The sequence below is a fragment of the Papio anubis genome, chromosome 14, assembly GCF_008728515.1.
Source record: "Papio anubis isolate 15944 chromosome 14, Panubis1.0, whole genome shotgun sequence".
In the NCBI taxonomy this organism is placed as follows: Eukaryota; Metazoa; Chordata; class Mammalia; order Primates; family Cercopithecidae; genus Papio; species Papio anubis.
This window is the reverse complement of record NC_044989.1, coordinates 37,859,454-37,931,542: the sequence shown is the minus strand read 5'-3', so window position 1 is coordinate 37,931,542 and position 72,089 is coordinate 37,859,454. Positions and strand designations below refer to the sequence as shown.

The 72,089-nt window shown below is 39.8% G+C and overlaps 1 long non-coding RNA gene across 1 annotated transcript; it reads left to right on the top strand.

Moving 5' to 3' along the window:
- The first annotated feature begins 13,122 nt into the window (after positions 1–13,122).
- LOC116270263 lies at positions 13,123–62,936 on the top strand. The gene is made up of 3 exons (XR_004178221.1): positions 13,123–14,547; positions 47,335–47,484; positions 61,288–62,936. It is a non-coding gene; the product is annotated as an uncharacterized LOC116270263 (long non-coding RNA).
- Positions 62,937–72,089: the final 9,153 nt, after the last annotated feature.

Sequence of the window (72,089 nt, the reverse complement as noted above, 5' to 3'; positions counted from 1 at the left end):
GTCTCAAAGCAATATTGAGAAAAAGGCCAAGTCACCTGGGCCACTGCATGCATCATTTCACACACTTCTAGAACATGGTTTTTCCACCAGTGTCTCATGTGTTTACACATGTCATCGCTACCCCAATCTGGGGGTGTAGGATCAGGCAGAAGCAGCACAGGCAGAGGGGAATGAACCGGGAGGTCCAGAGCCTGTATCATCATACAGGTGTGAGCTAGGCCAGTGCTTCCCACCTGTGTCCCTCCAGCAGTGGGATGCTAATCTCTATTCTAAGTGCAGATGGTTCCGAATCATATAAGCCTGGGAAGGACTGCCCACTATATCCCCAGCTCCTACGCTGGTTCTCACTACCATGAGTTTAGAAAGTGCTAGACTAGTTGATTTCCAAGATCCTTCCTAACGCTTGAAATTCTAGGAAGCAATGAGTAGAGAATGTGAACACACAAAAAAATTTATAAGGCATTTGCCTAAGGCAGGGGTTTTCTACCCTGGCTGTGTATAATAATCACCTGGGGAGATACATAAAAAATAAAAGCCCACAGGCCTATGTCCTTAGTCTGAGGACTAGGATTCATCAAGTCTGGGGTGAGCCCCGGTCTCTGCATTTCTAGCAACCCTCCAGTCAGTTTTGATGAACAGCAGACATGAGAGCTGAGAAGCTGGGGCCAGGGGTAAAATCAGACACCTTCCCAGGCACTGAGATGAAGAGCTGACGCAGGATTCTAACATGCCCACTTCTGTTCATGGAGTTTGGCCCACGGGTGATTGTGCCTAGCACATCTTTCGAGATACTTCTCCAGAAGTCAACCATTAAAGATGCAGTGAAACAGAATTTGTTTTGTTTTGTTTTAAACCTCAGACTGACACTCAAACCACATCCCAAGGGCAAACATCTTACAGCTTAATTGATAGATAGCCGCCAGCCTTAGCCATTGCTTGGAATCAGATGGAACGCTTTGCTGGCTGCCCACCCTAGGAGCACTGGGGACCTGAGAGGACACGGGCCCCTGTAAGTGGTGGCCTCCTCAGTGTCCTCTGGCTGCAAGCAGAGCTGACCCAGCCTTCTGTTCAGAAGGTCTCAGCTTCAGGACAGAGAGGCTGGCCTGGGTGGCGGGGTAGGACAGAGACAGCAGGAGTTCAGTAAGTGGATCAGAACAGCTGCCCAGGCCAGCGAGGTTCGTTCTCATAAACCAGGCTGAGTTCCTGGGTGAGGAGGACACTGTGGCCCCTGCATCATGGGTCCTCACATGCACACACACAGGACAGCAGTTCAGCAGCCTGACTGCTGGGCAAGTGCTGCCTGTTCCCTGGGGGTGTCTGCTCCTGCTCGGGAGGATGAGCCAAAAGAGATGAAGCTTACAGATGACTGGAGTTTAGGGTGAAGTGTAAGCCCAGAAAATAGGTCTCATTCCTGCTACTCCCTCTCATATATTCTGCAATTCAGACAAACTGCATGAGTCATTGCTGTTTAAACAAATCCTCTGCTTCTCCTCTTTTGTGCATTTGCTCCTGTTTTTCCCTCCCTACCCCTGTCTGCTGGACTCCTACACATACTCCCAGGCCTACGTCAAATGTCTTTTCTGCTCAGCTCCCCACTGGGTGCAGTGATATCACTCCCCTTGGGAACTGCCAGAGTGTATTGCATGTATCTATCATCTGGCATTTCTCTTACACAGCCGTGTTTCTTATCCCCTCCTATTACAAGCACTCAGAAGGCAGAGACTGGGTCTTTGTCTCCCTTTGGCCCCAGCCTGTTTCAATATTGTGCTTTTTATGTATTATAGCAGGCACCCATGGGTGTCTATGGAATGGAAGTTAATTGTGGGCTGACAGTAAATTGCAAAGCATCACAGCCCTTGCTAGCTGTCATGGGAAGGCAATCCTGGGCACTGTCTGCATCACTGCTGTCACCAAGTATGTAGCATGATGTATGAGTCCATTCTCATGCTACTAATAAAGACATACCTGAGACTAGGTAATTCATAAAGGAAAGAGGTTTAACAGACTTATAGTTCCACATGGCTGGGGAGGCCTCACAATCATGAGGGAAGGTGAAGGAGGAGCAAAGGCACATCTTACATGGCAGCAGGCAAGAGAGCATGTGGAGGGAACTGCCCTTTATAAAACCATCAGATCTCATGAGACTTATTCACTTTCACGAGAGTAGCATGGGAAAAGCCCGCCCCCATGATTCAATTACTTGCTACCTGGTCAATTCAAGATGAAATCTGGGTGGGGACACAGCCAAACTGTATCACATGGCATCAGCAGATGGCTAGACCTCCTGAGCAGAGCCAGGGACTTGCCTGGAAGGTCCAGACCCCTCTGAGTTCCAGCCTCCCTGTGGAGTTGAAAGGCACTCCAGTGTGTGTTAAACTTGGTATCCTACTCAAGAGGTAGTGAAAAAAAGGACATTTACACCACTGGGAATGAAACTTGGGTATACACATGGTTCATACTTTACAGCAGATGGGTCAATTATCTGATTAATATGACTTACCATTTATCATAATGGAACACACTATTTCACATACTTTTTTTTTTTTTTTTTTTGAGACGAAGTCTTGTTCTTGTCACCCAGGCTGGAGTGCAATGGCATGATCTTGGCTCACTGCAACCTCTGCCTCCCGGGTTCAAGTGATTGTCCTGCCTTAGCCTTCTGAGTAGCTGGGATTACAGGCTCTTGCTACCATGCCCTACTTGTTTTCGCATTTTTAGTAGAGATGGGGTTTTTTCATGTTGGCCAGGCTGGTTTCAAATTCCTGACCTCAGGTGATCCACCCACCTTGGCCTCCCAAAGTGCTGGGATTACAGATGTGAGCCACCACACCCAGTCTTACATACCTTTCTTATGCAGAGTTTTTATGTTTATAGCTCTTACCTCCTTAAGAACAATTAAGTTTCCTGAGAACAAAATTGGTAACTACAGCGGTAGAAAGGATACGGGTTTTGGAGTCAGAGCTAGATTTGAAGCTTGGTTTTATCATTTCATGGCCAGGTGTTGCATGATTAATTTTATGTGTCCACTTGCCTGGGTCACATGGTACCTAAACATTTTGTCAAGCATTATACTGGATGTTTATGTGAGGATATTTTTGGATGATATTTGACATTTGAATCAGTAGACTGAGTAAAGCAGATTGCCCACCATATGTAGGTGGACCCTATCCAACCAGACAAAGGTCCAAATAGAGCAAAAAGGCTGACCCTTCTCTAAATAAGATAGAAACTATTCTGCCTGATGACCTTTGAACTAAAGGGAAAAATTGGTTGTTTGCCGCCTTTGGACCTGAAGTGGAATATCGGCTCTTCCTGTACCTCAAGCCTGTCAGCCTTCACACTGTAACTACACCATTGTCTTTCCTGGGTCTCCAGCTTGTCAACTCACCCTACAAATCTTGGGCTTTGCCAGCCTCCATAATTGTGTGAGCCAATTCCTTATAATGTCTCTCTCTCTCTCTCTCAGTAGTTCCTTTTCTCTGGAGAACACTGACTAATACAGGCACTTCTGTATTAAGAACTTTCTGAACAGCATTACATTGCTAGGGCCCTGCAACGGGAGGCGCCTTCTCAGTTTTATCACCTGGAACCTGCTCATCCACATGATGCAGAGGAGGTACATGTGACGTTTGTCCACCTGCTGATGCCTCTGTCACGGTGTCCCGTTTTCCATGGGTACTTCTGTCCACATCCTCTCCTAGAGTGTTTGCCTCAGAAGTGCTTGAGGGGATTAGCATTCAGCAACAAGTAGGCTCTGCAATTAAGGCTCAAATTAAGAAAAACAAATGAGCTTACACTGGCCTCGGGTATTTCCAGTAGCTGGAAAATCCCACTGCTGGAAACCTAGTGAAGTTGTCTCAATATAGTATTTTATAGATCCTGCAGCAGGAGATGAATTAACCCGAGAGGACCAGAGTGGCAGGGCAGAAAGAAAGTCTGTCAATGACCAGATCTTTTTAAAACAAAATGGCGGTTTCTGTTTTGGTGTGTGTGTGTGTAGTTGTCTTTATTTTGGATGTTAAGGTGCGTTTCTTTTTCCCACCACCGAGAGTTTCAAGAAAAGAGAGCTCCATCTTCAATTCACTAACCAGGCAAATAACAGTGAGCACGGCTCCTCTTCCAAGATCCCACTCCAAAAAGCTGACATCAAGTTTTTGACACAGACTGCCTGTGGGCCCACTGTAAAGCAGTGGACTTTGTTTTGACGGGGGCCTGTGGAAGCGGACTTGTAGTCCTCAATCCCTTAAACAGATAGTGTTATGAATATGGCTTTGACGATTGTTAGCAAAAGTGGATTTATCACACAGCCACGAAACCAGCAGCTGTGTCTTTGCCACAGAGTTTGACCCCGTCCTGCATATAGACAGGCATCGTGTGTAATTACTCAGCATTTGCCACACAGCACAATAAACTCGGGGTCTGCCCACTGGGGACGTTTATGTGTTACAGCGGACTGGATTAGGCCCGAAAAAGAATAGTTGTGGTGTACGCTCCATCCCAACTGCTCATTCCCTCTCCTTGACCTACCCTTTGTGGGAAGCCAGGAATGCTAAATATTTCTTGTAGCTCTGCCCAGGCCTCTACTTTATTTACACTCCCCCCAACTCCCCAGCCCTAGCCCTGTCTCCTCCTGTGGCAAGCTCAGGCCTTCTTCCCTGAGCTGTTGAGCGACTACGTCTTTTGTCTGAGATGATACATCAAAGATATTTCAAATAAAGAAGGACAAAAACATAAAATGCTGTCTGCTGGACAGCCAGCCGTGCTCTGGCAAGGATAATTTGCGATCTCACTTAATGGACTTCCTGATATTGACAAACTCTACCAAAGTTTCTAGACCAGAGATAAAACTACTTTTTTCAAAAAGTCAAATAAGATAGAGGCAGTTGAAGAAACAGGAGGTGGAAGATTGATGGGGAACATTTTTAAAGAACCCACGGGCCACTCTGTATGTTTGTTTCCTGAAGGGCAAAATTAAGCCCTTAGAGCAGGTCTTTCATTTTTTGGTTTCTTTTCTAATTCTAGAATCTCCTCTAACCACAGTGGGCAAGACAAGTGGGAATGTGACTTCCCCTAGAGTCATTGCTACACATTTGTGAGGACATTTTCTTCAACAAGTTTGTTTTGCCCCAAAATACATTTCCAGGCAGTATAACCCTGGAGGTGGAGACTCAGGGAAGCTACACATGCTTCAAGTGTGCAGTAATTGCAAATTGCTAAATAGAAAAATACAGGTATGGCCGTGTGTCCGAGTCTTTCTGGGGCATGCTCCACTCATGCCTGTTGACCTGGCATGATTATTAATAGTACTCTCTTTCAAAAATGTCCAGTCTGGATAATAAATTCTATGAACATCCTGACTTTCACCCAATGTACCATTTCTGAGTTCCATTTCAAATATGGTGTACAAATAACAGGTTCTGCAGCTGGTCTGGCGGTCAGCCTGGCCCTGCTGAGGGGAGGGATGTCTTCTGAACACACAGTCAGGTGGCACTGTAGTCTCAGAGGCTCCAGTGCTGCTAACCGCTTGGCATAGGTCCTGAGCTTTGCACCCCCCCCTGCTGACTACATGTCACAAATGGGATTTTTGTTTTAAAGAAGCCCTAGACTTGAAAAATCAGACACTTGGCTTTTGAATAGAAGGCAAAGCAGACATCTGGGTCTCTTCTTCCCCACCTCAAGTCCTCATTGTCATGGAGACTCCTCAACATCTGTGAGTGGATATGACCCCGCCAGCTGAGGCAGGCTTCTCGCAGCCCCATTTTCCCTCCATGATGGGTGGAACATCCTTAAGTAGAAAGAAAAACACCCAACAGACTTTTACCAGCAAGTATCAAAAATGTATCAGAGAGTTTTCTCTGATGTTCATGCTTATCCAGTCAAGCTATTTGCAATTCCATGTGAGTCTGGGGTTGGAGGTAGGAGGTAGATTTTGGAGACTGGGGAAGAGGAGCAGAGAAGGGGTTGATTTATGGTGTATCCTCAAGGCACACACTAAATATTTGACTAATGAGTATGTGAATAATTGCATCTGTGGAGGAGATTTTTGTCCACTCAATAAATTTTAGCACATGAGAGAGTTTTGCTTATCTTTAACAAAAATTCATAGTAACATATGCACTCATTTCCAGACATTTTCTCCTAAAAATACTACATTTGGGTGTGTTTCATTTTACTCCTTAGGCAAAGCTGATATATAATTCTGACAGTGCACCTACAAAATTAACATGACAAATGCCCTGTTTGATTTGTGTTATTTTTTATTTTAACTGGGATTAATTTTAAATGAGTTGAGAAGTGACCTGTGATGTTGCAAAATGCCTCTTTAACTTCCAAGTTAACCATGATATTGATGGACACAAGATAGATGCAGGGTCTATAATTAAAACTTGTCTGCCAAGTCCCACTCTGTTGAATTTGGGGTGATGCTGCATGGAAGAGATGGTTTTGGTTAAACTCTAGGTCTAAAAGAAAAAGAAAATAACTTAATTGTCAAACCTATCCACATCTATTTGCATATACCATATGATATCTAAATAAGGTAAGACACAGGATCATTTGAGGAAATAAAAAGCCTGTTGGGAATGGGAGAAAATTTTTGCAATCTACTCATCTGACAAAGGGCTAATATCCAGAACCTACAAAGAACTCAAACAAATTTACAAGAAAAAAACAAACAACCCCATCAAAAAGTGGGCAAAAGATATGAACAGACACTTCTCAAAAGAAGACATTCATACAGCCAACAGACACATGACAAAATGCTCATCATCACTCGCCATCAGAGAAATGCAAATCAAAACCACAATGAGATACCATCTCACACCAGTTAGAATGGCGATCATTAAAATGTCAGAAAACAACAGGTGCTGGAGAGGATGTGGAAAAATAGGAACACTTTTACACTGTTGGTGGGACTGTAAACCAGTTCAACTATTGTGGAAGACAGTGTGGCGATTCCTCAAGGATCCAGAACTAGAAATACCATTTGACCCAGCTATCCCATTACTAGGTATATACCCAAAGGATTGTAAATCATGCTGCTATGAAACACATGCACACGTATGTTTATTGCAGCACTATTCACAATAGGAAAGACTTGGAACCAACCCAAATGTCCATCAATGACAGATTGGATTAAGAAAATGTGGCACATATACACCATGGAATACTATGCAGCCATAAAAAATGATGAGTTCGTGTCCTTTGTAGGGACATGGATGCAGCTGGAAACCATGATTCTCAGCAAACTATCGCAAGAACAGAAAACCAAACACCGCATGTTCTCACTCATAGGTGGGAATTGAACAATGAGATCACTTGGACACAGCAAGGGGAACATCACACACCGGGCCTGTTTTGGGGTGGGGGGAGGAGGGAGGGATAGCATTAGGAGATATACCTAATGTAAATGACGAGTTAATGGGTGCAGCACACCAACATGGCACATGTATACATATGTAACAAACCTGCACATTGTACACATGTACCCTAGAACATAAAGTATAAAAGAAAAAAAAAAAAGCCTGTTGGTTTTAACACGGGTGTATCTTTCTTCCCTGTTTTATGCCTGGGATAATGGGCCAATGGTTAAACAGTAGAATATTTAGAATTGGAGAAGTTATCAATGTACTTAAAAAATATCTCTGAATCTTGTAATCTACTTTGGAGAGATCCTCTGAACAGAGGGCATGAACTAATTCAAATAAGGAATGACCTTAATGAGAAGAACCGAAATAAAATTCAAATAGTGAATACTCACACTCACACATTGGTGAGCTAAACAAACTGAAACTCAGTTTTTGGCAGTTTACAATCAGAGTATATTTGTTTGATAAACAGTGTTTGGACAGCAGCTTTTCATATCTTCTTTGCTAGATACTTCATCATCTATTATCTCCTCTTTTCAAAGAATGCCTCCATGCCATTGCTGTGGAATTCAAGACACAGCTCTGTTTACAGAGTGAGTTGGTGCTGAAGGCCTTCCTCCTGTCGACTCCTCCCCTTCCTTTCGCTAATTAACATTCTTGACATTTGACTTGACAGTCGTATTTTAGAGGGTTCAGACACAACTCTTGTAAACAAAAATAATATTCTTGCTCTTTTAGAAGAAAGAAACTGGTGCTGTTTCCAAACTAAAACAAATGCAGTTGATGTTTGTCAGTTACAAGTTTCTAAGATTTTTGTTGTTTTCTTTCTATTTGCTTCAGAATGCACCAGAGAACTTCTCTGCCATGAACCTGGTCTGCTCTTTTAAAAGATAGCTCCTTTATGAAACAATCAGGGTGTATTAGAGGTTTTTAAAAATGTATTATAGAGTGTTTTGATACATGGTGTGGCATGGATGTCATTTAGTCCTGGAACCAGAATGGATGTGAAGAATAATATAACTGATAAAAAGTAGAGTCCTCCTTGTCCAAGGAAACTATTTCAACCTAGACCAAATGGACTTTCCTTTGATGCGTCACAAATACCAGGCTTAAATCACTTCCAATACAGATTATGTATCTGTCACATTTTGCTAACGTGGAGACGTAATCCACTGTTCTGATTCCTTAATTATCCCTCTGGTCAAATAACAATCTTTAAATTAAACTGAAAATATATTAATAATTACTTTAGACATGTAAAATGTATACAAACTGCTTGTATAGAATACAGAATTGCTTTGGTCCTTGACAGACCAAACATCATCAAAATATTAATAACAGTAGTGACAGTATATTGCTGACATTATACATTTACATCAGCAAATTTCTTTCCCAGAATATCCTGGAACTCTAAAACTATGAATCAAAGTCAGCTTATACCTAATAGCAATTTTTATTTACTATGTTCATTAGTTACTATCTTTTAACTGTTCCCCCTTTATTTCACAAAGAATGATAGGTTTTCCATTTCAAAAGTAAGATAGATCAAAGTGGGACTTTTTATTTATACAATTAAGCACAGTCTTATCCCTTTTCAACTATATTTTGAAATAATTTTAGACTTAGTTCCCAAAATAGTCTAGAGAGTTCCCTTTCACCCTTCACTCAACTTCTATTATGAACATCTTTCATGACCAACCACAGTACAATGATCAAGTCTGCTTTAACATTAACCCAATACTAATAATCAAAGACCCTATTCACATTTTGCAAGTTTTTCCACTAATGTCCATTTTCTGATACAGGAGCCAATCCACGATCCCATGTTGCTCTTACATCCTTTCAACATGTTCCCAGCCTTTTCTGAGCACTTCCTTTCTGCCTGTCGAGCTCTTTTAAGAGAATGACTCAACTGTTTTTACAAAGTTGGTACATACTCATTACAATAAATTCAAGCCATACAGAAAAGTACAAAGAGCAACAGAAAAGTTATACAAACTCTTGCTGCCAATGAAAGAGCAACTATTAACACTGGGTAAAAATTGTCCTGTACTTCTCTTTATACATCCATACAGTTTAAAAAATAAAAAGTTAGAATTTTGGTGACATAGAATCCATTTTTATAGTAAAAGTAGAAATTAGACATACGAAATGTGATTTTAAATAAAAGGTATTAAATGTAAGTTTCCTTTAACAGAAGAAAAAGAAACTGAAATGTAATTGGATACGCTGGATTTCAGGTAAACATTTCTTCACAAAAGATATTATTTTCTAACTTATCTCTCTAAAGTCAAGAAAAAGATTATGAAAAACATTTAGACATTCATCATATTTAGCTTTTGTTGATTTATAAATCACCCCAAAACACTGTGGCTGAAAACAAACACCATTAATCATTGCTGCAGACCTGCAGGTCTGTAGGGATGGTCCTGCTGATATGGCTTGGCTGATCTTGGGTGAATGAGTTAGGACATGCGTCAACTGGAGCCTGGCTGGCCTAGAATCACCTCACTCATGTGGTAGTTGATTATCTCTTGGCAGGGAAAGTGGGGGTGACTTGGCCCTGCGATCTCTCATACTCCAGCAGGATGGCCCAGGCTTGTTCACATAATGGCAGCAGGGCTGTGAGAAAGCGAGTGAAAGTATGCAAGGACTCTTCGGGCTGTAAGCTCAGGGCTGCCACGAAATAATTTTCACCTCATGATATCAGTCAAAGCAAGCCATGAGACTAGACTAGATTCAGGGCTGGTTGCCCGTATTATTTTTATGTACTGGTGTTGATCATTCAAATAAGTTTTCATTAGAGCATTATTCTCTCAATCTGCAGACTTAAGCATTTGTTCTGGGATTGGTTTTCCTATTTTTAAAACATATTTTCTGTTTCTTTTGTTCATTTCTTCTTTGCAAACACCAATTATGTATTTGCTGAATATTCCTTACCTATCATTCATGTCTTTTTCCTTATAATCTTTCTTTTTTATAATAATATGTGCATAGAATGTCTCCCCAGATATTTGCAGGTCTGAATCATTCATGATGTTATACAGGTTTCAGATAAAATATCCTGCAGTGAGAGAGACTTCCATGGTCACCCAGTAACTTTCATACCCTATTATGTCATTCTGTTTTACTTTTTTTATAGCACTATCAAAATTTATTCTTTACTTTTTACTATCCCCCATCCACCCTAGGTTGTAAGCTCCATGAAGGCAGAGATGTTGCCCACGTTAGACGCTGCTAAGTTCCCAGCATCAAGAAGCACTCTGGGCATGGAGGGGGTATTTACTAATTAGTTGAATGAATTAATGAATTAATACAAGTCCTGTCTGTTTTAAGTTAGGTTTATTCTAATTTTGGTTGCTTGTAGTATGGCTTTTTTTTCTTTTTTCTTTTTTTTTTTTTTGAGATGGAGTCTCGCTCTCTCGCCAGGCTGGAGTGCAGTGGCACCATCTGGGCTCACTGCAACCTCTGCCTCCCGGCTTCAAGCAATTCACCTGCCTCAGCCTCTTGAGTAGCTGGGACTACAAGTGCATGCCACCACGCCCAGCTCATTTTTTGTATTTTTAGTAGAGATGGGGTTTCACCATGTTGGCCAGGATGGTCTCGAACTCCAGATCTCGTGATCCACCCACCTTGGCCTCCCAAAGTGCTGGGATTACAGGCGTGACCACCGCGCCTGGCTGTAGTATGGCTTTTTTTCTGTAATATTTTTATTTATACTTTTCTCCTATAATTTCTTTGAGATTATAGAGAACTCTGCCTGAACTCTTCATTTTCTTAGATGATTTCTTTTGTAGTTCTTTATCTTCATCCTACATTCCTTTCTTCTTTATTTTCTCTCTCATTTCAAAGCGTGTCTGTGGGATAGTTCTTTCAGATTGTCATTCATCTTGTATACTTGCTGAAAAATCATCCACAAAGGAAGGGGAGTAGTGGGGGATGTTAGTAAAGTTGAACACAGTATATTGCCTCCTATAGCCTCTCACCAAATCTGTTCTTTTCCTTATTCTGGAACTGCATATCACCACTCAATTTTTGTCATTGAAAAGCTTGGTAATTTGGAAAATGCGATTTTCCTCCACTTTCTCTGCTTTGGTCATTCCCACAGCAAGAGAATGAATATTGGATAAAAATCAGGTACCACTCTGGTTCCTCTGCTTTTCTGCCTGCCATGTTCTGTGGTATCAAGTTGAGTCTAAAGGGAGAGTCCTCTTCTGCCATGGCCCTGGTGCCCCTGGATCTTACCTCCCTTGAAGAATCACTGGATGGCATTTCAGGGTAATCTCACTTTCTTTTGGGGGAAATGTCCCTCTTGCCCAAGGTCTGAGGATATGTTGTTAGTTTTTAGTGTTCTTCCTCATTTTGGTCCAGATTTCACAGCATTTGGCAGGTTTGCTACATAGTTTGTGGTTTAAGATTGCAGTCATATCCTTATTTCATTGGCAACTAAAATATTTTTCTGTTTTTAGTTCTTTTTGAGATTTTTGAAGAAGGGGAGAGTGAGAATTAATGCCTGGACACCGTGATCCTTAACCAGAAGTCATTTTGTGCTCTTTCAACTGCATTCTGCAAATTCGTATTCCACAGTGTAGGAGAGATCGTAAGTGCCATTCACCCACCAGGTTTAGGACTTAGGTCTGAAGTTTTATAAAGCTTATTTACATTTTTGTTGCATAGCTTTGCATCTATCACTTTTCCTCTCCGTTCTCTTTGACCTACCTCCAATCTCTAGAGTTTTCTGTTTGTTTTGTTTCATTCTGCCTTTCAGTGTACCCGCAATATTCTGTTTCCCTCTTTGTGGCAAGAACTTTCTTAGCTCTTCATCTCTTTAGCTCCTCTAAGTTAAACTCCAAAGTTGTCTGGCCTCAAACAAGTAGTGGGTTGATAACAACCACTGCCACAACAGTCACCACACTTATCCTCACCTCTGTTAATCAAATATTTACTGTATGCCAGTAATGCCACTAAAGCTAGTCCATGTATCATCTTGTGTCATCCTTCCAATGACCTCAAAAAGCCAATATAATTGCCTGCCATTTAAATGCAGAGATGTGAAAAATAACTTTTTACTAAAACTGGCTCCAGAATCATGTTGAGAGATGCCATTGTATTTGTTCAAAAAAATACTTTGAAAGATATTTGGGGTTAGTTGAGATTTTGTGATGTCAAAAGAGATGGGGGCAGGAGAAAAGAGAGAAAAGTTGTTGTTTTGTTATTGGAAGGAAAAGGTGAGAGAAATAAAAGAAGAGGAGAGGGAGCCAGAAAGTTAGAGGCTAGCCCTGAGAAAGAGCCAGAGAATTCCTAGCACTGCTGTATGGGAGCCGTCAGCCCTATAGCTCCTATGCAGGTTGGCTGTTTTCCCCTCAGGTCTCTCTTCAGCCCCAAATCCACTATGCACACAATTCCTAGGAGGGGGTTTCTGTGGTTCTTATGAGAGGGTCTGGGTTTCCCATTGCAGTCAAAGCCTCAAGAGACAAAACTATATATATGGGATCGGGAACTGGGAAATCTTTGAGAGGCAGGGGCTTTGGAGTTTTTTTATTTTTTATTTTTTTTATTTTTATTTTTTATTTTTCTTGAGACTGAGTCTCACCCTGTCGTCCAGGCTAGAGGGCAGTGGTGCGATCTCAGCTCACTGCAACCTCCACCTGCCTCCCGGGTTCAAAAAATTATCCTGCCTCAGCCACCCAAGCAGCTGGGATTACAGATACGCACCACTATGCCCAGCTAATTTTTGTATTTTTAGTAGAGACAGGGCTTCACCGCGTTGGCCAGACTGGTCTCGAACTCCTGACCTCAAGTGATCCGCCCGCTTGGGCCTCTCAAAGTGCTGGGATTACAGGCATGAGTCACCTCGCCCAACCAAACTTTTATTGGCTACAGGATTGTAGTGAGGGTGATGGTTGGGGAGATGCATTAGTGCGATATTTCCTCTAATTTGAGAGCGAAAGAGGCCACAGTTGACATCTGAGTTTTATGTAGGTAAGGAAAACGAGAGTCAGAGAAATTACACTACTTTCTTAAGGACACTTAACATATAGAATGACTTCTTGCTATTTAACGAACATGCCCAGTTCCTTTCTGCTCAGGAGATTTTCTCTTTCTATGTCTGCAATCCAGAATATTTTCCCCCCAGATCTCTTCATTGTCAGCTCCTTCTTACCTTTAAAATCATCTCCCCAGAGATACTTCCATTTCCTATCAAAAACAGTCACCATGAAACATACTCCTGACACACACTCAATCTCTATCTCCTTACCACATTTTATTTTTCTGGAGAATAGTATTTACTACTACCAAATGTAATATTATGCATTTATTTTTAGTCTAGCTCTTCCAGCAGGACGTAGCTTCACAAGGACAGGGATTTTGTCCGTCTTATTCACTACTGTATCCATGGTGCCCAGTGCAGAGTTTATAACATTTAGATGGTACTCAATAAAGATTTGATAACTACTCTCAATAAAAATTTATCGCCCTTCTATGATACAGGGTACAGTCTCTTGACTTTGTAATTTCAACATTCAAATACAACCCAGTCCACTCGTTTCTAAGCTAGTCATGCAAACCACCTGTTTTCTTCAGAACTGAGACAATTATGCATTACACCTGTTCTCACCAATAGCTGTGTCTGCTTACTGACTTGCTTTGAAGACAACTTCAGGGAGCTCTTGTTAAGAACCACTGCTACTTCAGTCAGATACTTATTATCTCAGAAATGGTCTTTTTTCCTGTAGAGACCTCAGAGCCACTGAACAGGCCTTCTAAAGGTTCTTTCATCAGGGCGAAGGAGGCAGTGATTCTGAGCACACAACAGTGTAAGGAAGTGCTTGGAGGGTCTCTGCATCCAGCTGTGTCAAATGTGATGTGACCTAGGCAGTCACAGGATCTTCCTCGAAGGTCAGTTGTGAAGAAAAACTTGTCAAGACCATGTGCAAAGCAGCACAGCAAGGGCAGAGGATCCAAATAGAACACCTGGTGAGCTGACCAGCTGAGAAGGGAGTCCTGACCGGAGTTTCAATGAAAAACCGAAGCTTGCATTGAGGGAACAGATGGCAGTCTTGATGGACAAGGAAAGAAATTCAGATTGGGCACTGAAAGCCATGGTGGACTACAGAAAGCATTCATTCCACAGGCGGAGTAACCTAGGCTGAGCCAGGTCCCTGTCCACACTTGTTAGGTGAGTAAACTCAAGCCAGCTTCATCCTATCTGAACCCATGTTCTCATTTGTTCATTGTGATGCCGTAATCAAAACCTGTAGATGCACGGAAAGGCTAAACAATGACAAGTAATGTTTGTGAAATGATTCTAAATCATAAAGAACTTTCCTAATGTATATTGCTGATGTCTGGGCCAGTAACCTGGTGGTGCAATAAAGAGCTCCAGGCAGGATTAGAAAGACCCAAGCTTGAATGCCTGCCCCGCCACCTATGAACTTTATGGCCTTGGGCTGATTATTTATTCTCTCTGAGACTTGCTCTTTCATTTGTAAAAGGCAAATGGATACTTGTGAGGATTCGCTTATATCTAAAGAGACTAGTCAAGCACCTAGCACATCATCTCCACCACCACCACCATTGTCATCATGACCAAGGTTAGTTTAAGCACTCACTGTCTGCTGAGCATTGTTCTAAGAGATTCAGGTGCATGTAGGTAGCTACTGTTATTCTGAGGCCTATGGAGGTTAAGTGGTAGAGCTTGGATTAGGAACCGAGCAGTTAAGCACAGCACATGGGGGTAGTTTTTGACAATAGTACAAATCTACTACCAATGTAGGCCAATTTTTAGAAAGTCCCTTTGTGAAATAATAGACTGCCAGAAGAATTCATGGTTTCTAAAGAATTTGATCATGGAAAAAGAGAAATCCCTTAGAATGGTCCCTAAATCCTTATCACCTGCTATTTAAAAACAAGAGTTGATTCTGCTAGAGAATATGTCATTGATTCCACTTCCAGGAAGAAAGGATGTTGAATTGACAATGGAAACTGAAATCCCTACCTCTGAGCTCTTCTCCCCTATTTGTAAAATCCCTGAAAACAATCCTGGTCAGCTTTGGGGTTGTCTGTATCAGTGAAGGAATTCCTCTAAGCCCACGAAGGAGGCAATGGGATGGAGTGAAAACATGATTTCACAAGGGAGTAACCTGATTTGCTTCCTTGAGAGGGTAAGAAGTTGCAGCCCACAGCAGAGGTTGCTGGTTCACCCCGTGGTGATCTGCTGTTGCATTTCTCCCATCCACATATGAGGCCATAAATCCACAGGGCAGGAAAAAGTTTAGCCCCATGACTTAAGCTTTAAGCAATATTCTCTGAGAAATCATATGCCTATGTATACATTTTTTTATCCTTGCTCTCTGGGTCACAGGTCAGTGCCATCAGTGGGTAGAAGCTACCAGTCTGCCCTTACAAAAGACTTCTCCATTCTTTGGCCAAAGTAGAAAGGCATCTAAAGGGAAAGAGGCACTCCACTTCATGCCAGGATTTTCCCCTTAGATATTTCTCACTGTGTAAAATACCAGCAGTAACGTTAGATACACAGATCTAGCTACAGACCCTTTATCTATGAGCTCCAGCCACATCACCTCTGAGGAGCTGCAATAGCAATGCTTGAGTCTTTGCCAACTTTGAGACCATGAGGTATTACTTAAACTTTCCTTTTATTATCTTATCAAGATCATCTCTCAGTCTGTGAAATGGGTCTTTAAATTAGCAAGATTTTGAAACACCATGTGCCCAGAGAATTCCTAGGAAGAATATAAAAATAAAATCATATAAAAATAAAGTCATAAAAATGAAATCACACTATTTACCAAAAAAAGGCAACAACAACAGACACAAAATCATAAATTAAGGCAATAAACTACATCTATTGGGAATGACTGGGGCAAGACAGAGGGTCCTTTCTACATGCCTAACTGAAATGTTCTATTAAGTTTTAAGCAATCCTGTTTACAGCAGATATAAATTAAAGTAACAGTGAGGCCATAAAACAGAGCAGCTGTTCTCTATCTTCACTGATGACAGAACAAGAGAAAAAGGCTAGTCAGAGGTAAGGAAGACTTCTTGGCAGAGAGACCTGTAATGCTAATGGGGACAGTGAGAAAAGATGGAAGTGTTGAGAAGTCATCTCCTTTGATACACATTTAAAGGGCACAGATTAAGTGAATTTTACATGCACCTTGAAGTCCTTCACACTTGACCAAGGTTCTATAACAACCCTCCATTTCTCTGTACATTTAGCTATTCTACTCTAAATAAATGGAACTCCTTACCAAAAATGCCACAAGAATACAATTGCACATATAAGACAATTGTGGAAACTAATAAGCAACTGGTAATCCAAAGTGAAAATGAGCAATGGTTTCTGTGCTGAAGTAGCTGGGTTTAAGGCCAAAAATTGAGTGATTTAAGGGATTTCTGACCCCACAGCCTACAAGCCTGCGTGATTAACAGCTGAGTTAACAAGACATACATAATGCCTGGCTCACGCTTGCCTCTACTTGCTGGACTTGCCTTCCCTAAAATGCTGCATTTTTAGGGTAATCCAGAGTATATGCCATGCCTACCAACTCTGCACTATCCCTAATAGCCCCTACCCCCCAGGGATTTGGAGGCAGCAAATGGAAGTGCAGGTAATGGGGAAAAGAATGTAATATTTGAAATTATGGCAGAAATTCAAAGATGTTCTATAAGCCATGTTGAATCCTGCTTGTCTAATAAAGTTTGATTCATCAGAATGACCTAGTCATTTTTGGTCAATTCAGATGTACTGTATCTGACAACATTCCAAACATAATAATTTCTTAAAATTACAAAAACATCTTCAATTTACAAAGTTATCTCAGGGACTTTATTTTTGTTTCTTTTTTATTTGGTTGGTTGTTTTATTGCTAAATGCTTTTAATACAGTGGTTTTTAGGGGGTATGTGTGTGTGTTTCTAGCAAATATAAAAAGACTTATATACCATGACCAAGTGGAATTTATCCCAGGAACTCAAGAGTGGCTCAACATATAAAAATCAACCTCTCTTATACACTAAGTCAGTAAAATGAGGACAAAAACCACATGACTATTTCAATAGATGTGGAAAGGGCATTTGACAAAATCCAACACCCTTTCATTATAAAAACACTAAAAACATTAGGAATAGGATGGACATTCCTCAAACTGATGAAGAGAATCTACAAAAAGAAACACAACTAAATTATATGTAATGGAAAAAGATTAAAAGCTTTTTCTCTAAGATCAGGAACAAGACAGGGATGTCTACTCTTGCCACTTGTATTTGACATTGTATGGGAAGTTCTGGTCAGGGCAATTAGGCAAGAAAAGAAAGAAAAGCCAAGCAAAGCAGGCAAAAGTTGATATTGCAGTTTTGAGTATAAAAATTGTAGGGTAGGCCAGCAGGCAAAATACAGACAGAATTTCTGCGTAACTGTCTTGAGGCAAAATTCCTTCTTCTCAGGGAGACCTCCATTTTTGCTCTGAAGGCCTTCACTGATTGGATGAGGATGACTCACATTATGCAGGGTAATCTCTTTTTCTTAAAGTCAATCAACTGTAGATGTTAATCACATCTACAAAATACCTTCACAAATGACTGGGTACCATAGCCTAGCCAAGTGACACAAACAATTTAACCATCATAATAAGGGTACCAAGACAAGTCAATGTAGAAACAATAGTCTTCTCAACAAATGGGCTGGGACAACTGGTAATCCATGTGCAAAAATTTAAAGTTGGGCTCCTATCTCACCACATATACAAAACTTAACTCAAAGTTTTTTCCACTTAAAAGTGGGAGCTAAAACTATAAAATTCTTAGAAGAAAATATAGGAGTAAGTTGTGACCTTGGATTACGGAATAGTTGGTCAGAAATACCTGTAGTTTTTAAAAATAAAAACAGGCATGAGCCACCGTGCCCAGCCTCTTTTGTTTTTATGAATTTGCCTATTGTTGTTGATATTTCATATAGATGGAATCATACAATATGTGGCCTATTGTATCTGGCTTCTTTCACATGGCGTAATGTTTTCAATGCTCATGTATGTTGTAGCATGTATCAGTACTTCATTCTCTCTTATGGTTAAATAATTTTCCATTGTAGGGATATGTCAATTTTGTTTATTTATCAATTGATGGATATTTGAGTTGTTTCCATCTTTTGGCAATTGCAATATAGATATTAGGAATATTCATGTACAAGGTTTTGTGTGAACATGTTTTCAATTCTCTTGAGTGTATATCTACAAGTGGAATTGCCGGATCATATGGCAATTCTGTGTTTAACTTACTAAGGAATGTCCAATCTGTTTTCCACAGTGGCTACACCATTTTATATCTTCCCAGCGATGTATGAGAGTTCCAGTTTCTCCACATCCTCACCAACACTTGTTTTATTTTCTTTTACTATAGCCATCCTAATGGGTATGAAGTAGTATCTCACTGTGGCTTTGATTTGCATTTCCCTGATGGCTAGTGATGTTGAGCATATTTTCATGTGCTGAAATACTCAATGTTAGATTGTTTAAATACATACATACAAATATCCCTCCCATACACACACACATCACTAATAAGCATGTTACTGACAGTCATTTAACACAGAACCAGCAAATTTAGAATACTTGCTTTTTGTGTGTGCGAAAGAAAAATGCATACAACTCATCTTTAAATCTGACAACTTGAGAACATGTTAGAAATGTAAGATCTCTAGCCCCTCCCCAGATCTACTAAATAAGACTTTGCATTTTTCAACAAGATCCCCAGGGGACTCATATGTACAATGAAATGTGAGAAGCCCAAGTGTATAGGAATTTAAAAGCCAACTTAAAATTTGTGTATCTAATTCAACAGCCATATGAGGGCTAATGACAGTACCTACTTCATAGAGTTGTTTTGAAGATCAAATGAACCCATGCATATGAAATTCTTAGAATGGCACCTAGCAGAGTAAGGACCATCTAAGTGTTCACTATCAGTATTGATTTGTATTGACTGTTGCATTGATTTTGGTTGATTATGGTTTTCTAAGTGCTTTATTATATCTCTTCCACCTCATAAGAGTTCAGGGAGATAGGAGAGAAATATATATTGTTTTCCCAATTTTATGGTATAGGAAACTGAGACTCAGAGAAGGTAAATGACATGCTTACCATCACATATTACTTTTAATTACCTGCTTTTGCCCCAATTTCCATTACTTTTAATGCCAAAAACCACAATTACTTTTGCACCAACCAAATAGCTAATAAATGGCAAGATTCAAGCCCAGGAATTTCAATACACTATCTATGCTTAACTTTCAAGTATATATTACAAAGAGTTATTCTGTTGCTGGAGAGAAGTTTTAGCTTAGATTAGCATCTCTTAATGGTGGAGAGTAAAACCTCAGAGTTTGGTGTTGGTGTTTCAGTGTGCCTATACCATTAAAGGTAGGTCTGAAGATCTATTTCCACTTTTACTTTTTAAAAATCGGCAATATAACTTTTAAAGTACTTTCTCTCTTATTGGAATGGGTCAGGGTGTCTACACAGAGGTTGAGAAGCCCTGGAGGGTGCAGGTTGGTGAGCACTGGGGAAGGACGGCTACGGCTTCACCTTCACCCACACTCAGCTCAGCTCACCGTCCACTTCCCGGGTGGTTCTGACCATCACACCCAGTTTACAGTTGTGTTTATTCTTAGTCTCACACAACTTAAGTAGACCTTAGTAAATTATTTGCTAAAACCAGGAAGTATAAGGAACACTCACTTTAAAAACAAGCCAATAACAAGCATAAAAGAGACAAGCACCCTGCAAGTTTCCCTCGCAATGCTAGTTACCAGATGTGATGATGTTCATCTCTTCAAATTCTCATTAAAAAGTCTGCAGGATTTCAAAAACCAGTGTTGAAGAAAGAAACTCTACACATGATCTTGGGGAATGATATTAACAATGTTAAGGGCTGAATTGTGTCCCCTAAAAGTAATATGCTGAAGTCCTAACCCCTAGTACCTCAAGACGTGATTGTATTTGAAGATAGGGTTTTTAAAGAGGTAATTAAATTGAAATGAAGTTATTAGGTGGGTCCTGATCCAATAGGACTGGTGTCCTTATAAGAAGAAATGCAAGCTGGGCACAGTGACTCACACCGATAGTCCCAGCACTTTGGGAGGCCGAGGCAGGAGGATCACTTAAGCCCAGGAGTTCAAGACCAGCCAGGGCAACATAACAAAACTTGTCTCTAAAAAACAAAACAAAACAAACAAACAAAAACAAAAACATAAACATAAACAAAATTACCCAGGCATGGGGGTGGATGCCCACAGTCGCAACTGCTTGAGAGGCTGAGGTGGGAGGATCACTTGAGCCTGGGAGGTAGAGGCTGCAGTGAGCCATGATTGCGTCACTACACTCCAGCCTGGGCAACAAAGTGAGACAGTATCTCAAAAAGAAAAAAAAAAAAAAAGGAAATTTAGGCACAACAAGTACAGAGGGAAGGAAGGGAGAACCATGTGAAGACACAGGGAGCAGGCAGCCCTCTACAAGCCAAGGAGAGAGGCCTCAGGAGAAACCAAGCCCGTCGGCACCTTGATCGAGTCCTCTGGTCTCCAAACTGTGAGAAAATTAAATTCTGTTGTTCGAGCCTCCAATCTGTGGTACTTTATTAAGGTAGCTCTAGAAACTCATACAATATCTAAAATTAGGCGGTGTTCGCTATATTCTAGGTACTTTGACACATGTTTACAAGGCATTTTCTCATTGAAACATTACAGCAACGCTGTGATGGATGTTTCTGCTATCCCCTGATAGTACTGTTGAGAAAATTAAGGCACAAATAAGGCGCAGAGTTTGCTCTACGTAAAACAGATAGTAAATGACTGTCAAAAACTGGATATGAATCCAGGTTTGTTTGTTTTTTTTTGAGATGGAGTCTCCCTCTGGAGTGCAGTGGCGCGATCTCGGCTTACTGCAAGCTCCGCCTCCCGGGTTCATGCCATTCTCCTGCCTCAGTCTCCTGAGTAGCTGGGACCACAGGCGCCCACCACCACGCCTGGCTAATTTTTTAAAAAAATTTTTAGTAGAGATGGGGTTTCACCGTGTTAGCCAGGATGGTCTCCATCTCCTGACCTCGTGATCCGCCAGCCTCAGCCTCCCGAAGTGCTGGGATTACAGGCATGAGCCACCGCGCCCGGCCTGAATCCAGGTTTTCTAATTTCACAGACCATACTGTTACCCAGGAATAAGTTTATTCACAACACCCATGTGTCATTTCCAAAGAAGAAGTTTCTTTGGAATTTGCATTCCAATCTGAAAAAGTCTTTCTGATCTTTCCATTTAGAAACAGAAATATTAAGGGAATCTGGTTTTCGTAAGAATTATATGAAAAATAATATTTCACGGTCAGAAAGTATTTTATAAGAATATTATGAAAAAAAGAATATTTCAGGGTCAGGAAAGTATTTTGATGCCATAAAATAAAGTTAAAGTTCAATCTATGTTTTAATATGCATTCATGACTCAAATTATGTTTTCTGACATAAGCATCAATTGAAAAGTGAGAAAGTAAAAATAAATGAGCTTGAAACTATATGTTATATATGATTTCTAAACAGTAGCTTAAAATAAACATTGTAATAGAAATTGCCATATACTTCTATCAAGTGAAAAATTGCATACACTGAATCATATCATATCCAAATAAAATTAATCCACCATTCATTTCACAAATATTTGCTGAGCTCTAACTATGTCCCAGGCAGTAGACTAGGCACTAGGAATAAAAAATCACAAAAAAGATATGGGTCCTGTCTTAGTGGAGTCTGTTGTCCGAAACCAAATAACTACAGGTAAGCAAGCCAATTTAATCATTGCAAATTGTAAAAGTGTTAAGAAGGGAGTGGGTCAGGATTAAGAGCAACAGCAGGGTAATTTCCTCTAGACATGGTGGTCAGGAAGATTTTCATGACACTTAAGCTAAGACCTGAAGGAAGAAATAGAGCTGAACTGAAAGCAAGAACATTTTGGGTGAGAATGAGTGGTTTTGAGCCACTGGAAGAGAGGCAAGAGTGGTGAGAGAAGTTGGAGAGGTGTCCAGGAGCCAGGTCACGCAGGGCCTCAGGGCTATCATGAGGAACTCAATGCAGTGGAAAGCCAGAAGGGTGTTGTTAAGTGGGGAGTGAGGAGTGACGCCATCAGGCCTGTTTTGGGAAAGCACTCCTGTTGCTATGTAGAGGTGAATTGCAGGAAGCCGAGCCCTTGTGGAGAGACTCAGTAAAAGACTCTTGCAACATTCCAGGTGTCAGAGTTCACTACAAAAGCAGCAGCAGAGATGAAAAAGAGATGAATTTCAGATCTATTTTGCTGGTAGAATTGATAGAATTTGGTAATAGATGGAATATATAAGAGTAGAGGGGATGGTAAGAGAAAGGGGAAAATCAAGGATGACTCCTAAAGCTTTGGGGAAGATGGCAGTTACGTTTCCTGAGGTGGAAAAGTATGTGTATATGTGTGGGGTGGGTGGCTGAGGGGACCGGTGGATGCAGAAGGAGGTAGTCTAGGTCTGCTGCTGGAGACACATCAAGTCTCAGGCTCCTATCATTTTTCTGTTTCCTCATCTCAGTGCATGACTGTCAATCCTCGTTGTCACAAAATGGCTGCTGAATTCTAGTCTCACACTCATGTTTAAAACAGGAAGATAAAAAAGGGAGCAAGATGGTTTCAACTCTCACCTGAAAAAAGAAAACTTTACTGGAAATCCCCACAGACTTCTGTTTATACCTCCTTAGCTAAAACTGTACTCCAAAGCTAGTCCTTGTTGCATGGAATGCTGAAAAGTATAGCATGGAAACTGATACAATTAAGTCAATTACACCCACCCCAACAAAATCAGGGTTATCTTATCAGTATGATACAAGAAGGGATATTGGGTAGACAGCCCGCAGTGTCTGATAGACCGCCCTGTGATTGAGTTAGCCTGTGAATATGATTAGGCTGAAGGACAAGATGGTTTTAAGTTTCTTCATGAGCGAGCAATAAGCATAATGAGCTCTGGCAAATCTGGAGCTGTCCTCTTTCTGCTTAAAAACAACCTTTAATTTGTCAAAAGAAAAGACCAGTCTTCCACCATTGACCTCCCCACTGTCTCCCAACTGTATCCCTAGAACTTTTCTCTTCTCCTAGGGATTGTGTCATGTGGAAGCATTGCCACTGGGCTTGGTGTTCTGCCACTAGTATGTTCACACCAAATGTCCTGAGAGTATGGCGTGGCCAAACTGAATGTCCGCTCTTTTTTCCTGCATATTGCCTTTTGATCCTGGGAAGGTGAGTGCTACTTCAGCTCAGGGCAGCCTCCTCACCTTAGTCTTCAGGTCATTCTGGATGACTCTGGTATATCAGTCAGTTCTCAGCACTTCTCTTTGGAATGCTGCAGCCTTTAGTCTCTGTGCATTATAACTGAACCTTCTCTTCCGTAGCAGAAAGTAGGGGTCTGTCTAAACACTATAGTCCATTATCCCCGTATAAAGATAGACTGTACTCTGCTGGAATTTAATCTGGAAACGTTTAATACATTTGCAGCACAAGTGCCAGCTACTTTAAGAGGAGAGATGATCACTTTTCTTCTCTTAAAGAGAAACTTCAAAATGAATATAAATCAACTTCCTCAATATGCTCATCATACGTGATAATGAAAACAGTCCTCATTGAGAGAAATCTGTGGTCTCCTGGGAAGAACTTTGGCCAACAACAAAGAAAAGGGGAAAGAAAGAGGGGGAAAAAAAAAAAGAGGGAGGGAGAGGCTCTAACTGTGTTGAATCAGAAACCAGTCTTTATCTGGAAGAAATTCAGCAAATGAGTGCCTTGACAAGCTACTCTAGTGGAAACAAGGACAATTAAGACAGCACAAACCATCCCCAAATGCTTGCATTTGGGACTTGCTGAACATCTCAAGCTATTTTCCAAATGCTTGGGGTTTGGCACAGTCCAGGCTCATGGTGGGAAACTTTCCTGAAGGTCTGTCTAAATGCTCCTATTTTTATTCCATCTCCTTGCAGTTAATATCCGGTTAATTTGCTCCAAATTCTGCATTTGATATATGTTAGATATCTTCAGACCCTGGCTGTGCCCATTCTCCTTCATGTGGTTGCCAGAAATTTCAGAGTATTATCTTCATGCCTGGTTTCCAGAGCAGACAGTCATTCCTTCCTCTTTGTCCACCATTCTTGGGGATTAGAAGGACTGTGATGAGAATGCAGAAGGGACCATGATGTGTGTGGTACTGCAGAAAGATTTGGGAATGTTGGCTTTGAGAAACAAAGCCTTAGGGAGAAGCGATAGCTGTCTTCACAGTTTTGAAAGAATAGCAGATGGAGAGGGATTAAACCCATTCTGTATGGCTCCAGAGGGGTGGAGCTGGGACCAGAGGCCTACATGGGCTCTATACAAGAAAGACTTTCTCATTTCAGAGCAACCAGAAAGAGAGCTCTGCCTCTTCTTCACCAAAGTGAAGTTGTTGGAGGTTTTTAATGATGCACCATTAATTTTTGGAGACTGAAAAATGATTTAATAAAGCTATTCAAGTACAGACTGAATAGTTGAATATAAAGACTTTGAAGTGCCTTTCTTTAAGTGCTGGGCACTGCATACCAACACAGCACAGTTGCCTGGCATATAAGAGGTGCTGAATAGTTATTTGTTGAATGTGCAAGTAGCTGATGGGATGAAAAGCTGACAGTGTTACTGGGAGTATCAAGCATTGATACACCCTTGAAAAATTGGGTCAGTAGGAAGGAAGCCCTGGATGTATTAAATGTAGCCATCTTTTCTCTGAGCAGGGCCATTGTTTCCTGCCTCTTTAAAGCTTAAAGAAGACAACCTTCCTGACTCTAATTCCTTCTTCAGTGTTTCACCAAGGCCCAGGTTGAAACTGCTCTTCTGCTGCCATCCAATATGGTCTCTAAACTTGCAGCTGAGGATGAGTAGGAAATAGTGACCTCCAAGTTGGATTAGGCTTAAATGACACTCATATTCTTTGTTAGCCTTCAACGAAATATAAATAAAATCATCATGTTACAGAGCCCACTTGAGGGGGTCCTGGGTTATGAATTAACACTCAGGCCAACTCTGTTCTTTTATTCAATAACTATTTTTGAAGGTTGGCTAATCTCCAGCTGTGTGCACCCTGGGAAAAGGTGCCCCTGCACTGATAGGCTGGTGAGGCCGCCTATCAGGGGAAGGAAAAACTGCACATGTCCTCAGACAAGGTGGGCAGAACATAGGAAGCTCATCGTTTCAGCAGTGAGCAACTGTGTATTTGGCTTTTGAAGGCAAGGAGAGATATTCAAGAGCCAAGTCTATGAAGTACAGGGAGGAGAAACTGCATCAATTAAGCAACTCTGCTTATCAGTATTATTTCCCATGAAATCTCATTTAATAGTCATAAGAATACAATAGATTAGGAAGGTACAGCCCTGTTTTACAGGTGAGGAAACAGGATTGGCACAGCAAAGTGAGTTGCCTGAGTTTGTTCTGCAAATACCAGCAGAGCCGGGGGCAAGCCAGGGTGTTGGCCCCTAAGGCTTGTGTTCTTGCCCTGACATCATGAACAAAAGATATCAACATACTTGTCTTTTTTCAGGTTATTTGTCATTATTGTTTGTCTGGCAAACAACCTATCCCAGCCTTTAACCTGAAGCTGCCTTTTTTTTTTTTTTTTTTTTTGAGATGGAGTCTCTGTCATCCAGGCTGGAGTGCAGTGGTATGATCACTGCAACCTCTGCCTCCCAAGTTCAAGCGATTCTCCTGCCTCAACCTCCTAAGTAGCTGGGATTACAGGTATGTGCCACCACACCTGGCTCATTTTTGTATTTTTAGTAGAGATAGGGTTTCACCATGTTGGCCAGGCTGGTCTTGAACTCCTGACCTCAAGTGATCTGCGCACCTGGGCCCCCCAAAGTGCTGGGATTACAGGAATGAGCCACCACATCACCTGAAATATTTTTTGCTCCCTAAGATTGTCATATACAGATTTTAAAAACTAAAGGAGGAAGGCTGAGCCAGTCATTTCCCAGTATATCCCAGTAGGAGCAGGAAAGGAAACCTCTTCAGGGGAGGAAGCATTATGGGTCTGAGTTTGTAAACAGCCACCTATTCATGGAGGTCTGAGCCCATTTCCACCCCCTTCCAAAGGTGAGTTCCCACTGCATCCTCAAATTTCTGAGACTTTATTAACTTTGTGTGTCCATAAAGTACCAGATCACTGCAAATTCTACTCCATTAAGAGTAATTCTTCTTGGTTGAAAGATGAGCTCTATCCCAGACCCACCACTTAACAGCCACATGATCTCGGGCAGCATACTTTGCTTTGGATGGTCAGTTTCCTCAGGCGTCAAATAGAAATGGGAGTCTAGGTCCCAGTGACCTTAAAGAACTGTCATGGGACCAAGTAAAAAAAAAAAGCATATGAAGACATTTTGCAACTACAAAAGGCTAATTATAAGAATAAAGTTAGTCATCATTGTTTGTTAATCCTTTTCTATGGGAATTAAAACACCTTCGTTTTGAAGTTAGAAAAAAAGAAAGCCATAAGCTGAACAGATTGACTATCCTTACATAAGTTCATTTTTTAAAACAGACAATTTTTTATAGTATGCTATGTGAAAATGGAAATTTCATACTAGGTCTCAAGATTTCTAATTGAGCTTGAAGGCAGTTTCCTAAAATAAGAACTGACTCCTTCATCAATTGGCTCCAACTAAATTATGCATCTCAGAAGAATCAGTCCCTAGTTCCAGAAACTAGAGAAAGAAAAAAGAAGTCTGTAGCAGCTTCCAGTTTTCCTTGGGTCATTAGTAGGTGCACTACAGAATTTCAATATTTTTTTCTATGAGCATAGCTTCGGAATTACACAAAGCTTAACCCAGTTACGGCTGCCACAACCCAGAAGGTAGGGAGGAGTGGGACGAGGAAAAGGAAAGCCAATGGTGAGGCCAGTCTCCTATTTTCCTTTTGTTCCAATAAATAATAAAGTATATGACTCTTTCAATGAGAACCTGCAGAGCTTGGGGGAAATCTTGAAGGTTGGCAGGGTGGGGTATCTGAAAGGTGGGAGAGGTGGCCTGTGAACGTTATGGGCGGGCCTTAGGGGCGCTCCAAATCACTGATGGGAAGGTGGTTTTCTATCTCATGATCATGCAACAGATGTGAGTTGAGAAGTTAATTTCATAGTCTCTATTCTCTCTTTTTTAAAAAATTTAATTTTGTTTTTCTTTCCTCGTCCCTGTGATCACTGGGAGATAAGCCTTTTTTTTCTTTCTCAATTGACACATAATAATTGTACGTATTTATAGGGCATATGTAATATTTCAGTACATGCATACAATGTGTAATGATCAAATCAGGGTAACTGGCTTATCTATCAGCTCAAACACTTATCATTTCTTTGTATTGGGAACATTCCAAATCCTCTCTTCCAGCTATTTTGAAATACACAATAAATTATTAATTATAGTCACCCTGCTATGCTATGGAATACTAGAAGTTAGTCTTCCTGCCTAACTATATTTTTGTATTTGTTAATCAACCTCTCCCTGTCCCTCTTCCCCACTACCCTTCCCAGCCTCCTGTATTTTACTTTCTACTTCTATGAGATCAATTTCTTTAGCTCCCACATATTAATGAAACATATGATATTTGTCTTTCTGTGCCTGGCTTATTTCACTTAGAAAAAATACTCACCATGGCTGGGTGTGGTGGCTCACGCCTGTAATCCCAGCACTTTGGGAGGCTGAGGCAGGTAGATCACGAGGTCCGGAGTTCAAGACCAACCTGACCAACATGGTGAAACCCTGTCTTTACTAAAAATACAAAAACATTAGCCAGGCTTGGTGGTGTGCACCTGTAATCCCAGTTACTCAGGAGGCTGAGGCAAGAGAATCACTTGAACCTGGGAGACAGAGGTTGCAGTGAGCCGAGATTGTGCCACTGCACTCCAGCCTGGGCAACAGAGACAGACTCCATCTCAAAAAAAAAAAAAAGAAAGAAAGAAAAAAAAAAAAAAAAAAAAGAAAAGAGAAGAAAAATGAAAAAAAGAAATAAAAAAAAAAAGAAAAAATACTCACCATTACTAATCAAGAAAATGCAAATAGTCAATTCTTGTTTGACAACAATTACCTGAAATCATTTTGAGAATAACGTAGGCGAACTCAAGACCTTCTACCAGTTGATAAAGCAAACAGTAAATACAGTAAATATAAACTGCCTAATATGTTTATACTAAATAATTTGGTTTAAAAAATATGCAAGCCAGCATGCAAACATTAAATTAATAATAATAATAAATGTTGGTCATTCATTCCTTCTTAAAACACATCTATTTGCTCTACTGTCATAAAACTATCATTTATATTTAATTCATATTTCTTTAACATAAAGAATACATTTCAAGCACTCAGAAATGCTTAGATAGCATCTTTTACTTCAAAACTGCAGAGCATTTTTGGCCACAGTATTTTGTTTTCATAATTATAAATGAATATAGTTACATGCTTTAGGATCACTTAAGTTTGCACTTTTGGGGACTCTCATGATGTTCACCACTTCAAACTTCCTTAATGAAATATCGTTAAATATCGTTGACTGAATGAGTAACCAGGTTAGTGACCCTGTCATGAATATCTTTTTTGTCCACTGAGCTATGACATCACTGGGGACCCAAGGAGAAGTTCTCATTTGGGGATTCCTTTCCTGCTTCTGAGAGCTGACAGCAGAAAAGGTCCCTAGAGGTAAGGTGGGGAGTGGAAGCAGAAGGGACTGAGATCAAGAATGGAAATCTCATCTCCACCTCCCACAGCAGTGTCCAGAGACATGAATAGAAGATTAACAGCTTCCCAGCCCTCTGAAGACGCAGCCAAGACCAGACCCTCAGAGCCTGGACTTCCACCCTATCCCATACAGCCAGGGAGTTTGGGGGGAGCCATAGCAGGAGGATTTATCTTCTGGGAGCTCAGGGAGAAGTTCTCCAGCTGCTCACCTTATGATCTGAAGACCCTTCCCGCTGGCTCCCTCACCTCACAGTCCCTCTCACTTACTGCCCCCTGGAGTCTCCCAGCCGGATGGTCCTCCTCAGACTTCTCTTGTACCTTGAGCTTGACACTGCTCTGCCCTGCTAATCTTGCACAAAGAACCACAAAGAACTGTGCTCGCGAGAGTTCCTGATAATGTGACTGTCACCACAGAAGAAAGAAGGGTCCGAAAGACTCAATTGGCTCAACCATAGCCTCGTCTGAGTCCCTCATTGTACTTTAAATGGCATAAGCCACATTGGAGATAAAAGGGCACTGAAGAAGAGTAAGAGACAATGTCCACTTTTCTTGTTCATTACCAATGATGATAATGAGAAGCACAAATTGGAACTCTTCCTGGGATTTTTTTTAACTGCCTTCAGATGCCCAGCCATCATCACCACCATTGCCACCACTACCGTCATCACTGTCTTCATTATTATCATCATTATGATCATTACAGTTCACATGTACTGACTACTTATTATACAGTGGGCAATATTTTAAGCCCTTGTATATTTAAATATTCATAGTAACCCTATGAGGGAGGTACTGTCAACCCCATTTTACAGATGAGGATAGGAAAACACAGTGAGTTCAGGTCATTTGCCCAGCTAGCCAACAGGAGAGCCAGGATCTTAAATTCCAGCTAGTCTGATTCTAGACCTGGAATCAGGGTTCATAGATTCCACTACTATATTTTATTGTCACAAAATACAAATAGATTTTGAACATTTGATATTATTTTTGCATTTAAAAAAACTTTTCCTTATTTACTGTAATTTCCAAAAGAGCAGAGACTTTTTCATTATTATTATTGTTGCCATTGTTTTAGAAATTTTAGATATAATGTAATTCACCTTTAAAGCAGATTCTCTATATTTAGGTGGAAAGGACCAGAAAGGGTACTTTAATTTCACAAAGATAAAACACATGCTTTTATTTTTCTTGGAGAAAATTGAAGCTATTATAAACCCGGATATAGATGCTGCAGACCTTTTAAGTTCTGTTTTGTAATATAAATGGAATGTATTTTTAAGATGACCATATCCTTGCAGAATTAGAGCCATTTTTTTTGCGCCTTAATACGGATGGGAGCCGTGTGTTTGGGATAGCACATGAAGTGCGATTTAAGACTGAATAAGCCAGCATTTGGAGGGCAGAGCTCACCATCTGGGTAGCGGCAGGAGTTTCCCGGGAGGAGATGGACGTTTCTACTGTGGGTCATTCTGTGATAGGAAGAAAGCTGGAGACCAGGCTTGTGAGGTGGGGAGAGGCCTGGAGAGGTTCAGTGGGGGCTGGGCTGGGCTTTTGGGGACAAGACAGAGAGCTGGGGTAGTGGAGTAGGAGTTCAGAGGTCAGGAATTGGTCTACAAGCCCTAAATGAAACCTCTGGTGGTATTAACTATGTTACTGTATTAGTCTGTTCTCACACTGCTGTAAAGACATACCTGAGACTGGGTAATTTAGAAAGAAAAGAGGTTTAATCTACTCACAGTTCTGCGGGCTATACCGGCTTCTGCTGCTGGGGAGGCTTCAGGAAACTTAGAATCATGGCAGAAGGCAAAGGGGAAGCAGGCACATCTACGTGATGGATGGGGAGAGAGGGGGGTAAGGTGCCACACATTTAAACAACCAGATCTCATGAGAACTCTATCACAGGACGGCACTAGGGGGATGGTGCCAAACCATTAGAAAGCACCCCCATGATCCAATCACCTCCCACTAGGCCCCTCCTCCAACACTGGGAATCACAGTGCGACATGAGATTTGGGTAGGGATGCAGAGCCAAAACATATCAGTTACTCTCCGTTGTTCTTGGACTATCCTTGGTTTTTCAGTTAAACTCCAGGGCCTTGTCTTAACTGTGCTTTGGACATTTGAAAAACAGGCCAGTCCTCATAATGGGATCCACCAGGGCTCTGGGAACACCTGTAGCTGGGGGCAATAACTAACAAGGACATGCCAGCTCCAGGCATCCCAGAACTTACAACACACAGGTGCCCAGTAAAATAAGGCGTGCCTCATTTGAGAAACAGGCTTGGATTTGGTAGTCTGAATATTAAAGATTTAATTGACCAGCCTGGCCAACATAACAAAAAGCCATCTCTACTAAAAAGACAAAAAAATTGGCCAGGCATGGTGGTGCACACCTGTAATCCCAGCTACTCGGGAGGCTGAGGCAGAAGAATCACTTGAACCCAGGAGGCAGTTGCAGTGAGCTGAAATCATGCTGCTGCACTCCAGCCGGGGTGACAGAGCAATACTCTGTCACAAAAGAAAAAAATAAAAGATTTAATTACAGGTTAAAGAAGTCTGGGGATAAACTTCAATTGTGTTGAAGTAATTTATGCTGTTGAACAATAGCAGAAATCTAGGTCAATATATAGTGGAATATGTGGTGCTTCATTTTGCTAATCAAGGATTTCTTAAACTTAAAAAGCAAATAGACCTTTTATAAAAAGGAAAAATTCTTAAAGATTCTCAATGTTATATTTTATTATAATATTACTGAAATGTATTCAACTATAAATCTAGGTATAAAGTCCTTTATTTCGTATACAACCATAGAACCAAAACAATTCAAAGTTAATACAGACTTACAAAAGCACACTATTTAATTAATAATAGCAAGTTAATGGGACCGATGATGTTATTTTGATAAGCAAAACGACCAAAATGAGGTTTAGGAGCAGAAGTAGGAGGCTTGGCTCCAGTTCTACATGTAATTCTGTTCTTGAATTTTGACCTCAGAAAGCTACCGTGGTATTTATTAGGACAATTATACTATAAAAAAATTGCAAAATTCAAAAGTTTTGTTTTCTAGTTCAGGATAAGCAGACTTCAAATTCAATTTTAAAAAATCTGTCAGTAAGCCAGCCTCAAATGCCAATTTTGTTGATTTGGCATTTGTTGACCTTACAAGGCTGCCTTACATATTCAAAGATGAAACTACATTAGAGGAATTGTTGAAACCTGCACTTTATGGGAATCGAATGCAACTAACTGTGGTGTGAATCAGAAACAGAACATTTTCCATTGTGTATTTCCTCCTCACTGCAAGCTGGTCTGAACAACAAGGCGGTCTGGGTAATGTATCTGTTCACCACATACATGAATACACTACTCACAGCTCAGCGCTGGTTCAGCATGCCTCTATCATCACGGGCATGGACTAGCTCAATTCTTCCACTCCTTTTTCTACTGCAAAATCTACATTCAAGCAATATGCTATGTCTTCATCCTTTATTTGATGCAAGCATAAACAGAAAACAGAACTACAAATGCACGCTCTGAATTATGTAATGGTATTTCATGATGATGTGGTCATCCAGATGGTGAGTAGAGATCCAACTTTTTAAAAGGTTTTCATCAAAATGATAACCCCCAAATAAATTCCTGAGTGGAAAACAGCAAATCTCAAGGATATATCCTGGGGCTCTAGGTGGAGAACCAAGGAGGTGCTCAGGCTTCCCAGACATGGATGTGAGAACAGGGTAATGATACCAGCTGTGGGACAGGGCTGCCCTGGCTTAGCCACCATCTACTCTGGGTGAAGTCTACCTGCCCTCAGATTCTTTGAAAAGAATTCTGGGTGTCCCAGATGTCTCACCTGAACTCTGAGAACAAGTTCTCACAGTAGTGTCCTTTGTTTTTTTTTCCTCCTGGGACCTCCCCCTGCATGCTCTCTCTCTCCTGCCGCCATGTAAAAGGTGATCTGCTTCCCCTTTGCGTTCTGCCATGATTGTAGGTTTCCTGAGGCCTTCCAAGCCATGCAGAACTGAGTCAATTAAACCTCTTTTGATTATAAATTATTCAGTCTCAGGTATTCTTTATAGAGGGTGAAAATGGACTAATACACCTGGAAACTCTTTCAAGGCAATTGCTAGAATAATTGTAACACTCACCTTCTCATCCCTCAGGGATCTCTGTCCTTCATTATCTGATGTTCCCTGTCTTGAAAAATATAGTTTCATCTAATTTATCAGATTTTTCTTAGGTTGCTTCAGGCAGATAATTTCAGTCCCTATTACTCCATCTTGGCCAGAATTGGAAGTATCACAGTAGTGTCCTTCTTTTCTCCTTTTGCTGTGGCAATGCCTCTGGTCATTACTGAGGAAGAAAAGCATCAGTTCTCTCCCTTGGTGCCCATTAATGCCATCACCTCAGCTGCTTCTGCTTAGCAAGGGCATCATTGCTGTTGTCTGCTATCATTGCAATGTCAGTGCAAAGCCCAGATGATGTGCTAGTGGCTGAGCTGAGGTGGTGGGACCTGCAAATTCCTCTGCAGTGGCTGCCATTGGTGATGCTGATGCCTCAGCTTCTTTGTATCTTATGGGAGTTCATGGAGAAACAGCTTTCCCAGTTGCTGTAGGGCCAGGCTGGAGACTAGGCCAGATTTAACTTTATTTCCAGCTTTCCCAGTAGCTCTAGGGCCCAGGCAGGAGACTAGGCTGGATTCAAGCTTTGTTTCAAGTTACTGCTCCCTTCTAACAGGCCCATACTTTTCTTAAACAAGGTGGTAGACCACAGCTGTCTTTACTTTTCGACCTTTTTAATCTCAGGTGGTCCTTTCACTCTTCCACGTAAGCAGAGCTCTGAGACATTGCATCTTGCAATTCACCAAATGCACCCAAACAGGCCTGAATCCACAGGTGACCTCACTGAGGCTCGTATTAGCGAAGTAACTATTTTTTAAATATATTTTCTTATTTTGCATATTTGTGATGCTCTGACATTTGGGGTTCAACTGACCAGGGAGAGACTGACCCTCCCAGGGTTAACTAATTCCTAGAGGCGGTAAATATTTGCCTTGGAGCATGTCTTTGATATGCAAACTGACCAATCCTGAGTTTATACTCACACCTGCCCCTTTACCTGGCTCTTACATTCCAAGAGGGCAATATTCCTCTGCCTTAAGCATCCCAGGGCCAGGGAGGACACAACAACAACGAGCCACTCTGATAGGCCAGAGCTTGCAGAGGTTATTCAAACCCCCTAAGCCTGCTCAGCTGCGTACCTTGCTTCATTCATTCTTTCCATTCTTTAAAGTCTTGCTTTAAAGATTTGTTAGGCAGGGCCAGAAAAAATGTAGTCTAGAGATAATTATACTCCCCACTGTGGAGTTAAGATTTCTGAATAATCTACCCAGGACCCTGCGAATTGTGAAGATTTCCAGTCTGGCTGGTTTTCTTTCCATGAAAACGAAAAGCAAGGCTTTGCCTATGTTTTCTCCTGGCTCCTTCTGCCTCCTGACCAACCCTGGTGCTTCCCCGTGTGGACCACTGTGAGATGGCATGCCCTTCTTGGGAGCTGTAAGTTACAAACTATCTTTTTAATGGCCATTGTCTCCTGATATTTTGGTCTCACTATACCTGAATAATATCAAAATTCCAGGTACAATTTAAAACAACTGGGAACCTGCTATGGTTGCAGAGAAGGATGCTGAGCTCCTAAGAACAGGGGCCTGGTGTCTGTTGTCTTTAAACCCAAAGACCTAAAATAGCATTTGGAATGGTTGTAAGCCTAAATCGTGCTACCAGGGTCAACAAGATGGGCCCTAATATACTTGTACAATTACAACTGCTGAACAAGACAATCCAAAATAAAAAACATGCTGGGTCCACAAATCTAACATGGAAATGAAGATTCCCCATTATTAGGGTAGAGGGACAGGGCTGCAAGATGTGTGGCCATCTCTGAAATCACCCACAAGAATAAAAATCACTTTCCTTCCTGAATGAAAGGAATAACAAAGTTTAGAATACATAGGAAAGAAATAATTGGGTTTTGATATATAATCTGATGAATCATGTGTCATATTAAGTTCTACCTTACTAGCAATGTTGTCACTGATGGGTTTGCAGTGGTTTTAAACATGTTCTCAAATTCTTCAACACTCTTCACATCAAAAGGTGGTGTCTGTTTCTCCTCCTCTTGTATTTTCCTGCTTCTTTGCATGACTAGTATACTTTGATTGGATGCCAGACATTGTGAGTTTATCTTGTTTGGTGCTGGATATTTTTGTATTCCCCATAAATATTCTTAGGCTTTGTTCTGGGACACAGTTGAGTTGTTTAAAAACAGTTTGATCCTTTCAAGTGTTGCTTTAAAGATTTGCTAGGCAGTGCCAGAAAAATGTAGTCTAGAGATAATTATTCCCTACTGTGGAGGGAAGATCCTTCTGAATAATCTACTCAGTATCCTGTGAATTGTGAAGATTTCCAGTCTGACTGGTAGAAACAGGCATTACTACCAGCCTGGTGTGAGTATGAGTATGTTCCTTCTAATCCTTTCAGATAGTTTTTTCCCCAGCTGGCTTTGAGTAGTCTCTCCACACACAGGTGCTGGTCAGTACTCTGCTGAGTTGAAAGGGCCCGCCTAGAGATCTCCATGGTTCTCGCCCTGTGCAGCTCTCTCCTCTCCAAGACCCTGCCATATCAGCTCAAGTCTCCCCAGACTACCAACTCTATCTCCTCAATTCAGGTAGTCTGTTGGGCTCTTCCTGGGCTACCTCTCCCTGGGATGTTGCCTGGTGATAGGGTTTGCCTGTGTCTCCACCCAAATCTCATCTCGAATTGTAATTTGAATTGTAATCCCCACATTTTGAGGGAGGGAACTGGTGGGAGGTGATTGGATCATGGGGGTGGTTTCCCCCATGCTGTTCTCGTGATAGTGAGTGGGTTCTCAGGAGATCTGGTTGTTTGATAAGTGTCTGGGACTTCTCCCTGCATGCTGTCTCTCCTGCCACCATGTAAGACGTGCCCTGCTTCCCCTTTGCCTTTTGCCATGATTATAAGTTTCCTGAGGCCTTCCCAACCATGCAGAACTGAGTCAATTAAACCTCTTTGATTACAAATTATACAGTCTCAGGTATTCTTTATAGAAGTGTGAAAATGGACTAATATACCTGGAAACTCTTTCAAGGCAATTGCTAGAATAATTGTAAGGCTTACCTTGTTTGTTTCTCAGCCCTCAGGGATCTCTGTCCTTCATGTGATGTTCCTTGTCTTGAAAAATATAATTTCATCTAATTTATCAGATTTTCCTTAGGTTGTTTCAGGCAGGTAATTTCAGTCCCTATTACTCCATCTAGGCCAGAATTGGAATTTCTCAAATTGTTTTTTTGAAACAAGTTCCTACTCTGTCACCTAGGTTGAAGTGCAGTGGCATAGCCAGAGCTCACTGCAACCTTAAACTCCTGGGCTCCAGTGATCCTCCTACCTCAGCCTCCCCAGTAGCAGGGACTACAGGTGCTCTCCATCACAGCAGGCTAATTTTTCTTTTCGTTTCTTTTTTTTTTTTTTTTTGTAGAGATGGGGTCTCGCTATGTTTCCCAGGTTGTTCTCAAACTCCTGGGCTCAAGTGATCCTCCCACCTACACCTCCCAAAGTACTGGGATTACAAGCGAGAGTCACTGCGCTTGGCCCCAAACTGTTTAAAAAATAGGAGTTGCTGTATAGGAGTTGCTACTGCTCTACATCCTTACCAATTCTTGTTTTTTTTTGTTTTTTTTTTTCAGACTTTCTAATTTTTTAAAAAGGATTAACTAGTTCACACAAGAGATTTAATGTGCCTTTCCTCCCAGATTAAAATTAAAATTAATTCAGATTTAGATTAAAATTAGAGAGGACAATTTAAGCTAAAGGAATAAATCTTCAATCATGACATTTCAAGCAGTAGGGTACCAGATGGGAGGAATACACAAGGACCAGGGGAATTTAGTTCGATATTCTTTGCCATTGGAGTATTTCTATTTGTTTACTTTAAGTAAAGCAAAGTCCTTAACTCATTAAAACTAATGGGACTGTGAATGGAAGTAAAGTTTAATGCCTCATATAAATCATAAAATCCTACAAGCATTTAATTTCATGAATATAAAGTACTCTAGAGAGTCTTGACTAAAATTTCCTACTCAAAGTCCAGGGAAAGACACAAAGATTAAGTGTCTGCACACACATAGGATATTCTGGGTCAGAGGAGCAGCATCAGCTGCCACTTGGGTCATGTTATGAAGCCCCCTTCCTCTCCAGGGACTGTGTTGCCACACTTAAAAGCATTTTAATTGTCTCTGAAAAATGGCTGTATTCTCCAGAGAAAAGTGAAACCTGCATTCAGCTCTCGGAAGGAATCTAATTATCTTGAAATTACTGAATTCTCTAGGTGACTTATTCTGGATAAACAGGATCCTTATTTTTACTTTTTTTTAATTAGGAAAGATGGTTTGGTATTACTCATAATAGACTGTTCTGTACTTCCCCTCCCACTTTGGTTCGATGAGAGAAGCAGTGGAATTCTTCAATGACTCCTCTACACCTGGCCTTCATCAAACTGTACAAACACCCAACACTGTGTATAAGTATTTGGTTTTATTTTTTTAAAGCAAAGCTTTGGTAGTAAGCATATTCATTAAACTATAAAAATGTCTCTATAATCTTCTTTTTATTTAGCTCTTAGTACTTCTACATCCATGGTCTTCATTCTGAAATAATGTTTGTTTTGTGGTTGCTGGTGGATGTGATGAAATCGTCTAAAATCTGCATTCCACAATGCTTTACAACAGACCAAAATAGCATTCTTGTTCACGCTAGGATACCCCAGTGCTGGCACTCACTCCAGCTAGCTAGAAAAGAGCTAGAAGTTAGTTCCTGAGTGCCAAAATAGAGTCTTTATGGCTTCAAACTTGCTCCGTCTAAGGAAGAAACAAAGCTGCTTCATGCTCCCCTTTTTCTTGGTCTAACTGAAAGGGTGCACTTCATGAGAAGTGGGAGACGAGAGTAGCCACACCTTTGTTTCTGGAAGTCAAATGATCTTATTCCCTTGTGAATATGAATTCCAAGAGTTCACCGACAAAAATTAAGTAAATGTTTTCCATCAGAGGTCTTTATTTTGGAGGCTGTAAGACCCAAACTGCCAACACATCTTCCATGTAATAAGCTGTATTTTGAAGTTTTTCAGGTATTTTTTTAAAGGATGGCAATTTATACTTTTTATGTATGCCTCAAGAAACATTTGCAGCAAAAAGAGGTAGTTCAAATTTGGGTGACAGTATTAGAGTTTTTGTCTCCCACTCATTACTGATTAAACATCAGGAATGAAATCAAGGGTTCAGGGATATAGTTAAAACAACTGTTAGGTCTCATTCAATACCAAACTTGCCTCTGAGAAAACTTCCCAAATCCAAAAATAGGAAAGATCTTAAAAATGACTTCTCTAATCATGGCATCTCCTTTCTTCATGAGAATTCAGCACATTTCAATCTTGGTTGCAGAGTCTTGCATTAGAATGAAACTACTCAGAATCTAATAGCTACATTCTTGTTGTCAAATGAATTTGGAAGCTACCATATCACTCACTGCCTTCCTCCCAGCATCTGGAAGAAAACTTGGGATCATCTCCAATGTACGCTTCCCTTCTCCCTAGTCAATCAACCAGCTTTAGAAACACCTCCTGCCCGTGCCCACGGTGAGATGCTTTCTTCAGGCCCTAGCATCAGGCCCCAGTGGGTCTCCCTGCTTCCTGTCTGTCTTTGTTCCCAACTCCACAGTGCTGACATGTTGACCTTTCAGAAACAGAAACACGCAGCACTGGACCACTTCTATGCTTACAGTGCGGTCCCCATTTCCTTCTAGTTTGGCTTTCAGATGGCCTTCTGTGGGGAACCGGAGGGACTGAGAAGATTGAATCCCAAGCTCTCTCTTTCAACTTCTAAGAATATGCTCTGCATCCATCTCTTTTACACTTGAGGGCTCGAATTTTTCATTGAAAAGGAAGCATATTTATCAAAACCGAACAATCAAACCTACAAACCACTGGCTACAAGATAAAACCCTAATTCCTTATAATGGCATAGAAGGCCCTCCTCCATGGAAAGCCACATCTGCTGTTTCTCCTGGTAACTTCTGCTCCAAGCTCTCAGAGTCCCTTGATGAGCCCCTGATACACCAGGGTTTTGACACCCCTTAATGGGACTACCTTTCCGATGCTCCCACCCTAAACAACTCCTACCCAATCTTGAGAACGCAGCTCAAATGTTACTTCCCCACTGAACCTTCCTCAACTTCCATCTTCATACTCCCCAGTACTAAAATCTTCTCTTTTTTTTCTGGGTTTTTTTTTTTTTTAATTACAATCTTCTACAATCTTATGTGTCTTTTTTTCTGGGACCATATTCATCTTTGTATCACTGGCATTGAGCACAGCTTTCCTGGCACGTAGCAAGCATTCTCATGCTAATTAACACTCTCATGTTGCATGCCATTAAATCTTTTCTCCATCACTTTTATTAATGCTTGTGTGTGAGACCTTCCAAATTTAACCTTTAAAAACAGAAACTCAAACAAACAGAAACCCACTTAAAATACACGTACTAGAAAAATAAAAGAACCTTTGGAAAGTGGGAAGAATGTAGGAATGACGGAAGGAAACTAAGAACCATAGCTGATTCACTGAATCTATACTAACAGTTCTGAATTTTGCAAAGGTCTGCTACTTGTGCACATGTGGAAACTTTCAGGGGCTTGAAAGCACCAGAGTGAACTGGTTTTGGAGGCTGAGACTAAAACTTCTTCCCTTTATTTTATGTACGAGTAAGCCTCACTCATTCAGACTAAGGGGTGGGACAACGGTTCGAATTAATGAAATTCTGTATTATGGAATGCTCTAAATGTAATTGCTTTTTTTTTTTTTTTGACACTTTAGACTTAGTTTACGTAAACACATCATTCTGGCTTTCAGATGGCCTTCTGTGGTGAGCCCGAGGGGCTGAGAAGATTGAATCCCAACCTCCCTCTTTCAACTTCTAAGAATCTGCTATATATCCATCTCCACACTCAAAATGTGCACATTCATCATATGCAAGTTACCTTGTTGATCACTTAAGAGTTCAGTCTCCGGCCATGTGTTTGTATCATTAATTCCACTACAAACATTATTTTTCAAAGTTCAACTTCATGATATTTGTTCAGATGATCACAATTCTGATCTAGGGTCTTATGAATTAATAACATTTAAATTGTCATATTTCAGCAAGTATGCATTAATGCATAGTATTCCTGAGACTGGAATGAAGAACTGGGCTAGAAAGAGGCCGCTCTGTACTCTCTTCATGTTTCCAAATTATTTTCATGGTGAATTTAGCCAGTTTTCCATGGCTCATGAAACTCCAAGCTGGCTTGAGTTTCCTGCTTCCTTCTTTGGCAGGAGTGTATCAAACCTTTTCAAGAGATGTGTTCTTACTTTAGAGGGGAAGGAAATATCAGATCCAAGCCATTTTACATGCACCAGATGCCAAGCACCAAACAAAAGCAGCTCAGCTTTTCAAAGACTTGCAATCTTAACTGTAGCCACTTGAGTCAAGACTTGGTCCTCAGAATGGCCAAGTAAAATAAGGCAGAATTAGGGCTAAATTGATCTCCACATCTACTGTTCATAAATCTGCATGAAAAAGCTCTGAATCAAAGAAAATAAATTAAAAGTGTGTAATGCTGGTTCACATCCAGCAGAGCTGTGTGTTTTGGAGAGGACACATGTGGCTCATTTTTGTAGTGAAAACTGTCTCTTCTCAGTGGAGGTTGAGTTTGGGGCTGCTTATGATGATGGAGCCAAGAAAATCCTAAAATTCTAGAAAACAGCCCCTCAGTAGATCACTCACTTGGAATCTTCCCCTCTAAATGAAGAGGAAGAGGGAAGACGTCTCATACAGATGCCTTGAGAGCCATCAGAGTGGCTTTCAGGAAGGGAAACATGGAAGATCCACTGCCTCTTCTATCACGAGATGCTCATCTCAGACACAAAGATACAGAACTGTAAAGAAGGAGACAGGTCTTTTAGGTCTCACAGGTTGGCGGAATTTCAGGCCCTGAGTGGAGGAAACATGGCTGCTAAGGTCTGTTAAGTGGAAGGGAGTTGTATTGAGGAAAAGATTGACTTTCTAGCAACTACAATTAGTTAGCTAGATATAGTAAATGCCTTTTGGCTATAGCTGACAATAGTCCCCCTTACCTGAGAACTATCTCCAGGCAACAGTAGGACCTCCCATTGCACAACTCCACTGGGCATAATGCGCACACAGCAAAATATGAGTAGTGCCCCCTGGAGGTGTGCAATGAAGAGTTATTGCTCAATAACCCACTCTGGAACAGAGGACCCTACCTCCCCCACTGCAGTAGGTTGAACCAAGGATAAACCTTTGACCATACTGAGCCAATCAGAGCCACCAGATTATCTCTTTTAGGAATTTGGAATTTGGATTGAAAACCTTCCAATTAATGCAGGCTGTTTCCTTACATGAAGATAAGGCAAACTTTAGTCATCTGGAGCAGGGTGTGTGTATGTGTTGGGCGGTGGTTGGGAAAGGGGGATCTTCTACCTGCAGTTGCATATTCTGCAGAGGGGAAATAATATAAGCAATAATCAGACAGAAGTAGCAGTAAGAAGAAAGAGAGAAGGCCCCACCAAGGCTCCTGACAACTTTTCTCCTCCTAGCTGCAGACCTCTCCTGAGGTCCAGCTGCATTTCTGTTCTTGGGTTTCATAAAATGCCTCTGTCCTTAAAACCGCTGTTGCTGAAACTCACTTAAGTTGGCTGTGGTTACTAGCAATCTAAGAGTCCTAAAAAGATACTGAACGAAATAGTCACTTATGGTAAAATTGGCCACTGTTTCCAGGAGAGTCTGCCCTTCTTTTTAATTGATGCTAGGCCCAGGTAGGTCTATATGCAAAAAATATCTATAAAGCCAAGCCATATATATTATTGATTTATTTTTAAGGACTCCTAAGAGCAGTCAGATTAACAGCATAATCCAGTCCTGCATTTATATTTCTCTTTATGGTAAAGTTATTCAAATTCAACCTGTACACTCCTTGCTGCAACTTCAGCCTCCTCATAATGGTTCTCATCTAGGTGAATCTGGAGAATAAATGACAACCAGCCACTCTCTGGATAATAACTTAAAGTGCTAGACATAGAAAGAGGCAGAAATTCTTACTTGGTTCAACCCTCTAATTTGATGAATGAGGAGACTGAAGACGACAGAGACTTATGTGATTTGCCTGAGGTCACATGTCTAACTGTGGCAAAGCAGGGAATAGAACCCAGATTACAAACTGCCTCAAAGCCAACTGTTATCCGAGAGAAATGCCAAAGGCATAGCCAGTCATTTTTCTGGTCATTAATTTTAATTTCCCAGTTATTTCATCTGGATAGCTTCTAACTCTGAGACACTTTTACAGGTAAAAATCTTGGCAAATAATTAAATGGTTTCTCTGTTTAATTATTGACTCAATGGTATGTAGTAAAATCATTGGGCTTTTAAGGTGATCTTGACAATGTTGTATATGTCAGAATAAAAGGAACCTTCTGAATTTTTAGTTTATAAATCTCATTAAAGGAGTATGTAGTCAAGGTGTCAGTCAAATTTTAGAAAAGTAAATGTCACATGAAGTTAAAATTGTTCCAAACAAAAAAGGAAAAAAAAAGAAGGAAAAAGCATGTATACTTAACTATGTGTTAATAGTGTGCTTGTGAGTCATGACCAAGTCAATTTTCAGTATGAGTTATAGGTGGAAATGGCTCTTATTATTACCATTTAATATGATGTAGGTTTCAGGTACAGTACAGAAACACATATGTGAGGTGATTTAATCCTGCTAAGTCTATAATGTTTCTCTAACATTGCATTAGTCACAGAAAATGACAAATCCTGGGCAGCTAAATGCATTATTCTTCATTTAAAGAAATTGGTTGGGTCATTAGAACCCAGCTAAAATCCCCTTCCTTTCAAATCAATAGGGGTTATTATATTTAAGGCCCCTTTTTACCAAAATAAAAATAAAAGAAGAGAAAAATATTTAATAATATTTAGAATACTGGTTCAGTGGGAAATAGAAGAGAGACAGGGCTGGTGGTGGTGGTGGTAGTGGTGGTGGTGGTGTGTATGTGTGTTAGGCTGGGCCCTCAGTGGACAGTGCCTTTCCATAAAAGGCAGGTGCTTGGCTCAATTATGGCTCTACTCTGGTAGGAAAAATGATATCTTCTAGCATGAAAAGAAACAAAACCAAAAATATTCTAGATAACATCCAGCATAGTGGAAAGGAAGAGAGGGGAAGGGAAGGAGGGAAGGGAGCAGACTCAAATGAAGTACCTTGCCATTCCAGCCCTGTCAAGAATTTGCTGCATGACTTCTAGCTACTCACTTCTCCTCTCTGGTGCCATCTGTGAAGGTTGCACTAGAAGACCTAAAGCCCCTATCCATTATAAAATTCTATGATTCTGGAATATGTATCCTGGAAACAAAAAATATATGGCTTAAGGAAAAGCCATAATATGAAGGTGTTACCCCAAAATAGAGTTCGGATACCGTGAATACCATAGTATAGTCTCATGTATACCATATTCGAGGATTATATGTATTATACACACTGGATTTTAGTCTTTGACCAGATCCTTGTCAATTTGATCCCGACTTTCAACATAGGTAATAAGAAATGAATACAAGTCAAAACGACACAAAACTTTCTTCTGAGTAACTTTTCTCTGTAAGAAGCTTCTGTCAAAGAAGTTCTCAGTGATGCTACACCAGTCAGGGGCCAGTGTCCAGTGAGAGCAAACTTGAATACAATGGCAGATTCCAGCCTTTCTCTTACTTCAGGTTGATGGCCCTATGTAAGGTTGACTTTTCTACCTGCTCCAGCCAAGCTGCACTACTTATAGCTCAGAGGACAAGCCAGGATTTCTCTTACCTCCATTCCGTCTGCCCTTCTTTCTACACTCTCTAACCAGCCATCTCCAAACCTACACATGCACATGGAGACCACTTATCCTTTAGGTCTCAGTTTAGTCATTAGCACTTCTCAGGAGCCTCCTCAAGACCTTCAAGCCTGAGTTTGGAGCCCCTCATAGATTTGCCTGCAGTAGTCTTAGTGTATCAGTCAACTCTTGCTGTACAAATAAACAATCATGAAATCTCAGTGTGATACAACTAGAAGCATTATTTATCATTCATCCATCTGCAGGTTGGGTGGGATAGCCCTTGCTCCACTGGTAGAGATGCATAAGCTCAAGGACTTGGTAGGGCGCAGTGGCTCATGCCTGTAATCTCAGTACTTTGGGAGGCTGAGGAAGGTGGATCACTTGAGGTCGGGAGTTCTAGACCATCCTAGCCAACATGGTGAAACCCCATTCCTACTAAAATTACAAAAATTAGCTGCACGTGGTGGTGCACATCTGTAATCCCACCTACTCTGGAGGCTGAGGCACAAGAATTGCTTGAACCCCGGGGAGGCGGAGGTTGCAGTGAGCCAAGATTGCACCACTGCACTACAGCCTGGGCGACAGAGTGAGACTTTGTTGCAAAAAAAAAAAAAAAAAAAAGGACTTAAGCCCAACCTAGCAGGCCCATTTCAAGCCTCTGCTTGTATCCCACTGCTCAAGGCAAGCCACATGGCCAACACCAGCACCAAGGGCAGGGAAGTACATTCCACCCACTATGAAGCCACAGAAAGGGTGGATATGTAATAGTACTACTTACTAGGCAATCATTCAGTCTTTCCCACCTATACTAACAGTGCCTATCACAGCGTATTGTCATCATCTGTATAAAGCCTCCTTTAGGCTATTACCTTCTTTAAAACAGAGGCTATGTTTTTTTCATCTTTGTATTTCCAATCTGGTATACAACAGGCACTTGAAGATATTTGAGTGAGTGAGTGAATGAATGAATTGGAAGCAGGTAGAATTCTACCAGGCTCTGTTCCTGATCCTTCATAATGCCCCTCCTATGCACCTACTCAATGTTTTTACGGTGGTTACCAAAATGAGAACAAAATTATTATGAATGAACCTGGTTTCTGTAGGGGTAGAGAGTGAGGGAGAAGAGAACCAGATCGTAAGTCACTTTACCTACTCTGGCTTTTGTCCTTGATTGCCATTGGTAGCCTCCCCAAAAAGATATCTAGCCTAAGTGGATCCCAGGCTACAGTAGTGGGACTCTAGAACACATTTAAAAAAGATATTTCAGAATCCTATCTGCTGCTCAGTAATTTGATTTTAGAGCAAACACAGGAAATGGAACACATTTCTAAGCAAATACTTCCCTGATTACTTACACATGCAAATTCATGGACTAAGTTTAGATGCATAATTAAGCATCTAGTTATTTTCGGGCCCATACTCATAGGCCAAATCAGATTCCCAAAGGAGGCACGTGGTTAGTTTATTTCTGTGTATTTGCTTACATCCTCAACTGCAGGCTTTCGCCTGGAAGAAAAAAAAAAAAAACATTGGCTCCGAGATCTCAGTGATCTGGTTGTGGTCCTAAAAAACAAGGTGAATCAAGGACATGGCAAGTTTTGTGATTTTAAAGGATACCTCTGATCTGAATGCTGCTTCTGTGGGCAGAGAAATGCATGATGATGACCTCCTCTTTGAGAGTGGGAAATAAGGGCAAGGTAGGCGCCATCCTTAGCACAGCTGTCACTCTTGTAATGAATGATTAATGGTCTGCTGGCCAAAGCCAACATCAACTTCCCATGTTGCAACTGCTTTTTATATACTTTCATCATCCATATGAAAATGTTAATGCCATGTGATTTTGTGCCAAATGACATGCTCAGATGCCAGTTTTACACATGCAAAACAGATGAGTGGTTTGGAAAGTTTGTATTCATTGTTACTTTACAAGCAAATGGCATCACCCCCACACCTCCTGGTCACAGTGATCCACTGTTCAACGTGCTTTTTGATTTTCCTAAAGGCATCATTTGCTTAAGAGTTTCTTCACAAGACATCCACTTAACAACACTTTCACTATGAGCAGGGATTTGTGACAGAGAGCAGTTGATGAATACCACAGTGAGACAAGACCCCTCTGGGGGCACTGGTGGCCTGCCTTGCCCCAACTTCCTACATCATCATTATGGAAAAAGACCTCTTCTGGCCAGCTGTGCTGGAGCATTCAGAGAATGCCTTGTGCTGTCTACTCTTTTTCCTCTCCACCTCACCTCTCCCACACATTTCCCTTCCATAAGCCTCCCATGGAGGATGGTTTCAGAGTCTGTTCTCTGCTAATTGGGAAAAAAGGTCCTCTGTTTTTAAGGGATTGTAGAGCCCATGATGTACATATGAGCCACCTTGTTTTAATACCATTCGGTGAGAATGTACCACATGGCTAGTTACTATGTTTAGGAACATTAATATGTTTGTACCTCAAGAACAACTCTAACAGCTCTACAAGCTAGATATTATTATCTCCATTTCACAGATGAACTGAAGAAATTTTTCCAAATCCCAAGTAAATGAAAAAGCTGGGATTTAAACCCAAGCCTGTCTGATCACAAATCCCAGGCTCTCAACCAATTCATACAAGCCTCCTCCACAATCGTTGTGGATACCTACAGAAGACTCACAAGGCCCAAGTCTAGTTTTTAATTAAAATAACACTTGTTAATAATGCCTTGCTTTAAAGACGTTTGAGTTCTTCATTGCAAACTATCACTGCAAAAAGCAATGAACTCAATATGGCTAAGGTTTTATTTTCTAAATGTATACTTTTCCCTGAATATCCAAAACAAAGATTGCAAATCCCTCCTTGCTTCCACGTCCCCGCTGGGTATAAATAGTATGACCATGTTGAAATCTTACGTTCTCTTATCCACTTCATTTGTAACAGGCAGAAATGAGTAATGTGAGAGCCTGCAATTGTAATCTTCATAAAGTATATCACATACAGTTCCAGAACATCAAGTGGCATGTTAAATAAGCTTTTGGAGAATAAATTGAGCATGACACAAGAAGAAGAACAGAATCCATGACTTTTCAAAACATGATCTTGCTTCAGATGAGAAAGTTCTGTGCTTAGTTTGCTGTAGGTACTTCTTTGTGTCCATCGTGGCCTCCTATCTAACATAAGGATTCCTTTCCCCAGGTGGTGGACACAGTGGGTAGGAGAGTCTGTCCATATCCCAAAGGTGTGCCAAAAGGATTTATCAAGAAGGGGATGATGGAGGTTGCTCTTCCAAAAGCGTCCAGAGTCACTGAGACCTGACCTGTGTATTTTGTATTCCATCCCTGTCAGGTAAAGAATACATTATTTAAGTTCATCTTCTTAGGAGGGGGAGATGAGAGCTGGGGGCTAACGTCCAATCAAAATGGAAAAGAAAATGTGTTTGTGGCTAAAGGAAGCATCCAGAAGACATAGCAAGGATCACTCTGTTCCCTTTTGTCAGAGCTTTGCTTTCCCTTTGTCTCCAAAATTCAGGAGCCGGAAACAAGCCTGAGTGTGTGATGTTCTTGGAACCTCTAGGAACAGCTTTAGCTCCAGACACATTTTGTAGTTCCCACATTAATAGTCCTTCTCTTCTTGCTGATGAGAAGTGGTTGAAACACTTCTTGGATAAGGAGTTGCTTGGGGTATATTTACCTTTTCCAACAAACACAAAGGCTGTACCTCTCCTACATAAAGGTGTGAGCAGCACAAATGTGATACAGTGCTATGCAGCTGAAATCAATTTAAAGAATTAGAGAATGGACCACAGTCCAAATTGGCCATTATACTGCTGCTGGGGTCCTTTAAAAAAATGCCATTTTCCTTTGCTTTGTTACTTTAAGCTTATCTTTTAAGCACAGATGTTCTGCGCTTCTAAATTTCATGTGTCCAGAAAATTGGCGGATATAATGTAAATGAGATTACCCCTTGCCCCTCCATGACGGTGAAATTGGACAAGACCTCTGTTGCCATTGCTTAGACCCCAAATGCACAAAACCAGGAATTAGCATCTTGGTTCTCTCTACTTTCTGTTCCCATAAAAACTGTTTGCTCTAGGACACTGTCCACTTCTTATCAACAGCATTTCCTTCTTGGGTATTACCGGTGATAATAGCTCAGGCTTGCCTTTTCCTCCGGCACTTACATGAATTTCTGTTGACACCAGGGTGCTGGTGGAGAACATATCTCCAGAGAGCCCAACGGGACGGTTTGCAGAACCATTGTCACAGTTATTTCTTGATCATATGGCTTTCTAATTAATTTCTAACTTTTTAATGAATACACATGAGAAGAAGGGCATTGGGGAGAAACAGCCTTCTGTGGAATATTATTTCTCATTTATTTGTATTCTAAAAAATAAGATCCTGCGTACCTTTCAAGGTCCAGCTTCAAGTTCACCTCCACCATGAAGTCATCATCCAAATTTAACTCAGCAGTTACCTCTTCCTCCTCTGAGCTTCCTTATCTTTTGGGGGTACCTCAGTCACAGCACTCATCACATCATGTTTGATCATTTAGTTTTTATTACAAATCTACTTCTAGACCGTAAACTGCTGGTTGGCAAAGACTAAGTTCTACTCACCTCTGTCTCTGTATTGAGCATCCTGCATGGTGCTTGTATGTAATATCTTTTCAATAAATGTTTGCAGAAATGTCTGCATCTATGAAATAGTTTTTTGAAATATCACATTCCAGAGAGGTTAAGATGCACTATTTCAGTGGTTCTAAAACTTTATCATGCATTGGAATCACTCAGAAGGCTTCTTACACCAGATTGCTGGGTTCTACCTCCAGAGCTTCTGATTCAGTAGGTCTGCGGTGGACAGGCTGTATAATTTGCATAGCTAAAAAGCTCCCTGGTGATACTGGTGATGCTGGTCCAGAGACCACACTTGGAGGAGTAATAAATTATCTTTTATTCATATTTTAATATCTCATATCCATCTAAATCTGAAATTTGTTGACATGTCAGTTTAGTTGACAACTTTTTGCTTTCATAGTAGTATATAAAATAATGGTTTTACAATCGACAGCATCTTAGATTAACTGAAATGTGACAGGCTTCCTGTTACATATTTGAATCTGTATTAAAAAACATCAATTACCTCATAAATGAATTAATTCCCTTATAAAAGGGCTCAAGGGAACTAACTAGCTCCTCTTTTCTCTTCTGCTCTTCCACCATGGGAGGACAGAGACATCTTGGAAGCAGAAACCAGACACTTATCAGACACTGAACCTTGGTCTTGCACTTTCCAGAGTGCATAACTATGAGCAATAACTTGATGCTGTGTATAAATTACCCAGTCTGAGCTATTTTGTTATGGCAGTAAAAAAGGGACTAAGACACTTACCAACAAATGCCAGCTCTTTTCTCCAAAGCTAACAACAACAAAACCAAGCAAGAGCAATAACACCAGGGAGCCCATTAAATTGAAAACATTCCAGCAAGTATCCCAAGGTCACAGACCCAGATAGGTTTTGCTAGCCACCTTCCTGGAAGGAGTGGGCCACGTTTTCCATCCTCATAAAATGCTGTTTGCAAGGAAAGCAGTGAGAGCAGAGATAATCAGTCTAGGCATATCATAGTCAAATTGCTGAAGACCAAAGATGAAGACCAAATCTTAAAAGCTCCCAGAGGGAAAAGACAGATTACATAAGGGGGAAAACAATACGGATGAAGGCTGACTTAGAGAAAAAATGGAACCCAGAAGAATATGGAATAGCATTTTTTAAAGTATTGAAAGGAGAAAATTGTCAGCCTAGAATTCTACAAAAACATCCTTTAGAAATTCAAGTAAAATAAAAGGTATTTTTCAGAAAGACAAAAGTTGAGGGATTTATCTCTAGAAGACTTATTGTACAAGAAATAAATTTTTAAAAGAACGAAGAACAATAGGCAGGGTAAATACCTGGGTAAATGTAAAATAACCTTTTCTTTTTAAGTGATATATATTCATATCAATAAATAGATATAGGTATAAATAGACATGTATGAAGATACATACATAATTCTTTAAGGTTATTGAATAAAGTAAAAATAACATATTGTGGAATTTATAGCATATGTAGAAGTAAAATATTTTTTAAAAATAGCACAAATGGTGGAGGGACTCTAAATGAAATTATTAAGTTGAAAGTGTCTTCCATTGATATGAAGAAGTATATTATTGAGGGTAGATTAAGATGATTTAAATATGCATAGCAAAATATCTAACTCCAAAAAAATCTCACAGAGGTATTACAAAAAGGTAGAGCTTAAAGGTTGATATAGGAGATTAAATAGGATATTGAAAAATACTTGATTCACCTGAAAGAGAGCAGAAAAAACAGTATAAATGAATGGAAAAAGATGAGATAAAAAAATAGATTCAAAATATACGAAGCAAAACCAAGTAGAATTAATGAGAGAGAAAGACAAATCTACAGTTATGGTTAAACATATTAACATCACTTCCTGAGTAACTGATTTAAAAAGAAGGGAAAAGAGTATAATTTAAAAATATTTGATCAACACTATGAACCAATTTGACCTAATCAATATTTACAAAACACTACTCCCAACAACAGCAAAATATACATTCTTTTTAACTTTGCATGAACTATTAACCAAGATAGATAAAAAATGCTGAGCCATAAAATAAGACTCATTAAAATTAAAAAGATTGAAACCATATAGAGTACATTTATGGCCATAATGACATTAATATGGAAATCAATAACCATAAGATATCTGGAAAAAACCAAATATTTAAAAATTAAACATTATATATCTAACATATGGTCAAAGGAGAAATTACAAAGGAAATTTGAAATCATCTGAACTGAATTATAATGAACACACAACTTACCAAGATTTGTGAGATGTAGCTAAAGAAGTACTTAGAGGGAAATGTATAGCATTCAATTTTTTAAAAAAGGGAGGTATAGAATCAATTATCTAAGCCTTCACATGAAGAAGCTAGAAAAATAACAACTAAAACCCAAAGTATAAGAAAGAAAAATGATGGTAAGAATGTCAATTAATAAAACAGAAAATTAGGCCGGGCGCGGTGGCTCAAGCCTGTAATCCCAGCACTTTGGGAGGCCGAGACGGGCGGATCACGAGGTCAGGAGATCGAGACCATCCTGGCTAATATGGTGAAACCCCGTCTCTACTAAAAAAAAAAGTACAAAAAAAAAAAACAAAAAAAAAAAAAACTAGCCGGGCAAGGTGGCGGGCGCCTGTAGTCCCAGCTACTTGGAAGGCTGAGGCAGGAGAATGGCGTGAACCCGGGAGGCAGAGCTTGTAGTGAGCTGAGATCTGGCCACTGCACTCCAGCCTGGGCGATAGAGCGAAACTCCGTCTCAAAAAAAAAAATAAATAAATAAATAAATAAATAAATAAAACAGAAAATTGACAAAAAGAGAGCATCAACAATGTTAAAAGTGTGTTTAAAAAAAGATTAATGAAACCCAGGGCAAGACTGATAAGTGAAACAGAAAATCCCATTACCAGTATTAGAAATGAAAAACAAAGGTCGGGGGGGGCATTTCTACAGACCCTATAGTTAGGAAAAAGATAGGAAGGAAATATTATGAACAACTTTAAGTCAAAAATTAAACAATTTAGATGAAATAGAAAAATAATTTTAAAAATACAACTTACTGAAATACATAACAGAAATATAACAACATAAATATTCTTATGTCAATTCAAGTAATTGAATTTATTATCAAAAATTTTTTATAAAGAAAACTTGAGATCTAGGTGACTTCACCAATGAAATCTATTATTTAAGGATGAAATAATACCAACTCAACACAAGTCCTCTCAAAAATAGAGAGAATAATTCTCATGAAGCCTGCACACTGCCAATGCCAAATACTGACAACGACATTATAATAAAATAAAATTATAGACCAATATTCCTTATGAGTACAGCTGAAAAATCCTTAACAAAATATTAGCAAAACGAATCTACTAATATATTTCCAAAATACACATCATGACCAAGTGAGGGTTTTTAAAGAAATGTAAGATTGGTTTCACATCTGAAAATTAGCCAATGAAATTAAAGAATAGAGGGAAACTATACAATGATCTCAGTAGATGCATAAAAAACCCTTTGACCAAAGTCAACCTCCATTCATGATAAAAACTCTTGAGCAAATTAGAAATAGAAAAGAACTTCTTCAAACTGCTAAAAAGGATCTCTTAAAACCTACATCTAATATAATACTTACTGATTTTTCCTTTTAACATCAAGAACAAGGCAAGGACTTTCACTTTCATCCTTTCTACTTTACATTTAACTGGCAGTTCTAGCCAATGCAATAAGAAGAGAAAAAGAAATAGAAGGCATACAGATAAAGGAAAGAAAGAAGTAAATTCATATACAGAGAAAAGTAAAACTGTCATTCTTTGCAGATGACAGAATTGTTTATATATAAAACTATGGATACGAAATAACCATAAGAACTAAATAATGAATTTACCTAGGTCAATATACAAAAATCAATTCTATTTCTATATACCAACAGTAAACAATTGGAAAACAGCATGTAAAAAATACCATATGCAATAGTATCAAAAAATATCAAATACTTAGGAAAAAGCTAAGAGAGATGTACAATATCTCTATGTAAAAAACTGTAAAACATTGCTGAGAGAAATTAAAGAAACCAGACAAAAGGTAGAGACATTCAATGTTTATGAAGTAGAAGATGCAATGTTGTTAAGATATTTATTTTCCTCAGATTTATTTATGAATTTAATACAATCATCAATATTTCAGTAGGACTTTTTAGAGAAATTTATAAGCTGAGCCTCAAACTGATATGAAAATGCCAAAGCAATCTTGAAAAAATTAAAGTTGGAAGATTTATAATACCCAGTTCTAAAACTGAATATGTTAGACTAATCAATGCATTGTAGTATTGACATGAAGACAGGCAAATACATCAAGAGAACAGAATCCAGAAATAGACTCACATGTATAGAGTTAATTTTTTAAAATGTTTTATTAGAGTAGTTTTAGGTTCACATCAAATTAGAATCAATGATTTTTAACTAAATGTGACAAGGTGATTTCACGAAGAAAAGAAGACTTGTTAATAAGTGGTGCTGGAACAACTGGATGGCCATATAAAAAACAAACAAAAAACTTGACACACTCCATGTAATAAGATAGTTTGAGATAAACTTAGAACAAAATATAACCTAGAATAATAAAGTTTCTAGTAGAAAGCATAAAAGCTTAACTTTACAACCTTGGAGTAGGCAAATTTTTTTTAGACAGAACACAAAAAGCACTAACTATGAAAAATGATAGCTGGTTTTCATTAAAATAAAAATTTCTGCATAACAAAAGATACCATTAAGAAAATGAATATGCAAATCAGTACATATATCTGACAAAGGGCATGTATCCATTGTATATAAAGAACTTCAAATCAATAAAAAGACAATTTAATTTTTTTAATGGGCAAAAGATTGAAGCTGTCATTTCACAAAAGAAGAGACATACAGTAGTCCCTCCCTTTATCCTTGGTTTCACTTTCCAGTTTCAGTTACCTACAGTAAACCACAGTCAGAAAATACTAAATAGAAAATGTCAGAAATAAACAATTCATGGTTTAAAATCATCCTCTGTTCTGAGTAGCATGACCAAGTCTTAAGCCATCCTGCTCTGTTCTACCAGGAACCTGAATCATCCCTTTGTCCAGCATATCCAGTCTATGCTACCCACCCATTAGTCAGCTGCCTTAGTTATCAGATTTTTAAAAATGCCTTAGTTATCAGATTTTTAAAAAATAGTACATACAGAGTTCAGCAATATCCCTGGCTTCAGGCAGCCACTGGGGTTCTTAGAATGAATCCCCCAGGGACAAGTGGGTACTACTATATAAGAACAACCAATAAGCACATGAAAGTGTTTTCAACATCATTAATCATCACTGATATGCAAATTAAAACCACCATGAGATGTCCTTTTGCACCTATTAAAATGGCTCAGATATAGAGGTAAGACAATACCGAAAGTTGATGTGGATGTGGAGAAATGGAACTCTCAAACACTGGTAGGAATGCAAATGGTACAACCACTTAGGAAAATAGTTTGTCAGATTTTTATAAAGTTAACTTCTTCATCTATCCTACAACCACATTTCCACCCTCAATATTTCTCAAAACAAATGAAAGCATATGTCCACAAAAAGAACTATGCAAGAATGCTCAGAGAAGCTTTTCCATAATAGCCCAAACTGGAAACAACCCAAATGTTCATCAATATGAAGGTAGATGAACATACTCTGGCATATTCATAAATTGAATATCAGTCAAAAAGAAATAGATATGTATTAGTCAATAGATATATATTAGTCAAAAAGACAAAGAAAAAGCTACTGGCCAGGCACAGTGGCTCACACCTGTAATCCCAGCACTTTGGGAGGCCGAGGCGGACGGATCACCTGAGATCGGGAGTTTAAGACCAGCCTGACCAACATAGTGAAACCCCATCTCTACTAAAACTACAAAATTAGACAGGCATGGTGGCGCATGCCTGTAATCCCAGCTACTCAGGAGGCTGAGGCAGGAGAATCACTTGAACCCGGGAGGCAGAGGTTGCAGTGAGCCAAGATTGCACCATTATACTCCAGCCTGGGCAACAAGAGCAAAACTCCGTCTCAAAAAAAGAAAAAAGAAAAAATTACTGATGATGTAACAGTGTGAATGAAACTTGAGACTTCCAGTTATGCTAGGTGAAAGAAGCTGCACAAAAAGTTTGCAATATATAAACTAATTCTATAAAGTCCAAAACTAGGCAAAATTAATCTCTGGTTAAAAAAATACATGAACAGCGGTTGCCTCTTGTTTGGTGTAGTCAATTGTCATGATGTATTCAACTGTCAAAATAATTGAACTGAATACTTAATACTTTCTGGTAGATTGTATGTAAATTATACCTCAGTTTTTAGAAAAGCAACTACATCTGGTGGATAGCAGCTACACAAATTACTATGGAGGTAAAGTTTGCTCATCTAAGAAACATTTATTAATAACTTACATGACAAGTACCATGCTAATCTCTGGGAATACCACGCTCTACAAGATGTGATCCCAGCACTGAAGAATGCATGGATTCTAAGGGATGGGGAAAGTACAATTTCAAAATGTCGAAACAAGTGTTTAATGCAGCTATAGACTATGACTGTATATGGGAGCACAGAGGAGTGAGCAAGATGTTACAGACCAGGATAATGACCACTTGTCTGACTATAGTGGCTGACTCATTGCTTGGGGTAGAACGTTGCCCTTTACTTCTGGCCTTTGGGACTCGGGGAAATATCTTAGCAGGTGTAATGACTCTAAATAACAGTTCCCCAAAACTTTAGGACAAAGTCTTTTTCCAAGTAGGAAAGTGGAGATATGTTTTCACCAGAATAAGCAGAAAAAGGTCAAACACTTCCTGAGTAATAGATTTAGAGAGCAGCAGGTCTCTCAAGCCAGGGTCCCTATGCCACGCTGCAGAGCAGCCCACAAAACACCCTAGAGGATGTGGCTTGCTGGCCACACCCCTTAAGTCATGATAGCCCTGACAAAGAATGTAGGGCCCCAACAAAGAATGTCCTGAAAGCCATTTAAGAGCCTTCCAGGAAAACCACAGCCAGCAATCCACCACTTGCAATGTGTGTGGCTGGGCTCCTGCTTCTCTTTGCCTTCCTTGGCTCCCTGAGCTCCCATCAAATCCCAAGTCATCTCAAAAGGAGGTGCAGGGCCAGTTGCAGTTTACTTGCTGGTGATAGAGAGGACAAGGCACCTGCCTGCAAGTCTCCAAAGACAGCACTAGGGAGCCTCCCTCTGAGTGCCTTCAGGGTCTCCCCGCAAAGCTCCAGCTCCTATAAGATTGCGATTGTGACTTTCAACAGATGAATCCCCAGAGAGAAGTCATTGTGGGGGAAGCTCCAACAAGTTCATGGCACCCTCCTCCATCTTCAGAGCCCCCATCCTCAAATCTCTTTCTCTCTGTCCCTCTCTTCTGTCATCACACCTCCTCCTGTCTGATCTGACTCCTGCATCCTGCTTATGAGGACCTTTGGGTTTGCATTGAATCTACTCAGATTATTCAGTATAATCTCTCCATCTCAATATCTTCAATTTGATCACATCTGTAGAGCCTCTTGTCATATATGGCAAGATTCACAGGTTCCAAGCTTTAGGATGCAAACATCTTTGGGGGATCATTACTCAGCCTACCACTACAACTCTAAACCAATCTTACCTCGAGACAATAATAATAACCAATGCATCTAGCCATTGAGTGCTTACTATATGATACGGATATGAAGATAAATATTGCTATCTGTATATAGAGAGATTTTTATAGAGATATTTATACACTTAGATTGATAGACTATCTTCCCATACATACGTATTTTCTCACCATAGCCCTGCAAAGTCATTTCATTTTACAAATGAGGAAAGGAAGCCTGAGGAATTTTGAAGGACAAAACACTGTATAACTGGTAGTCAACGCGGGTTTTGATGACTCCAGAGCCAATGCTCTCTACCTTGTTGTCTCCCATTTCTGTCCCATGTTTTGGTGAGAAACCCAGAGTATGAATTTTGTGTATATATCTTCAACCTAATTTTTTTTCTCCAAGTTAGGACTGGAAAAGTCCACATCTGTGGCTTGGAAGATAAGGAAGGTGTTATTCCCAGTTGGCCACATCTCTAGAAAACAGAAAATTCTGCATTTCCCCCAGTAACAAAATTGTTCATTGCTTATCCGTAGTGTATTGTTCCTTTTCTTGCTTTACCTCCCTCAATGTTTTTACTTTCCCTCATCAGTCTCCAACCTCAGTAGAAGATGTATTTCCAAGCAGGACCATTCACCAATCTAAAATGTTTTCCTTTTTTTTTTTTTTTTTTGAAATCTATTTCTTCATAGAATCCATCACAAATTATTCAAGCATTCTGGAAAGAAAAGTCGAGAAATACTACAGTAAAGGAAACAAAATTGGAGGCTGAAAAATATACATACATTAAACCATGGTTAAAACACTAAATAAAATAATTTTTGTTTCACTATCCTGTGAAACAAAAATTAGTGAAGATTTGTTTTAACTCTATTACCTGGACAGCACCATTCTTAGTTTTCTTCAGCAGAATTTATCTTAAAATATTTTAATGTGTTGATTCGATCAGAATTATTTCTTAAAAACAACACTTAAGTGGCAATTGCTGATTCTTGCTTGCAACAGCCCATTCATCTCTATTATAGTTAATATTGCTCTGTTAAGCCTTTGGTTGAGGACAAGAATGAAATACAATCCTGATTTCCATATGCCTCTTTCATTGCAAAATCGTGTGCTCTGGGAATTCTCGGTCATATTGCATAGGTTTTTGTTGTTGTTGTTGTTGCCTCTTCAAAAAAATGGCTCAAGCATATTTATTGATAAGTAAGACCATGTTAAAATCTGTATTATGAATAAATTATTTCAAATAAAATTGGGGAAATCTAGGGCAGCCGGGGCAGGAAGGTAATGAATCAAGTATTGGGGCTTCTGCCCTAAGCTGTGGTAAGCACACCAAGGTAAGGCCACCCAGAGGGCCTCCAGGAGCTCAGAGAGGGACCTCCTGCCCCTAGCACCCTGCCTTGCCTCACTGGAACCCTTCCCATCCCCCTTCCCTGGCAAAGACATACCATGGCAAGACCCCCACCCAGAGGTTTATACTGAAAATAGTAGGCAATGCTCTGGTTGTAATATGAATGATCATAAATTGAGCAATGGCTTATTCGCATTTTTATCTTAAAATACTTAAGTGCTTGAAGAGGATTTAATTATCACAGCATGAGTCGATAAGTGGGCAGTTTTGAAGATTTTAAAGGACATATCTGGGTAGTTTTAAGATCACCAGAGGCCGTTAACCCTCATAATTTACTGTCTATGTTTACTCGAATCTTTTCAAATTGGTCTCCCTGCATCCACATTTGCATTCCTCTAACTTGATTTCCACACTATCAGAATTATTGTTTTAAAATGCAAATCTGATCAGCTCTCTCTCTCACACATATACACACATATGCACAGATGCACGCACACTGACATGCAGGAACACACACTCCTGTTTAAAATCTTTTGATGCCTTTTCATTCTCACATTTGAAGGCTAAAACCCTTAACACGGCTGACCTATGTTCCACAGTCCGTGATACATGACCCTGCCTGTCTCCTCAACCTGATTTCTCACCATCATCCCTGCTGCTCCCTATGGTCAGACCACAGTGTCCTTTTGGTTCCCTACAAGTCCTAGGTTTCTCCCCACTGCAGAACCACTGGGTATCCTCAGCCCCTGTCTGGAATGTTCCCTCATCTCTATTCCCTACACACACACACACACACACACACACAAATGCACACACAAGCATTATTCAACTAATTACCTCCTCCTTCTTTTCTCTTCCTCCCTAGATCTCAGTTCAAGCCCACACTTCCTCAGAGAATGTTTCCATGACCCCCTAAACTGGGCCAGGCCCCTTGACACATTCTCACATAACCCAGTGGTCCGTGGTGACTGGCACACAGTAGGCATTCCAGAAGTATCGATAGCATAAGTAAATTAACAAACAGATGTTTTATTCATACAGATTTAACACTAGCACAAGACAAAGGGGGGCCATGTTTTTTAGCCAAGTGAGTGAGCTGGGGAGGGGCTGAATAGTAGAGGTTTCCCTGAGGTAACTAAACAAGAATATTGGAGGAATTCAAAGGTGGATTTGGGTGTGTGTATGAGAAAGGGGTTCTCTGAGGTAAAAGTCACTCTGCGAACTGCGAGTGACCCAGAAACATATTAAAGGCAGAGGAAGGAAGAAGTTGCTTGTTGCTGTCAGCTTGAAAGTTTTCCTTAGAAAACGCAAAGTAGCCAAGGGAAGAAAAGGGGAGGCAGAAGTCACTGACACATGGTAAGTTTATGTGTGTGCTTCAATTCTTGTTCTGAAAGGTTTTAAAGAACCTTCACAAAGATGCATTCCATATCACAAAATAAAACATATTCCAAATAAGTAATAAACAAGAGGAAAACAATGTATATGCATGAGATTAGCACGGAGGATCTGCAGTTAAGGTATAAAGCCTTTAGCCAATACTTTAATTTGGCAAATTCTTTGCAAAATATTTTATTGAAATATTTCTGAAAAAAACTATCTACAACTTTTATGAAAATCCATATTAATATATACCATTTATGTAGAAATTATATGTTTCTGTGTTTGTATATATTCTAAAAGTATGGAACTGGGCTGGGCACACTGGCTTATGCCTGTTGGCACTTTGGGGGACTGACACAGAAGCATCACCTGAGCCCCAGAGTTCGAGACCAGCTTAGGTAACATAATAAGACCCCCTCTGAAAAAAATAATTTAAAAACTTAATTGGCTGTAGTGGTGAAGCCTGTAATCCTAGCTGCTCAGGAGGCTGAGGTAGGAGGATTGCTTGAGCCCAGGAGGTCAAAACTGCAGTGAGCTGTGATTATGCCACTGCACTCCAGCCTGAGCAACAGAGCAAGACCGTATCTCTTCAACAACAACATAAAAAGTATAGAACTGATCTGGAAGAATATGCAAATATACATCAAGTGCAACTGTGGTTACCTCTGAGAAGGGAGAGGGATGGGGACAGTTGAGATGTAGAAAAGGTTTTATTTCTTGCCTTATACATATGTGAACTTTATATAATTAGCTTAATTCATGTGTAACTTTGTAATTTAAAAGTTAACAGTAAAAACAAAGCCTCTACAAAGATAGCAACAATATTCACAGCTATCGACAGATCTTAGATATTGAGAGATATTTCATTAGCATATGTATCTAGTCATTTACTGAGATCACATAGTAACAACAACAACATCCACTTGAAGTGTTCAAAATGTTTACACCTACTTTGGTATAGCAGCCTCTCAGTAACCCTCCCAAGGAGGCAGGGCCAGGTGAGGCAGATCCCACTTTTCCATCCCTTCTTGAAAAAGGAAGGAATGGAGGCAGGAGCAGCTGGGTGACCAGCCCTGGCCTGGAGCTAATGAACAGCAGAGTCTGCAAAGGAGCTCAGGCCTTCTGATTCTTTCCCCTGCATACTCTGCTCTTTTTTGTCCTTTGTTCACAACGTAGCTGGGAAGTCTTAGCATTTTGAAACTGAAAGAAGGAAAAATCTTTTGACTGCTGTATTTGATTGCTCATAAAAATGCTTCATTGTAAACTGTCCTGTATCTTCTGAATTATGCTACATAAGTGGTTTGAGGGTTTCTCATTATTACAGACAAGGAAAATTTACTGCTTTCATTTAAAGCCCTAGCTCTCTCTAAAGAAAAGTTGCAGTAGCCGAGTATCTTTATTATACTCTTACCCTCAGAGCTAATATCTCGAAAAGCTCTGCTGGGGGCACAAATTCGTGTTCAGGGTAACGCATTTCTTCATTCAGAAACATAAGGTGATAAAGCATATTTGCTTCCTTAATAGTCTTGACAGTTGCATTTCTCTTAAAGACAGACATTCTCCAAGGTGTCTGCATTACATGTATCCACTGGGGCCTTAGTCAAGGCACTACCTACAACCTTTTCCTCCCTTGTAGCAGTTTGTCAGAAAAAAACATGGCTGCAACAATTCCTCCATTTCTGTGCATGCAGCCACTCCTTCCATCAGGAAGTACAGTCTATCTTTCCACCCCTTGGCTGGGCTGGCTTTGTGACTTGTTTGGGTCAATAGAATGTTACAGAAGTGATGCCTTGCCGGTTCTGGGCCTATGCCTTTTTTTTTTTTTTTGAGACAGAGTATCTCTCTGTCACCCAGGCTGGAGTGCAGTGGTGTGATCTCGGCTCACTGCAAGCTCCACTTCCCTGGTTCATGACATTCTCCTGCCTCAGCCTCCCAAGTAGCTGGGACTACAGACGCCTGCCACCGCGCCAAACTATTTTTTTGTATTTTTTTTAGTAAAGACGGTCCCGGACTTGATCTTCTGACCTTGTGATCCGCCTGCCTCAGCCTCCCAAAGTGCTGGGATTACAGGCGTGAGCCACCCCGCCCAGCATTTGGGTCTATGCCTTAAGAGAGCTGACAGTTCTACTGTTGCCCTCTAGGTTCCAGCCCTCATTTAAGAAACTCAGCCTGGAGCATGGAATGGTATGAGGCTGTGCCCAGAGAGGACCTGGAGAAGGAGGCCATCTTAGATGGAGTTTCCAGCTGTGCAGCCTTGTGAGTGAGGACAGCCAACATAGTATGTAGCAAAAGGACCACTCAGCTGAGCCCAACAGATCCACGGGATAGTGAAACTATTATTGCCCTGAGCTACTAAGTTTGGTGGTATGACATTGGTGTAAAAGTAATGTGGTTTCCCATTAAAAGTAATGTTTGTATACAGCAATAGATAACCAAAACGTGAAGCATCCCCTTTCTTTACTCTCCGACTTCCCCCTCACCAACTCAGTATGTCCCTGGTCATCTCTTATGCTCCTTTTCTGTGCTATCATCTCTGTCTGAGGAAAAGGGAATGTTCCTTTGACAATTCCGCTCAGCTCAACACACACTTCTCAAGTCCTTTCTCTGAGCTGGTACTGTGTGAGGCTTTGGGAATATGAGAATGAATAGAACACAGCCCCTGCTTTATGTGGACATTGACCAGGGGAAGAGACACACCTGAAAAGTAAGCCTCACTCATAAGTACCCCCCAGCCTGTAGCCCCACAATTGTTAGCACAGATTGACCCTAAAGTCCATTCTCAGAGTCATACAGGTAGACAGTGGAGAGAATAGTCAATATAGGCTATATTTGTTTAATCTCATTCAAAAATGATACATTTTACCTCTATCAGATATGGGGGTATCTGGTCATTAGGCACCTAATATATGAAAATTAAATCTTAATAGATAAATGAAGGGACAATTATCCAGCATGCAAACCTAGATCTTTTATTTACCTATAAGTTCCTTTTAAGTTACCTAATTATAAGATACTGGGTGGTCTCAGGGAAGCATTTTGAACTGGAAATTAAGAAAACAAATCATAAATACTAACTCTATTGCCAAGTAACTATCATGTAAGTAAGTCACTTGAATTTTCTCTCTCTTTACTTAAAATACCAGGAAATCTGACTCAATGATTACTAAGGTTCTTTTCAGTTCTGAATCCCATGATTACATGTGGATTTAAAGAAATGGATGTGAGAGAGGCAGAAAATATCAAATATTACCGTGAAGTGTTAGACTCCATGGTCAAATTGAAGCTAAACTGCAATGGAAAACATCCCTGGGATAAAACTGTGAATCCAGGGGAAAGCAGGACTATATCTTTTTGGGCCATTGTCCCTGTGAATCATACCCTGTAAAGAGACAGAGACAGACAATGAGGATTTAAAGAATGGGCCTAGGATTGGATAGGATAGTCTTGGCTCCAAGGAGCAGAGAAACGGGGGACATTCTGGATTGCCTGCCAATAACATATCATCATAATTGGTCATTAAAGAAAATGTGACCATCTTAGCCCCCAAGTTAGCGTGACTTGAACACAATGGACACACCAAGTTAAGGAGTTTGGAGTTTCTTCATAGACAGTAGAAGTCACGGAAGGTATGTTGAGTAGGAAACAGACCTAAGAAATGAGATAGACAGTAACACTATAATAGTGGGGAGCTTCAATACTCCACTGACAGCACTAGACAGGTCATCAAGACAGAAAGTCAACAAAGAAATAATAGATGTAAACTATACCCTGGAACAAATGGACTTAACAGATGTATACAGAACATTCCATCCAACAACTGCAGAATACACATTCTATTCAACAGGTCATAGAACTTTCTCCAAGATTGACCATATGATAGGCCACAAAATCAGCCTTAATAAATTTAAGAAAATTGAAATTATATCAAGCACTCTCTCAGACTACAGTGGAATAAAACTGGAAATCAATGCAAAAGGAACCTTCAAAACCATGCAAATATAATGGCAATTGAATAACCTGCTCCTAAATGAGATGAAATCAAGATGGAAATTAAAAAATTATTCGAACTGAACGACAATAGTAACACAATCTATCAAATCCTCTGGAATACAGCAAAGGCAGTGCTAAGTGGAAAGTTCATAGCCCTAAATGCCTACGTTAAAAAGTCTGAAAGAGCACAAACAGACAATCTAAGGTCACACATCAAGGATCTAGAGAAATGAGAACAAACCAAACCCAAACCCAGCAGAAGAAAGGAAATAATCAAGATCACAGCAGAACTAAATGAAATTGAAACAACAACAACAACAACAAATACAAAAGATAAATGAAACAAAAAGCTGGTTTTTTGAAAAGAAATAAAATTGATAGATCATTTGTAAGATTAACCAAGAAAAGAAGAGAGAAAATCCAATTAAGCTCAATTAGAAATGAACAGGAGATATTACAACACCACAGAAATACAAAAGATCAGTCAAGGCTGCCATGAACACCTTTATGTCCATAAACTACAAAACCTAGAAGAGATGGATAAATTTCTGGAAAAATACAACCCCCTTAGCTTAAATCAGGAAGGATTAGATACCCTGAACAAACCAATAACACGCAGAGAGATTGAAATGGTAATTTAAAAATTACCAACAAAAAAACTTCCAGGACCAGACAGATTCACAGCAAAATTCTACCACACATTCAAAGAAGAATTGCTACCAATCCATTTGACACTATTCCACAACATAGAGAAAGAAGGAACCCTAATTCATTCTATGAAGCCAACATCACCCTAATACCAAAACCAGGAAAGGACATAACCAAAAAAGAAAACTACAGGCCAATATCCTGGATGAGTATAGATGCTAAAATCCTTAACAAAATATTTGCTAACCGAATCCAACAACATATCAAAAAGATAATCCACCATCAAGTGTGTTTTATACCAGGGATGCAGGGATGGATTAACATATACAAGTCAATAAATGTGATCTACCACATAAACAGAATTAAAAATGAAAATCACATGATCATTTCAATAGATACAGAAAAAGCATTTGACAAAATCAAGCATCCCTTTATGATTAAAACTCTCAATAAAATCGGCATACAAGGGACATACCTTATTGTCCATCTATGACAAACCCACAGCCAACATAATACTGAATGGGAAAAAGTTGAAAGCATTCCCTTTGATAACTGGAACAAGACAAGGATGCCCACTCTCACCACTCCTCTTCAGCATAGTACTGGAAGTCCTAGCCAGAACAGTCAGACAAGAGAAAGAAATACAGGGAAACCAAATCGGTAAAGAGGGAGTCAAACTGTCAACTGTTTTCTGACACTATGATTGTTTACCTTGAAAACCCTAAGGACTGCTCCAGAAAGCTCCTAGAACTGATAAAAGAATTCAGCAAAGTTTCCAGATACAAGATTAATGTACACAAATCAGTCGCTCTTCTACACATCAACAGTGACCAAGTGGAGAATCAAATCAAGAACTCAGCCCATTTACAATAGCTGCAAACAAATAAACAAAAACCTTAGGAATATACATAACCAAGGAGGTGAAAGACCTCTACAAGGAAAACTACAAAACGCTGCTGAAATAAATCATAGATGATACGAACAAATGGAAACACATCCCATGCCCATGGATGGGTAGAATCAATATTGTGAAAATGACCATACTGCCAAAAGCAATCTACAAATTCAATGCAATGCCCATCAAAATACCACCATCGTTCTTCACAGAATTAGAAAAAACAATTCCAAAATTCACATGGAACCAAAAAAGAGCCCGCATGGCCAAAGCAAGACTAAGCAAAAGGAAGAAATCTGGAGGCATCACAATACCTGATTTCAAACTATACTATGAGGCCATAGTCACCAAAACAGCATGGTACTGGTACAAAAATAGGCACATAGACCAGTGGAACAGAATAGAGAGCCCGGAAATAAACCCAAATACTTACAGCCAACTGATCTTCAACAAAGCAAACAAAAATATAAAGTGGGGAAATGGAACCCTTATCAATAAATGGTGCTGGGATAATTGGCTAGCCACATGTAGGAGAATGAAACTGGATCCTCCTCTCTCACCTTATACGAAAATCAACTCAATATGGATCAAGGACTTAATCATAAGACCTGAAACCATAAAAATTCTAGAAGATAACATTGGAAAAACCCTTCTAGATATTGACTTAGGCAAGGATTTCATGACCAAGAACCCAAAAGCAAATGCAATAAAAACAAAGATAAATAGCTGGGACCTAATTAAACTAAAGAGGTTTTGCATGGCAAAAGGAATAGTCAGCAGAGTAAGCAGACAACCCACAGAGTGGGAGAAAATCTTCACTATCTGTACATCTGACAAAGGACTAATATCCAGAATCTACAACAAACTCAAGTCAGTAAGAAAAAAACACAAACAATCCCATCAAAAAGTGGGCTAAGGACATGAATAGACAATTCTCAAAAGAAGATGTACAAATGGCCAACAAATATATGAAAACATGCTCAACATCACCAATGATCGGGGAAATGCAAATCAAAACCATAGTGCAATACCACCTCACTCCTGCAAGAAAGGCCGTAATCAAAAAATCAAAAAACAGTAGATGCTGGTGTGGATATGGTCAACAGGGAACACTTCTACAGTGCTGGTGGGAATGTAAACTAGTACAGCTGCTATGGAAAACAGTGTGGAGATTCCTTAAAGAACTAAAAGTAGAACTACCATTTGATCCAGCAATTCCACTACTGGGCATCTACCCAGAGGAAAAGAAGTCATTATTCAAAAAAGATACTTGCACATGCATGTTAATAGCAGCACAATCCACAATTGCAAAATCATTGAACCAACTCAAATTGCCCATCAATCAACAGTAAATAAAGAAACTATAGTATATATACATATGATGGAATACTACGCAGCCATAAAAAGGAATGGATTAACAGCATTTGCAGTGACCTGGATGAAATTGGAGACTATTATTCTAAGTGAAGTAACTCAGGAATGGAAAACCAAACATCATATATTCTCACTCATATGCGGGAGTTAAGCTATGATGCCACAAGGCATAAGAATGATGCAATGGACTTTGGGACTTGGGGGGAACAGTAGGAGGGGGGCGAGGGATAAGAGACTACAAATATGGTGTAGTGTATAATGCTCAGGCAATAGGTGCACCAAAATCTCACAAATCACGACTAAGGAACTTACTCATATAACTGAATACCACCTGTACCCCAATAACTTATGGAAAAAATTATTAGTTCATTAAATGGCACAGTATTTGCATATAACCTATGTACATCCTCCTGTATAATTTAAATCATCTCTAGATTACTTATAATACTCAATAGAGTGTAAATGCTCTGTAAATATTTATTATACTGTATTGTTTAGGGAGTAATGATGAATAAAAAGCACATACTTGTTCAGTAAAATAAAATAAAAGGGCTTTCTATTTTAGGGCATTTATCTGTTGTTGAACTTATTAATTAGTCAAATGCTCAGCTACAATATCCGTATTGGTAGCATTCAGTAGAAATAATCAGATTTCAGAGGGTTTTAGAAGTTGGATTGTATAAGGAAAAAGTGTCTATTCTAGCAACTCATTTTACTCCTGCAAATGACTTCAAAATCATTTCCGAGTAACAAAGCAGGAGTTAATTTATGTGGTTCTCAACACTTATTTGTTTTCTTGACCTCTCTATTTTTCCTTACTTTGTCTCCATTACCAGTGTAGAAGAAAATTTGAAATATTCTGATTAATTAAATGTGAACCTTCTGGTTAACTTTCTGGTTGATATATATTTTTAGATAAAATCACATAGATGACTGTCTTGGAGCCAGTCTGGTTTCCATTCACCACACAGCTTATAGAGTTCATGGGGACTGCTGCCTGGAGACCCTATCACAGATTCCAAAGTCACTACCAATATTAACCGCCCTTGGCTGGAGCCACCCAAAGACAAATTCAGACTCTGTCCTGCCTAAAATCCTAAATTCCATGGAAGATCCTTAAGGCCAGCTGACTCTACCAAGACAAAAGCCATGTCTTCTTCAGGCACCAGACCAAGATGACTGCTTGATGATGATGTTTCTGATGCTCCCTGACTGTCTCATACACTGATTTCACGGGACTCTAAGCCTCCTGTCTGTGTCCAATCATTCTTTCCCCACCCCTGCCTCCTGGCTATCAACTGTGTCCTCTGGAACTTTCTTTCCATGACAGCCCAACCATCCTACATCTTCAATCTCTTTGCAGACACTCCCTTCACTTCCTGACCTTAACTGAAACCCGGTTCGCCCTTAAGGACATGGCATTCCCAAACAGCCTTTCCCAGTTGAAGATATTCCTCCTTTGACTTGAATATCCTCACAGGTACCTCCAACTCAACAAGTACAAAACTGTACTTGATGTCTTCACAACATCATCCATTCTCTTTCTCCACCTCCATGACACAATGACGCAAAAGTTACCGTCTCCCAAAGCAGGAATCTGGCGGTCAACCTAGACTCATCTTTCTTTTTCATCTTCCATATTCTATCACCACCAAGTCCACCCATTTTTCCTGCTAAATAGTCCTCTAATCCATTCCTTCTCTGTGTTTCTATTATCACAGCCCAGTTCAAGGCCTCAGTTATCTCCTGCCTAGATTATCACACTCTTTTCCTGCTTTTAATTTACTCAGGAAATCCATCCTCCACCTGGCTGCCAAAGGAATTGCTCTAACACGGAGTTGACCTTTTCTCCTTCTCTCCTCTGCCTGTGGTAATCCAATGACTCTTCCAAGCCTCGCTGAGCCCCTTCTTGAGCCCCTTCTTGGGAAAAACAGGCCCTCTGTGATCTGTTTCTACCTACCCTCCATTCCTAACTCTCCCAAATTGCTACTTCCCACTTTATACTTTAATAATACTAAACAACTTGTCCTTCACTGCAGTAATCATGCTAAAAATGCTCCTGTGCCTTTCTTTGGCCCCAAATGCCCTTCTCCACTCTAGCCCATTCTTGGACTGGCTGACTCTCACACACTAAGCTTTGATTGGTGTCATCCTATCCAGGAATCATTTCCTGAGCTATCCTGCCAAGCTCTGCAATCTCCGTGAGTGCTCCCAGCATCCTACTTTTGGCTTGTATTATCCATGTGAGTATGTGTATATTTCCCCCTGTGTCTGTTTTCCTGGGGGCCAGAGACTGAAATTTTTTAAATTTTTTACATTTGCATCTGTGGGTCTAGCAAAGTGACAGGAGGAACACATTAGGTACTTAATAAATAATTGATGCACCAAAATAATTTCCACTGAAAATGGATTTGCCAAGCCCCATATGTGCAGGCATTCATTTTCTCTTACTCATTCAGCAATAGAATACTTACTAAATATTTATATCTTATTCATCTAGCATTCTTGACCTCTCCGCCGTTTAGATATGCTGTAACTTTTTGAAATGTCCCAAATTCAGTTTCACTCAGAAGCACTCTCACATGTAAACTACAGTGTCTGGCTTGTGGAAAATAACTGATATAGATGATCTGGGAAGAGGCAAAACTAGGACTGCCTGTGTCCCAGTGGAATTTACAATCCGAACTGACTATGCACATGTGCAGTGTTTGGTAATACATAGTTTTTGAAAACCTTTCAGCAAATATAAATTACTAAAACACAAACCGAATACCTAAATTTCTAGAGAACCTGGGAAAAAAAAGAATGGTCAGAACTGGGTCAATTTAATCAGAAACAGCTAGATAAGGTGAGGTTTGTTTTTAATGTAAAGACTTTGTGAACAGGAATCACTTAACAGGAAGGAAAATAGCATTTCAGTTTCAAGAAATGAAAGGGGGAAAAAAAAAAGAAGATAAAAGCTCTATTGAAAAAAAAAACAAACCAGCAGGCCCATTTACTTGGCTGAATGACGAATCTGAAACAGAGCAGAACAGGTTGTTGGTATGCAGGAACTGCACAAAATACATCTATGAAGCTGAAATTAGTCTTTAGGGCCAAGTGTGATAGGGAGTCTCCAAATCGATGCTTTCCTCCTTCTTCCCCTGGATAGGCATATTTGTTTGAATACTTCTGAGACATTGTAGTAATTATATTTTATTGGTAAAAATAACAAAGTTCAGGCCGGGCGCGGTGACTCACGCATGTAATCCCAGCACTTTGGGAGGCCGACGCGGGCGGATCACGAGGTCAGGAGATGGAGACCATCCTGGCTAACACGGTGAAACCCCGTCTCTACTAAAAAAAAAATACAAAAAAAATTAGCCAGGCGTGGTGGCGGGCGCCTGTAGTCCCAGCTACTTGGGAAGCTGAGGCGGGAGAATGGTGTGAACCCGGGAGGCGGAGCTTGCAGTGAGCTGAGATTGCGCCACTGCACTCCAGCCTGGGTGACAGAGCGAGACTCCATCTAAAAAAAAAAAAAAAGAAAAAAAAAGTTCACCAGAATGCAAAACAAATAGTGAAGCTTTAAGGACAATGACAGTTAGCAACCAAGAAACTTGCCTTTGTTTCAGCTAATATACCATGTCATATTAGGTTAGATGTGGGAGGAATGTAAAGTCTTCCAAACCGTAAGTTCTTGAAGGGCAGGTTTCAGGTTTACTATATGGATATTTCTGCCATAATGCAACATAGACACGGCTGAAAACGCTGAAGTTTGTAAAAATTATGCACAAAAATGAAACGGGAATTATGGAGCTAGCTAAGGACACTGAGACCCAAGGAATGACAACTGATAAACTCCCCAGGTTTTCTTTTTACTTCATATATGTCAAACTGAAGAAGCCAGCAATCCTAGAAACATTCACGGGTACAGACAAAAAAGCCCCCCAAAAACGCCTTTTAGCCAAAGAACCAAGAAAGGAAAAGTCTAGAAACATAGAAATTGAAAATACAGTATCATTTACAATTGCTCAAAACCTGGAATACTTTGGTGTAAATATGACAAAATGTGTAAAGCACATGTATGCTGGAAATTACAAAATGCTAATAAAAGAAATCAAAGAAAATCTAAATAAATGGAGAGACATACTGTGTTCATAGATTGGAAGACGCAATATAGTAAAGAGGTCAATTCCCCTCAAGTCAATAGGTTTAACACAATTTCTATCAAAATCTCAGCAAGTTTTTATTTTAGATGTAGACAAGATTACTCTAAAATTATATGGAAAAGCAAAGTAACTAAAAGAGCTAAAACAATTTTGAAAAAGAAGAAGAAAATGGGATGAATCAGTCTCCCCAGTTTCAAGGCATGTAATCAGGACTGTGTGGTATTCACAGAGGAATAGACACACAGATCAATGGAACAGATTAGAGAGCCCAGCAGTAGACTCACACAAATACACCCAACTGGTTTTTGACAAAGGTGCAAAAACAAGTCAATGAAAGAAGGCTAACCTTTTCAACAAATGGTGCTGGAGCAATTGGACATCTAAGGACAAAAAATTAATACTTGACATAAACTCATACCCTATACAAAAATTAACTCAAAATGGATTGCAGACTTAAATGTCAAATATAAAACTATAAAACTTTTGTTTAAAAAATAGAAAATCTGTGGGATCTAGGGTTAGGAAAAGAGTTCTCAGACTTGACTCCAAATGCACAATTCATTTAAAAAATGATTAATTAGACTTCATTAAAATTAAAAATGTTTGCTTTGCAAAACACTGTTGAGAGGATGAAAAGACAAAGTATAGAAAGGGATAAAATATTTGCAAACCACATATATGACAAAAGTGCTAGAATCTAGAATATATAAAGGACTCTCAAAACCCAATGGTTAAAAAAATTCAATGAGAAAATGGGCAAAAGACATGAAAAGCCATTGTAAAGTGTTCAATCCTATTACTTAGTGGCACAAAATGTGAACATATGGGAAACACAGAAACCAACATTACTTTTGCATTATTCTGATATCATTCTTCTATTTACCACTCATATGTAAGCTAACTTCCATTACAGAAATGTGCTGATACAAGATGTTGTGTTTCTTTATTTCCAAGTGATTATGCTGGCATAAAGCAGTAAGCAATTAATGTTGAAAACACAAGCTCAATGAATGAATTAACTGAAGTCAGAGATGGGATATGTGGATGAAACTGGAAAATGATATTTGAAGAAGATTCAGTTAACTGCTGACAATAGGACGTAACACATAAAGTTAAGACAAAACAAAAATTATCTAGTTTTTACTTCTGCTTCATGGTTAAGACAGAATCAGAGGCCTTGGATGCTGACAGTTGATGTGTCTGTTTTTTCTGTCTTTTTCCATTACTGTATCTACTACCTCAGCTTGATTTATAAGCAAAACCTGGAAAACATACAAAAATAAGTGTTTTGTAGTTTATCTAGAAATAATGTGGAAAATATTGCTGTCATTTTCGGTGAAGAAAATCAATTTTGCATAGTTTTAGTTCAATCTAAATAAAATGTAAATTTTGTTTAAAAAATAAAATTGTAATTAGGGCTAATGAAGACCTGAATTAGGTTAATCTGTAGAATGTTATGTAGTAGAAGAATTAGCAAAATTGCAATACAATTAAAGCCAAATTCCCAATCTTTCCCGTCACCAAATCTCCAGCCTAATTCTACGATATGGTTGGAAGCACTGGCAAAGATTTGTTTTAATTTTGCAGCAACAAATTATCTCAGGCTCTGTTTCCTTTTGCACACCCTAAACTGCTAACTCCTACTTTTGCAGCCATATCATCTCAAAAATAAATCCTCTGAGACCTCCACAGCTACTAAAAAATTCCACATCTAAGTGTAACACTGCTATAGCAAACCCTTCCACAAGTTCCCTAGATAATTAGTTTCATAAAATATTGCTTTTGCTGGAATGTTCTGCCCACAGCCCCAACTTGCCTAGTAATATCTGAAATAAAGATCAGGTATTTCTCTTGCCAACACTCTCACTACAAGATTATTTTAATAGAA